The following is a 72,089-nucleotide window of genomic DNA, read 5'->3' as shown; positions in this document are numbered from 1 at the left end:
ATCCGTCGCTGAAAACCAAAGGCGACGACGGAGAACACGACGAGCATGGCTCCGATACTTTCGCTTGTTTTCCAGCTCTCTTCTTCTTAGCTTTCTTCTCTCTTTTCACCTTTTGACAAATGGCTTGAATCTTAGCGTCCACCGTGCTCTTCAGAGCATTCAGCTTAGCACAATCTGCAAATCCCAACTCCGTCACGCCCTTCACGGTGGGGAAATTCAGCCTCGCGAATTCACCTCAGAGCATATACGCGGCGCGGTCGTAAGCATAAGCGGCGGCTTCGGCGGTGTCGTAAGTGCCTAACCAGACACGTACTCTGTTCAACGGCAATCTGATTTCGGCCACCCATTTTCCCCATTGCCTTTGCCTCACCCCTCTGTATAGCTTCTTCTTTTGAGGTACGCTCCAGTAATTGATTGTCAATGGAAGATTTTTGTAGTTTTGAAGAATACACTTTGGAGATTTTCGTGGAATCGAAGGGCTTCCTCTGTTTTGTTGGCAGAATTTTTGTAGGAGATCTCGTTGCCGGAGATAGACTGATGAGCCTAATGGCTCGTTAACGGCGGTTGATGGTGGCGGGCAATGGGAGAAGACGGAATCTAAAGTATTCGAGCCGCCTGATAATATGATCTCCGATAACGAAGACCCGAGATCGACGCCTTTGCTGAATTCAAGTGAATGGTTGATTTCTTGCATTTCTTCCCAGGACTTCAAAAACTGTCCCTTTTTCTTCGAGAAAATACAAAATCAAAATGCAAAATGAAACACAGAGAAACCTTGAAAACAAAAAAGAACCCAAAAAAGATTCCAAGTCGGAAGAAAGGTATGATTCTTTGTTTGAAACAGAAGATCAAAGGAAGTGAATTCTTAACGAATGAAGAAAGTTTGGGTTGATTTTGGTCCAAGCTTTTGCTGCATATATAGCAGAGCACTGGATAAAACAACAGGTTGTCTAGATTTCTTATTAAATTTTAGAGTAAACTATGCATTTAATAATTAAATTACCTTTTAATTATTTTAAAATCACACTTAAAGTTTAATTTTTATTTTATTTTAATACACCGCCGTTAAAAATTCAAATTTTAATGTTAATTTTGAATGAGGTACTAAAATAAAATAAAAATTAAATTTTAGGTATGGTTTTGAAAAACCCAAAAATTTAGATACTAAAACGGATCAAAACTGATAATTTAGATATTAAACTTATAATTTACCCTAAATTCTAAATATTAATATAAAAATATTTATTTAAATATTAATTAAATAATAAATCAATTTCTGGATTAAAACAGTAAAGGGTGTAATGTTTTCCTAACATAACATGAGTTTTCTTAATAATTTTAAATGATTATAAGATAATATTTATAAATATATTTATATTATTAATGTCTTTTCAATAAAATAAAGATAAAATAACTTCACTAAAAATATCTTATAATATATTATTTTAATCAATTTTTTTTGGATTTACCAAAATGACCAACTAAATGGTTAAGATTATTTAGAACAAATATTACTTTGTAGTCACCTTAACTTAATTAGGGATGATAATGGGTCGGGTCAGATTTTTGCCTGCTCCAACCCTGACCCGGCTCTGAAAATAAAATTTAAACCAGCATCCACCCGACTCGACCTGAATATTACTGGAAATTTTATAATAAAAAAAACACCGAAAAAAACGATGAACAGAGGGGGAAAACTCACAAATAACCCCAATGTTGCCAAATCACTTCTAGTTAAGATCATCTTCTTACTTTTGAAGACCAACTGATCAGCAAGATAGCAACTAAACATCTTATTGAATCCCAAAAAAGCATAAATTTTTTATAAGAAAAAAAAATCAAATTTTAACATTAAAACTGAGAAAAAAGAACTAAAGCAAAACTCAGAGGAAAATAAACTAAATAAAAATTGTTTTTTTTCATAAAGAAAACATGTATATTCAAAAGAAATTTAGATAGAAAATTCTCAACAACAAAAAAAAAAAACAAAAACAAAAGGAATACTTGGAGAGTTTCTGGCAAAATCCACGTTGTAGGGATGATTTCAAAACATGAACAAAGCTAAAATTATTTAGCAGTCAAGTATTTTAGGAGAGAATTTGAGAAAAGCAAATGAAGAAAATATCTCAAATTGGGAAAAAAAATTGCGGCAGTAGATAAAGGGGAAATGGAGTGGAAGGAGCCCTAAACATTTATATATAATGGCATTTTTGTAAATAAATTAAACTATATAATATAATAAAAATATTTGGGTCAGGTCGGGTCGGACATTTTCTATCCCAAACCCGACTCTGACCTGAACCCGAAAATATTGCACACTAAACCCGACCTAACCTAAACCCGAAATTAAAAAAAACACTCCTATCGGGTTGGATCGGATCGAAATCCATCGATTTCGGATTAAATTGTCATCTAGGCCCGTAAACGAACCAAACGAACACGAACATAAATGAACAAAAAAGTTATTGTTCGTGTTCATTAATTTAAATTATAAACGAATAGAAATGAACGAACACAAACGAACGTAAACAAACACAATAAATGAACATAATCGAACGTAAACAAACAAAACAAACATATAAAATTAATTTAATTTTAAAATATTAATGGGTATCAGATTAAATTTTATTGGGCCTTAATATTTTAAATGAGCCCATAGAGATTAGGTTAAACATAAACAACCGAATATAAACGAACGAAAGTAAATGAACATAAACGAACGAACGTAAATGAACCTAAATGAATGAACACAAACTAACATATTATTGAACGTTCACGAATGTAAATGGACGAATGAACCCTCTGTTCGTATTCGTTCATTTAATTAAACGAACAAAAAAACCTTGTTCATGTTCATTCGTTTAATAAATAAACGAACTTCCAACTGAATGATTTATGAACAATTCGTTGAACGTTCGATTCGTTTACATTGTCTATTTTCATCCCTAAATTTAACAAAAAATATAAATTATATGTTGATTAAATAGAATTAAACATTAAATCTCTTAACTATTATTAAAATTTCAAAACAATAAGATTAAAAGTATTATTATATAATCTCATAATGAGATTTTACAGTAGTTAATCTTGTTAGGAAATATAACGAGAACAAGTAATTTCCATATAGCCAGATTAGTGAGAATACGAAATAAAAGCGGAAAAATAATACCCGAAAAATTGATAACGGAGTTCAGCCAATTGTGCTTACGTCTCCGGACTGCTGCAGATCTTTTACTGAAGAGAAAAATTACAAGTGTTTACAAAACACACTTGAGAGAGAACTGGAAGATTTTGGGATGATTTTGAAGCTAAATGAGCTAGGGTATTTATAGTTGAAACTTAGGGACTAATCTTTGAAAATACCCTAAAGTACAATGACTAAATGTGTGATTTACCCTTGCCCAAATTCAACAAAACACAACAGCCCCTACTTTTGAATTCAACCGGCTGCCATCTAGAATGGCAGCCATCTAGAATTTCAACAATCTCCCACTTGAAGACTGATTTTAATCTGTCTTCACACCTTGATCGATGCAGCAGTATTTCTGGTCTTTTATTCTAGCATGCCAACTGAAGCTGAACACAACTTCAGTTTGTCCGTTGTCACCGTCTTTGTCAACATGTCTGCCGGATTTTGAGCTCCACTGATCTTTTCAAGTTTCAAAATCCCATCTTCCAGAAGAGACCGGATAAAATGATATCGCAATTGTATATGCTTTGTCCTGGAATGAAAAGACGGATTCTTCGCTAGATGGATAGCACTTTAACTGTCGCAATACAAGACATTGTTTTCTTGTTTCTTGCCTAACTCTTCCAAGAAACTTTGGAGCCAAACCATCTCCTTGCTGGCTTCCGTAACAGCGACATATTCTGCTTCGGTTGTGGAGAGAGCAACTATCTTCTGTAGTTGAGAAACCCAACTCACTGCAGTTCCTCCTAGAGTATAAACATACCCTGTAGTGCTTCTTCTGATGTCGACATTTCCGGCTAAGTCAGCATCTACATAGCCTGTCAGTATCGTATCTCCACCTTTGAAACAAAGTTCTTTGTTTGTAGTACCCCGTAGATATCTGAGGATCCATTTGACTGCTTCCCAGTGTACCTTGCCCGGATTATTCATGTACCTGCTAACAGCTCCCACTGCTTGAGCAATATCTGGTCTGGTACAAACCATGGCATACATCAGACTTCCAATTGCTGAGGCATACGGCACATTCACCATGTGTGCACGTTCTTCCTCCGTCTTTGGTGACTGTTCTTTGGAGAGTTTAAAATGAACACCTAAAGGTGTACTTACTGGTTTAGAATCTTGCATGTTGAATCTGGAGAGTACTTTGTTGATGTACTCAGCCTGTGATAACATCAAAGTCCCCGACTTTGTGTCTCTCTTGATCCTTATCCCAAGAATCTGCTTTGCAGCGCCCAGATCTTTCATTGCAAATTGCTTCGACAATTTTTGCTTCAAGTTTATGATCTCTTGCATGTTTGAGCCTGCAACGAGCATGTCATCAATGTACAACAATAAAATAATGAAGTTATTATCGAACCTCTTGATGTAGCAACAATGATCTGCTTGACATCTGGTAAAACCACTGCTACCCATGAAACTATCGAACTTCTTGTACCACTGTCTAGGAGCTTGTTTTAAACCATACAAGCTCTTCTTCAACCTGCATACCAGGTTTTTCTTGCCTGCCTCTATGAAGCCTTCTGGCTGCCTCATATAGATTTCTTCCTCCAAATCACCATGAAGAAAAGCTGTCTTTACATCTAACTGCTCAAGATGTAAATTCTCTGCATCTACAATTTTCAACACCAGTATGATTGTAGACAGTTTTATAACTGGAGAGAAAATTTCATTGTAGTCAATACCTTCTTTTTGCTGAAAACCTTTGACTACCAATCTTGCTTTGTAGCGTTTGCTCCCATCGTGCTCTTCTTTGATCCTGTAAATCCACTTGTTATGGAGCGCTTTATTGCCTTGTGGTAATTCAGCTAATTCCCATGTCTGATTTGATATAAGCGAGTCCATCTCATCTTTCATGGAAGACTCCCACTTGACTGAATCCTCCACTTGCATTGCTTCATCATAGCACTCTGGTTCACCATTGTCAGTTAGCAACAAGTAGTGCAAAGAAGGAGAATACCGTTGGGTTGGTTTAGGAATTCTGGAGGAGCGTCTCAGTTCTGGTGTGCTTGGTTCTTCTTGAACTGCTTCAGGATTGATTTGAACATCATTTCCAGGAATCTCCTCAAACTCAGCAAATTCCTTTGTTTCAGCTTTGGTATTTGAACTACTTGATTCTACAATTGACCTGTCTTTGTACATCGCATTCTCATTGAAAATGACATCTCTGCTTCTGATGATCTTCCGATTTTCATAGTCCCAAAACCGGTAACCGAACTCATCACCGCCATAACCAACAAAGGCACATTTGTTGGACTTAGCATCAAGCTTACTTCTTTCAGCAGAGTCTATGTGTACATAAGAAATACAACCAAACACTCTTAAGTGTGAAAGGTTTATTTCTTTCTTGCTCCAAACTTCCTCTGGTATTCTGCCATCCAAAGGAACTGAGGGCCCACGGTTGATCAAGTAAGCTGCAGTGTTGATTGCTTCAGCCCATAGAAATTTGGGCAAGCGGCATGTATCCTCATACTTCTGGCACGTTCATTCAGAGTTCTGTTCATGCGCTCTGTTACACCATTATGTTGCGATGTCTTGGGAACTGTTGTCTCCATCTTAATCCCATTGTTTGCGCAGAAATCTCTGAATCTACTGTCTCTGTACTCTCCTCCATTGTCAGACCTCAACCGCTTGACTTTCAAACCAGTCTCATTTTCCACCATGGCCTTCTATTTTCTGAAGATATCGAAGACTTCTGATTTCTTCTTCAGAAAATAAACTCACACCTTCCTTGTTGAATCATCGATGAAGGTGACATAATATAGTGAGCCTGCAAGAGATGGAACTGGGGATGGTCCCCATACATCAGTATGAACCAATTCTAACCTTTCTGCCTTGGGTGTCTTGCCAATCTTTGCAAAATTGACTTTCTTTTGTTTGCCAAAGATGCAATCCTCGCATAGTTCGACATCTACATTCTTTAGATCCGGCAACTTCCCTTTTGACAGAAGTATCTTCATTCCTTTCTCGCTCATATGGCCAAGCCTTTGGTGCCATAGGTTTGATTTTCCATCAGCATCTGCTACTGCAATGATATTCTCTAAATTTGAGGTTACATAGAGAGTACCAGTCTTCTTACCACGAGCAATGACGAGTGCTCCTTTGGTAATCTTCCATTCACAGCCTGAAAATGTTGTAATGTATCCTTCTCCATCAAGCTGTCCTACAGAAATCAAATTTCTTTTGAGACCAGGAATATGTCTCACTCCTGTCAGTTTCCAGGTGGTCTGGTTTGGCAGCTTTAGTCGGATGTCTCCTTTTCCGACGATCTTCAAGGTTTCATCATCAGCAAGATGAACCTTCCTAAAATCACCACTGACATAGTTCTCCATGATTTCTTGGCATGACGTGGAGTGGAAAGATGCCCCTGAATCCAAGATCCATGATTCAATCGGACTGTTGACGCTTAGAATCATGGCATCACCTGTCTCCTCTGTCATGTTGGCAGATCCTTGTGCGCTGGTATCTTTCTTCAGTGCTCGACAGTCTCTTTTAAAGTGACCCTTCTTGCCGCAATTATAACAGGTAAAATCTTTATTTCATGTTCTTGATTTTCCCCTTCTGGATTTCGATCTGCCACGATTTGAATTCCTTTCTGAAGTTCTCCCTCTGGACTCCGTGTGCAAGGCTGAGGAGGTTGATGCTTCACCCGATTCTCTCCGTCGAATTTCTTCACTCAGTACCAGATCCCGAACATCGTCGAATTTTAATTTGCTATTTCCCGACGAACTGCTGACTGCTGTAACAGTAGCATTCCAACTGTCTGGTAAAGATGATAAGAGAATTAAAGCTTGAACTTCATCATCGAATTCAATTTCCACTGAACTCAACTGGGTTGTGATTGTGTTGAGTTCATTTAGGTGTTGTGCCATCGATGCCCCTTCCGTCATCCGCAAATTAAATAATCGCTCATCAAATGAACTTTGTTTGAGGCCGATGGCTTCTCATACATACTGGAGAGAGCCGCCATAAGACCCGCCGTGGTCTTTTCCTTTGCTATGTTGAAAGCAACATTGCGGGATAACGTTAGTCGGATAACTCCGAGGGCTTGTCTGTCGAGAATAGCCCAATCTTCATCCTTCATGCCCTCTGGTTGCTTTCCTGAGAGGGGTTGATATAGATTTTTCTGGTACAGAAAATCTTCGATCTGCATCTTCCAAAAGCCAAAGTCTGCACCATCGAACTTTTCAATTTTCACCTTCCCTTCGTCTGCAGCCATCGCTCCCACTCGAATCTGGCTTCTTTGAATCGTTTTTGACAATTTCTGCGAACCGCCGTATTTTTTAACACCTCCGTCGACAAATTCGTATCGCCGACAAAATTTCACTATTCATGTGAATAGTGACCCACAGAAAAAATTGGCAAAATTCACAACCAAAAGCTCATGATACCAGTTGTTAGGAAATATAACGAGCACAAGTAATTTCCATATAGCCAGATTAGTGAGAATACGAAATAAAAGCGGAAAAATAATACCCGAAAAATTGATAACGGAGTTCAGCCAATTGTGCTTACGTCTCCGGACTGCTGCAGATCTTTTACTGAAGAGAAAAATTACAAGTGTTTACAAAACACACTTGAGAGAGAACTGGAAGATTTTGGGATGATTTTGAAGCTAAATGAGCTAGGGTATTTATAGTTGAAACTTAGGGACTAATCTTTGAAAATACCCTAAACTACAATGACTAAATGTGTGATTTACCCTTGCCCAAATTCAACAAAACACAACAGCCCCTATTTTTGAATTCAACCGGCTGCCATCTAGAATGGCAGCCATCTAGAATTTTAACAAATCTTATATTAATTATCTAATGAGTAGAATAAAGATATTATGTAAAAATAATAATTTTAAATATGAAAAAATGACCATTGATTATATATATTTTTTATAAGTTTTTGCATCTTTAATGTTTTTTATTTTTAAAATGACATAAATTTACATTATTATTATTATTGTATCTATATTACATAATTTTCATTTTTTTTAGATTGATTTTGATTGTAAAAATGGTTGTTCCTTTTTTTCATATGTATAGGGTAAGGGAGAGGTAAGATAGTAGGCTACCCCCAACACTAGGTTGAGAGCAGCTTCCGTAAGAGACCTCCGAATTATGAAATGCCCTCCGTAGGACTCGATCCCACGACCTCAAGATTAAGAACCTTGTGCTCTACCAACTGAGCTGGATGGTAATTAAAAATAATTTGAATTTGTTCTCGGTTTAAATAATATATAAATAAATAGACATAAAAAAATTAAACACAGGGAGGGTTGAAAGGGTCATTTGAAGGCGTTATCACACCACACAAGACATGTCCAATAACAAAATGTATAAGATTTGATTTTAATATGGGTCCCACCCATCACGTGTCTGTACTTTTCATAACTTTTGAAATTTTTTACAAGACAGTCAGAATCGGAGTCAGCCTGTCTTCTGCCACACACAATTTCACCCCCAAAATTAGTTTCTGCATGAAATCCCAATAATGCACCTGTGGTCTCAATTATTTTCTTGGGTAAATTTCAAATTTTATCACCGTACATTAATCTCTCTCCTTTCTTGCTCACTGAACTTCAAAAAATTTCAATTTGCTTCACTGAACTTAATACATTAGATTTTTTATCACTGAACTTTACTTTTTCTCTTCTTTTGGTCACCCATTGTTAAATAGTTAATGACATTAAAAATGAAATCGTTTTACTTTTTTTTACCAAAACGATGTCGTTTTACATCTTTATAACTGCTCATTTTAACGTCGTTAACTATTTAACGGTCGAGTGATAAAAAAATTCAATGTATTAAGTTTAGTGATGAAATTGAAAAAATTTAAAATATAATGAGTGAACTATGAGAGAGAGTAAAATTCAATTCTCAAGTTATAATTTACCTTTTTTTTCTTACAAAACTCCTTCCTTTTGTTGTCTTCTCTTCTTCCTTCGCCGAATATAGGTACAAATTATTTTTCTTTGCCTAAAAATTCATAAATCTAAATTATGGATCTCTTGAAGTAAAAAATGTAACATCAAATAAATATAATTAAAAAAATGAATTATAACTTTATGGTTTGATAATTATATATAAAAATATTTTAATTCTTATTCCCAATAGATTTACTATTCCAAAATTTATTGGTCTAAGTACCAATTGGTTACCACAAAAAAAAAGGTTGCGATCGGTATCAAAGTTGGATCCATGGTCTGATATGGAGCATTAAATTGGTAAAGGTTAAGTTGAATGACAGAGCTCGTGAAAGACACCGATGCCCTCCTATTTGTATTTGCATGTGATCCATCAACTTGCTTTATATATATTCACACATTTTAATAATTAGCTTGCTTTTTTGTATGGTAAAAGTACACAAATGGTCCTAATGGTCTTCTGATTATAGAATATTATTTTATTAAATTTCTTAATTATTAAAAGTTACAAAATAGTCCCTCAACTATAGGAAGTTACTTTATTAGGTCCATTGACTATTAAAAGTTGTAAAATAGTCACTTGACTATTCATTATGTTCTAAACTCGTTCTTTATAACTAAAAAATAATGGTCATCCGAGTTGGACGTTAGCATGCTGACTAAGATATGATAGTCGTTTGAGATTATGAGATTATATTTTATTATATCCCAGTCAACAAGTTAACGTACAACTCAGAATGTTATTAATTTTTTAACAAAAAAGAACGAGTTTGGAATAGAGTGAATAGTCGGGTGACCATTTTGTAACTTTTAATAGTCAAGAGACTTAAAAAAGTAGCTTTCTATAGTCAGAGAACTATTTTATAACTTTTAATAGTTGAAAGACTTAATAAAGCAATATTTTATAATCAATGGACTATTTGTATACTTTACCCTTTTTCATATTAAATATATTTTTTTAATTAAAAAAGTTTAATCATAACCGACTTTAAAATATAGTTAGGAAATGCAAGGGGAAATTAATGATTTTAAAAAAAGCTGAGTTTTGGCAGTATATGCCATCGACTTGGTCCAAGCCGGTGGTTCAGTTTCGTGGGGCCTCACAATATAACACGTGTATCGTTTTAATTCGTCCATCTGTTCCTAAACTGGCAGGAAAAAATTGAACCATAAAAGAATTTCCCAAGTTCTCGTGATCTCGTTTCATTTCCCGGTAAAGATATGCCTCGGAACGCAACTGCTGATCAATACGACGCCGGTTCACTAAGCAAAAATGTGCTGGCGAAATATTCTCATTTCCCGAATTTTATTTTTCGATATTTTTATAATATTTAAACTACTTAAAGTAATCCCCACCAATAAATGAAGGATGATTTATTTTAATATTTATAAATTTTTATGAGCAAATTTAAATAAAATAATAAACTTTATTAAATAATATTAAACATGTACATCTAATATGACTAATTGCATAAAACAAAGAATTGAAATTTGACTGGTTTAGAATGAACCATTGCGGCATTGCCCTGAGTTGACATAAATTGATGCCTTCACGTGTAATAAATAACATGATGATTGACTTAAAAAAACGATAACAATAATAAAAGCAATAAGAATGCAAATTCAACTAATAAATATTTTAGTTAGGATGTAGTTCGAAAATTATTAAATAATTGTTTGTAATTATATACATGTAATATATTAAGTTGTCATTGTACCAACAAATCAAGTGCATGTACAAGTCTCACATAAGGTATAAATACACAATTGGCATGATAAATTTTGTTATATGGAGTCTCACATAAGGTATATTATGTATGTGTCTTATATTTTAATTACTTTTACACCATGTTTATTTGGATAAATTACGATATTAGTTAGTGAACTTTAACTGTTATTTCTTTGATCATCGAGTTATTAAATGTTTCAACCAAAGTATTAAAATTTTTTGAAATGATTTTTTTTAACTATTAGTGTGTTAAAGTATAAATAGTGTGACAACATGGACACTACGTTCGGTTTCTTTTATAGAAAACCTTAAACCCCTTCAATCGAAGTCACTCACCGTAGATTGTCATTTACGATAAATTAGTATAAAAACATTCACATTTCTCTTCTTTTTTATTTTTTTCGGTTTGATTTTCATAAAATCTACGTAAAATCAATGAAAATTCATCCAAAGCTACGACCCTTTAATTTTGTTGTACTCTAACAACAGCATGGTAAAGCTAATTTCGGTGCATGTTCATCTGCTCGAGATAAACGGTTATGATAGTTTGAATTTTTTTGACAAATATCATAAACTCTTCAAATCCAACAAAGCGACGAACCCTCAAAGTGTGGATTTGTATGTTTGATCTCGTTAGTCGTAAGGAGGTTTTGAGAAAATCTGAACCGGAAGAGTATTAGAGGATGATAAGGTAATTTCTCAAATCACATAATCTTATTACTAATGATTTAAAAAAACCATTAAATAAACAATTTATAATTTTAGTGTTATAAGTATTTTTTCGTAATTTATTGTCTAATACAAAATAACGTTTAAAGTTGATTGATTTAGAATATAGTTTATTTTTATAGGGTAAAGTACACAAATGGTCACCGATTATAGGGTATTCCTCGACTATTAAAAGTTATATAATGATCTTCCGACTATGGAATGTTATTTTATTATGTTCTAAACACGTCATTTTTCATTAAAAAATTGGTGGTTGTCTAAGCTGGACGCTAACATGATAGTTGAGATATAGTAGTCGTTTGAGATTCTGAAATTAGATTTTATAATATCACAGTCGACATGTTAACGTTCAGCTCAGAATACCGTCAAATTTTTAACGAAAAATGACAAGTTTGGAACATAATGAATAGTCGGGTGATCATTTTATAACTTTTAATAGTCAATGGACTCAACAAAGCAACACTCTATAGTTGGATGACCATTTTGTAACTTTTAATAGTCGAAGGACCTAATAAAGTAGTATCCTATAGTCTAGGGACCATTTTTATATTTTACCCTTTTGTATAACAGCTCTACTTCAATGTTAAGGCACGGAAGGGAACTCAATTATTATGCAGGGAAGACAGTGTCAAACGTAGTGGATAACCTTTGACGGTCCAATTCAATGGCATGCCTTGGTCCGGTCCGGTCCGGTCCGTCCCGTCTTTTGTTCATTTTCAAACTCTGATATTTGTACTGTATTTTCGTGTTTTAATTTTTTTCTTCAAAATATCACTTTATAATCCTGATACAAAAAGGGTATTTTTTACGAGATTAATATTCATTTAATAATTATTAAGGTAAATAATATCTAAAAATATATTTATGTTTATATAAAATACAAATCTTTCATATGTAAGGTGTATGGTTTTCTTTTTAAACAAAATTTATATAATTTTTAATATTTTTATATATTTTTTATTGGGTATTTAATTTAAATAAATTATAATTACAAGAACGAGTTTGTTATCTAGCAGGAAATATGTTTAGAATTAATTTGGGTGATTAGGCCTCAACTCAAATTTAGATCTATATAATTACATCAGTGTATTTGTATTGACTCATTTGCTGTTACTGAATATATACCTTTTACTTGTTTAATTATTTTAATCTTTAATCTTATTAGTATAATATTCAATATTACTTTAGGCTTAAATATAAAATAAGCGACCACACTATATATCTTTTCATGATAGGTGTCTAAAGTATTTTTTGACTCATTCTGGTGCCTATACGTTACCATTTTAAGTAATCGGGTCGTCAACGACGTTAATCACTTTCGTTAAGTAACACGTGTCGCAGTTTGATGATTTGAAATTTATTTTTTTAAATATAAAAATATTATTATATTTATAAAAAGCTCTAATTTCTCTTAAATTATGAAAAAGCCCCAAAATTCCTAAAGTCATCAAATCCTAACCTTAACCCGCCGTTGCCGTCCTTGCCGACCACAAACATCACTGCCGGTGTAGTCTCTGTCATCTTCCTAGTCATATGCTGCTGTAGTTGCAGTTGATTGATCGTTGGAATCACGTGGGATCACGATTCTCATTCTAGGGTTTGTGGTGTATAAAACGTTGATCGACCGTCGATCAGTCATAATTTCATAGGGTTTTGGTTGTTGAGGGGAGTTATGAGGTTAGATGGAGCTTTGTCAACAGTAAAGGGCAACGATCGGTGTGAGTTTAGGGGTTAAAATGAAGGTTTTCACAGTTTTGGGGTTATTTTAAATTTTTACTTTTTAAAAATATATATTTAATTTTAATTTTGTAATCTTAAATTAAGTTTTAAAAATTACTAGATTGTGACACATGTCAATTAATGGTGAAATTAATATGGTTGACGACCCAGACACCTAAAGTGTAACGTTTGCAACTTTAGGCACCGTAATAAAAAAAAAATACTTTGAGCATATATTCGTAGAAAACGCTATAGTTTGGACACTTATTTTATATTTAAGCCATTATTTTTAATATATTTTGAATAAAACTTTGAATTTTTTAAAATTATAATTTATTGAATACATTATACATGTTTGATATTCAGAAATCAGTAGAGGTGTCAAACGAGTCATTTAGATCGGGTTTGGGTAAGGTCATTTGGGGTCGGATAATTTCGGGTCTAGATTAAATTCGATTTAATTTTATTCGGATCGGATCTGATTCGGATTTAGTTTGGGTGTATTATGAATCAGATCAGGTCGAGTCAATTTTTGGGTTGGGTGTTTATTGAATCGATTGTTTTCCGGTTCGGATCGATTGATTTTTGGATCGAGTCAATATCAGGTCGGGTCAATACCGTATCGATTGATTTTTGGGTCAGTTAATACCATATTGTTTAGATTTAGGGTCGGTCAATATCGGATCGATTGATTTTTCGGTTTAGGTCAACTTTTATATCAGGTCAATTCGGGTTGAATTGATTATGAGTCTAATTAAAATCAAGTGTATATAGAATAATTGATATATACTTGTAAAATTATATCTACTTATTTGTTAATTTTATCATTTATGTTTATTTTCAATTCTCAATCGTTCAATAATTTATAGATAATAAATCAATAATTTGACACATATACGATCATATAATACGTGTTAGAATTTATTATCAAAATTGTATATTGATATCGTATGAAAAGTTTATAATGAGAACTATTTGATAAAGAAATACATTTTTTATTAAAATTTTTATTTCTAATTATAAATTTAATATTTTTATTAAATTTTAAAAAAAATATATTTTATTTTTTAAGTTTTAGTCGTAACATAAGTAAACTTTATATTATTTTATTATAATATATATTATTTCCTTTGTTTTAGTTGTTTTCTATTATTTTTATTATAAATCTAATATTTTTATATAAAGTAAGATAATTAAACTTTATTTATTATTGTTTTCAATCTTACAATTAGATTCTTACTTTTATATTCCGCTTAAACTTTATATAATTTTATTATAAATCTAATATTTTAACAAATTATCAATTTTATTTAAATTAATTTATTATGAAATAACTTTATTTAATAATTTTTATCAATTTCAATTTGTTCGGTTGCTTTCGGGTCGGGTTAAATTCGGTTCAAGTTTCTTTCGGATCGTGTTAACATTCGGTTCGGGTTAATTTCAGTTCGGGTTGCTTTCGGTTCGGGTTAATTTCGGTTCAAATTGCTTTTGGTTCGGGTTAATTTCGATTTCGCTAAATTTTGGATCGAGTATGGTTCAGGTCAGGTATGGATCAGATATCTGATCAAATTTGATTATCATATTCATATTATATCAAGTATTACATCAAATAAATCGATTTAAATAATCAGATTCGGGTCTAATTTGTATCAGAGCATCTAAGGTAGGTCTTGACCGAGTACGTTGCTTTACAAGTAAAAAGAAAAGAACGATTTGCAGGAGGAGGCTAAAACGATGCCGTTTCAAGTTCTCTGGTCAAACGATCCCCGTTCCTCTCCTTCTGTTAAACCCTTGTTCGAGCTCTTGATTCCATCAATGTGTAAGCAAATTGGGAAGTAATGAACTGTAAAGTAATTCAAAACGGGCTTCCCAACAGGGTTTCATTTTAAAAGGTTAGAAACCTTCAATTCTTCTCCTTTCTTTTGTTCTTGCTTTGTATAACTCGTTTATGTTATATAGGTTGTTTTGAAGCACACAAAAACTGGGTTTATCTTAAAATATGGAAACAAATTATGTTCTTTTGGTGGAATTTTTCTGCTGCTAGTTGTTGACGGTTGCTCTGGTAGTGTTTCGAAGGTGAGTTTCGTTAACAGATGAAGTTTAATTTAATTGATTAAGCTTGTTGATGGGATTAAGATTGCTTCTCATTGACGTTTGGTTTTAGGGAAATGGTAATGAAAAGACTGGTTTAGATGGAAATTTAGATGGAAAAGAAGATCCAGTTATTGAAAGAGTGGTGCTGATAATGATGCAAGAGCAATGTGGACCAGAAACCCAGTTTGAATGAAGGGAAGAATTTGGTAAAGGATGGGAAAGAATCGGGTGGAGAAGTGATAGGAAACACGAGTGGGAAAGATAATGGAGGAGATCAAGTTGATGGATCAAAAAGGGGTGCTGATAATGATGCAAGTAAGAGCGATTTGGATCAGCAATCCGGTTCGAATGAAGGCAAGAATTTGGTAAAGGATTGGAAAGAATCGAATGGTTAAGTGAAAGGAAACACTAGTGGGAAAGATAACGGAGGAGATCAAATTGATGGATCAAAAGTGGATGCTGACGATGATGCAAAGAAGAGCGATTTGAAACAGCAATCGGGTTCAATTATGAAGGGTTAGTATCGATACCCACGAACAGATTTTGATAAATAAGCTAAGGTTAAGAGATCAGACTCGAGATACCCCAAACACACTTTGATTAATAACAAATTAAACTTTAAGTGATAACAATATTTAATACCAGAACAGTAGAAACAATAACAACTAGGTCTACATAAAATTAACCTTGTTTGAAGCTCAAAAAATAGTTAGGACACTAGAGTTACTTTTAGCAGAAACACGACAATTAGTGGATCCAAGTCAGGGCCACGCCACTTCAGTAGCCAACTAGGCGCTAGATGCCCCAAGACTCGACGGAGTGGTTGGTGGGTGTAAGTTTTTGATGACAGAATTCTGGATTCCCACCTGATAGGCTAGAGGGGTGTGAGCTCCGAGATGACAGAATCCCTCCACCACACCATGATGCCTACCACAGATTAACATATTAGGTTTTAGTATTTTATGTCTTTACATGCTTCAGACATGTGCCGCTGGTAAGCTCTTCAAATAAATGTATAGTGTAGTACAATTATTAGTGAGGCACTGAGGTCGTAAGCTCAGCGTTCGGAATGTGTTTCCGTGGGCATGTTCTTAGGGGCAGATCGTGGGGAGTTATCGTCAGCAGATATTCTAGTGTAGCAGACCAGACCAACAATGACTATCAAAGTACGTCTTGAGTCTTCTTTAGAGGGCATGTAATATTTAATGACCCTTTTTGTATATTCAATCGTAAATTTGATTGTACTGGTATTGTATTTATTTTGGATATATTTTGGGAGCTCCCCAACATTTGTAAACTCATACTATTACTATGGTATGGTTTGTTTTAATTTCATGGATGAACTATTTCAGTAGATTAAAAGCAGTTTTAAAGGAAAAATTTTGGGTCACTATTTCGGTAGTCCCATGTGACATTGTAATCCATGAATCTTCGGGTCAAACTGGATTAAGGTGTTACACTTACCTTGGCTTAACCAACTAGAATTGAAATACCTGGAAATCTTGACTTTGGAAGGGAAGAGGAAGAGAAAATGATGGAAGGAAGAAGAAGAAGGTTTGGTAGGATATTTGGGCGGTTAGTTTACGTGAAATAATAATATAAGGGAGGGGTTTTCAGCTTTCAAAACCTCAACGGAAATTTGCACTTTTGAATCCAAAATCAAACAAAATCACCATTATCCATTGGGCCCAAATCAAGCCCACTCTTCAAATAGCTAAATCCAACCATTTTATTGGGTCCCTTGGTTCGATTTAAGGGTTTAAGGTTGATTCAAACTACTAACCCAGGTTTCGGGGGCGTTACAATTAAAAATTATAAAATAATCACTCAACTATTTATATGCTCCAAACTCATATTTTCTTTATTTTCTTGTTAAAAAATTGACGATCGTCAGAGCTGGACGTTAACCTGCTCACTAGAATATGATCTTAGAATTGTTTGGGTTACATTTTATAGATTGAGTCACTGTTACAATTATGTCATCAAATAAGTGCTCGAAACATTATGTCATTGAGCCAATGCTTGAAAGCAACGGTGGTGTCAGTAGACATCATTAAAATATGATTTTGTCATATCTCAATCAATGTGTTAACGTCCAACTTAGAAAGTCATCAATTTTTTAACGAAAAAGGATGAGTTTAGAACATATGAATAGTCTAGTGATTTTTTGTAACTTTTTATAGTCGGGGGACTCAAGAAAATAACACCCTATAATTGATGGACCATTTTGTAACTTTTAATACTCATAAGATTTAACAAAGCAATGCTATATGGTCGGAGCACCATTTGTGTACTTTATCCTATATTTTATTATTACCAAAACAATACGTTTCGGTGTAAGTTTTATTTTATTTTTGTAAGGATCCAAAATGACATCATTTTTTTATTAAGCTATGGTAATTACAAAGTAGTATATGTTCTAAATACTCTTAACCATTTTACATTGAACACTCAATCACCCTACTGTAGTCACAAGTACTCAAACTCGCGACCTCTAGGAACAACAACGATTTCTTTAACCATTGACATAAGTTGGTTCGTGAGTAGTATAAAAATTAAATGATCAAATTAAAAAGAATTGAAGTTTAGTGACCAAAACAGGAGTAAAATTAAAGTGTAGCGATGAAATTTATATTTTACCCACACACATATATATAAATATTTAAACTGGATTATTATATTAGAATGAATCAAAATTTTGACCACATTTATGCTCTTAATCTCGCATAAACATCTTGCTTGGCGCTGCCACCTTAACACGGTTCTCCATTTTTATACGCATTTTTGTTCTCTTTTGCAGACTTCCCAACACCTTCCTCTTCCTTTAAACTCCTCTGTAAAAATAAATTAGCTAACCCTTATTCCCATATGTAACATACGTTGAGGACAGCTTCCGTATAAGACCTCCAAATTATGAAATACCCTCCGTGAGACTCGATCTCACGACCTCAAAGTTAAAAACCTTGTGTTTTACCAATTGAGCTGGATGATCATTTCTTTTATACACACCCACCAATTCTTATGCCGTGCCAACAATTATTTCATTGAACTTCATCAAACATATTGTTAAATTTTAAAGCTTCGGACACTCGATCCATACGATCAAAGTTGTTTGCATTTCATTTACATAAAACCATGGAGTTGCTTGGCCGCTTAGGGAGGGTCGTGAAGAAGGTAAAACTGTTGCTGAGTTTCGGTACAAACCGATGGCGACTCGCTTTGATGATCGGCGGCGCTTCTCGTGGACTGAGCTTTACGGATCGGCGGTGCTTCGATGATGTTGCTTAAGAATTTATTTTATTTTATTCATAATACACCAAGTAAACCCAACTATTGAAAGATTTTAGGAAAAATAACATCATTTTCATCTAATTTTTTTTGGGAAAAATAACATTATTATTATTATTATTATTATTATTATTATTATTATTTTGATCAAACAAATTAAAGTGATTATAATAATAATATTTATTCTAATTAATCTCAATCGTCTGATAATAAACGTTTAATCATCCTTGCAATAATAAGATTCAGCTATTTGGAAATATTATATAATTGAAAGAGTAAGATATGTAACTGTCAAAATCTAAATTTAGTAATCGGTTCCTAAAACAAACACTTCATAAGAGCTCTCGGCTTGTTTATGCTAAACCAATCCTCCAACAAACGAAGCACCATAAAAATAAAGGAAGAAAATGAGCTCTCAGATTTGCAAATCTGCTGCTAGAGCTATCGGATCACTCTTTTCGGCTTCGAAGAAAGCTCGCTTTTGCTCCGGTGATTTCCTCATCTTATTGTTTTAGCTGCAATTTTCTTTTTGAGAGTATTAGCGATGCTGCGAGTTTATTTTTTGATGAATCTGTTTTCCGATAATGCGAAATATTGTGTTAAGAGTTTTTTGTTGAAATTGGTGGGTGTTATTGTTTAGCCTTTCCATTGTTTGGATGCACAATCATACACTGTGTTATTTCAATTCACTATTTTTAAAAGAATATTTGTGTCTCATACTGGATCTGTATATAGGACTGTTTCAAGAATAAAATACATAAAAAACTTGAAAAACAATTATATTCATAATGAATTTATATTATATCTGATACATTCGAATTTAGTATCTGATTATGTAATTTCAAAAGGTAAAAGATTAGGAAAGAAATGTCTCCTCTTCCTAGTTATCGACTCAATGTTTTTGTTGAAAAGGAAAAAAAATTAATTGTTCCACTTTCATGTTCTTTAACGCTTGTTGTTTTTACCTTCACCGTCACTTTCTTTGAATTTTTATTACATGAAAAGCGAAACCATTCTGTTTTAAGGTATTTAGCTTTTATGTTATTTGCAGCAGAAGGGCGGGCAGTGGCAGCGGCGGCGGCGGCAGCAGTTTCAGTCAATAAGGTGCCTCTTTTATCTTCAGCTTATGGAAATGGTGGTTCTGCCAATGCATCCAGAGGATGGCTTTCAGGAGTGTTTGCTCTTCCAGTGGCAGGTTAGAATTAGATGACTTAAATCTCATAGAATAAATAACCAAAAACGAACTAGCAGCAAAAGCTATGAACTGAATGTTTGTTTTGCATTCTCTCTTTGTAGCTTACATGGTTCAGGAGCAGGAGGCTCATGCAGCACAGGTAATCTATCACATATTCGATTCCATAGCTAAAGTTTTACACATGCTTTTCATCTTTTTTTATTTCCGTTCTTCATCATTCAGACTGAGCGCACCTTCATTGCTATCAAGCCTGATGGAGTACAGAGAGGGCTGGTAAGATTCTTCTTGTCTTTGTTATCAACCTAATCTTGTATAAGACTTCACTATCTTCTAGCAATACATTGAATGTTGGATATTAGTATGTGCCTAACACAAAAATTTGCTGTTTTATGCTTCTTGTCATTACTAGTTTTACTCAAATTGTAGGTATGTCTTAGAAGAAATAAGCTGGATATTTATTTTAATTGAATTTTGAGTGGAAGTTTTGGATATGAATGTACATCTAACATATAAATTAAAGAAAATTAAACGGCATATTGAAAATGGTACTTTAAGAAAAATGAAGAATCAAAGTAACATAATCAGATATTTTGATTTTCTCGTGTTCAAGTTTAGATGTTTCGTTTTCTTTAATGATGGATTGAAATACGACAAATAGTTGCTGAGCTAAAAGGATGTATATTATATTCCAGATTGCAGAAATCATATCTCGTTTTGAGCGCAAAGGATTCAAGCTCGTGGCTATCAAGATAATGGTTCCTTCAAAGGAATTTGCCCAGAAACATTACCATGACTTAAAAGATAGACCCTTCTTCAATGGCCTCTGTCAATTCCTCAGTTCAGACCCTGTGGTTGCTATGGTAAAAACCTGAACTACAAATCTCATCTTCTCCTTGTATCTGTTTCCGACATAGCCGAACTGAAAATCCCATAAAACAACAGGTGTGGGAAGGAGAGGGAGTCATAAAATACGGCCGGAAACTGATCGGAGCCACAGATCCACAGAAATCGGAGCCCGGAACCATCAGAGGTGATCTAGCAGTGGTCGTCGGAAGGTACGAGGCTGAATTTTCTCAAAGAATATTAGTTCTACGATTGCATATAAAATGGGGTTTTGTTTTTTACAATGCAGGAACATAATTCATGGGAGTGATGGTCCTGAGACTGCCAAGGATGAGATCAACTTATGGTTCAAACCACTAGAGCTGGTTAGCTATAGAAGCAACGATGAGAAATGGATCTATGGAGTCAATTGATGACTTTATTTTGCATTGATGATTAATCAGCAGTTGCGGAAAGTTTTGGTCCCGAGTGGGGTTGAGACTTGGGTAGAACTAGGAATAAGAACATTGCTTTTAATACCAAACTCGATGAATAAACGATCATCTCTTTCAAGATACAATAGCATTGTTTAGCGATGGTATCAAACCATCATTATTGATATTAGATTCAATTATTAGAATTTCAATTATTAATATCAATATTTCAATATTAATATTAAAATGTAAGCCTCGATGCAGTCTAAATTGAATTGTAGAAAAATAAAATTTTAAATAATTTTTTGTCAATATTGGATATCTTTAAAAATGTTCAGACTACTTCAATACTATATACAAACTACATGAATATATTTCATACTAAAAATGTGACATGTAAATCTTTTTAAAACATCGAAACCATCTATGAATGAAGATTTAATATGTTTTGTAAATGAGCAATTACTTTTGGTTTTGTTGGTCAAATTCTTCATCTTTGTTCCCTTATATTCTCTTAGGTCATGGATTCTACTCCTCCCCTCTAGGTAGTAGCATTAGATTTAAATTTATCACAAACAAAAGGCTTAAATATACAAAACGTGCCCAACCTATGTCCCCTTTTTCTAGTTTAGTACGTAACATTTATTTCGTTCCAGTTTGGTACCTAACGTTTCATTTCGTTACTCAAAATCGATCAACCCGTGATGGACTGTTAAGTTTGGCCATTAAGTGACACATGTCACAATCTGGTAATTTTAAATTTTTTATTTAAAAATTAAAAATTAAAATTATATATATATATTTTAAAAAGAAAACACAAATTTTGAAATAAATCCAAAACTTTAAAAATCTTCATTTTAACCCTTAAACCCAAGTCGGCCATCGCCTTTTGCCATCAAGGAAGTTCCACCCGACCTCCTCTCCCCTTGGCGACCAAAACCCCATGAAATCGTGATAATATGCTAAAGGAGAAAAAAAATTGGTTAATGAAATTTGAGTAAATTGGTTAACAGTTAATGGAAAAAAAAATTGGTTAACTGACCGAACCAAATTACTCAAATTTCATTAACCAATTTTTTTTCTCCATTAACTGAATTAACTTAATTAATTGAAATTTATAAATAATATATAAATAATATATATTATATATATTAAATATTTAATATTTTTTGTTTATTCGATCGATTAATTCGGTCGGTAAAAACTGAGTTCAAACACCCCTAAAGCTAAATAATATATATATAATATTAAATATTTAATAATTTCAATTAATTCGATTAATTAATCGATTTCAAATTGAATTAACCGAAACTGAAATTTAAAAAACATTAATCGTTAACCAACCGAACCCAAAATTAACCAACTGAAATTTCGGTTCAGTCGGTTAATTCTGTCTTAACCAAACAGTGAACACCCATATTTAGAGGTACTATAAAGGGGTTTTCGTAAAAAACTTTTTGAAGAACTTAATATGCAAAATAAGCTGAAAATGAAAACGTTAGAAAATCCAACGGTTTAGGAAAGCTGATTGCAAAATAAGATGTTAAATAACATATTTGACTTTATTATTTTCATAATTACATCATTACCATAAAACTAATGAAATAGTCTCCATCCTAATATATTTTTATTTTATTATTCTCTTTTTTAGTTGTAGATTCTCAAATATATTTTAGTTAACAAATTATAACAAACCATGAAAGTAAAAAAACTATAGTATTGATATTTTATACAATGTTAATAGTATATATCAATCTCACAAGGTTAATATTTGTAAATATTAAATTTAAAAAATATATATTCAAAATTTTAAAAATATTCACTAATTTTCGTAAGAAATTTTTAATTCATTTTCAAAAGTATTATATCTGAATAATTTCTCTCCAGTAAAGACTAAAGTATTATAAAATATATATGTGCTTAACAACTAAATGTATTGTCATTTTACCCATATCAGTTATCAGCTAAATTTTACCAAATACTTCTATACAAACATTTAATCAAATCAGTTTATCAAATTAGCAAATCAAATCAGTTGTCAAACTAATTACTAGAATCATACACTAACTATAGACTATCAGTTGTTTGTCAAACACCCAAAAATCAAATTTAACCTAACTAAATGCGAATCAACATTTTTAAAGAGAGGATTCAAATTTAAAACTTAAAAATGATATTAATTTAAAAGTAGTCATACATTCCAAGGTTTAATCTTTATATTTTATTTTATTATAATATTTTACGATATTTGAGAATCAAAATATTAATATCTTTATATAAATGTTCGAGATAATATTTTATTCTATAATAGTAAATATCTAAAAAGAAATGGAATCATATGTTATTTTAAAAGAGCATAATCTTTTATTCTAAATAATGTAAGTGGTTTGAATCTCGACGTTTGCGAATAGAGCAAAATGAGTTTAAAAGATTATCATCGTTTCTATAGTATCTGATCTAAATTAGTCGATCGATAGATTAGATATAAGTGATTAATTAAAAAAAGAGTATAATTATTGTAAGCAAACACAATAATTTAATGACAAAGTATATTACAAATAACTAATATAAGTATTAACCATCAAAGTCGTATATTTTAATTCCTAACTCATATTATTTTTATATAAATATATAAAAATAATAAAAATATAAAAATTATTATTTAATAATAATATTATAAATAATAATAATTTTTATATTTTTATATTGTGCCAAGTTGTGATGATTTCTATTGTCCAACACTCAAAAGATTAACATTATTCATATAGGTGGCTTGTTACATGATTTGACGAACTCTGAAAGTGTTAGAAATGTTAATCGGGTAGTTTGTTCTCATAAAGACTACTCAATTAATTTTGATCTCCTTATCAAGCAGTTTTGGTGGTCGGGAATATCTGTCGTAATACAGTTTTAATATACAATTAAGGAAAAACGTTATGATAAGAGCAAAGAAAAACAAATAATATGATATTAATTTTTAATTGTCTATATATTACGAGCTTTACAACTATATTTTTTTTAATGATTTGTGATTAAAACGAAATTAAAAAGATATGATTTAAAAAATTAAATAATTAAAATGAAACAACAAAAATAGAAAAATGATTAAATACATGGAAAAAATTGTAGCAAATAAATTAAAAAGCGACTTTGCAACGGAACATTGGCGAGTTAACTCAACCGCGCTAGCGAGTCAACATAGACTACGCATTTTCTCTCGACGCCGCTTACTATTGTCGTATCCAGACAGACTGAGTCACCTTAAATACAACGCGCTTCACTTTAATCCCACCCTCTTCATTTCCCTTCCAGTTTCAAAACTTCTCCAAGAAAGAAAAAAAAGGGACTCAGATCTGAGGTTCTACCGTTGCTTAATTAATCAGCTCGGACCAGCCTGATTCGAATCCGGCTCAGATCTGTTGCTTTAAAAAAGAAATGGATAATTTGATTTCCCTTGTGAACAAGATTCAAAGGGCTTGTACAGCTCTCGGTGACCATGGAGAAGCAAGCGCATTACCTACTCTTTGGGACTCACTTCCGGCGATTGCCGTCGTCGGCGGTCAGGTCAACACTCGACTTTTGCTTCCGTTTTCAATTTAGTCAACTTTCCCCCCTTTCCCTTTTTTTTCCTTTTAACATTGAGCTGATCTGAGATTTTGAATATTAACAGAGTTCGGGGAAGTCTTCGGTGCTCGAAAGCATAGTCGGAAAAGATTTTTTACCTCGTGGATCCGGTAAAAATAGATTACCACATTAAATCTATCCTTCATCGCGGATGAACATAAGAAAGATTTATTTATTTATTTTGTTTCTCTGGTTAAAAATTAATGCAGGAATTGTTACTCGGAGACCTCTGGTGTTACAGCTTCACAAGAGTGATGAAGGAAGCAGAGAATACGCTGAGTTTCTTCACCTTCCGAGAAAAAGATTCACCGATTTCGGTAAATTTATTATTTTTACCCTTCGGCTTTTGTTTTACCAGCTTTAAGCATCGGCTAGACTTGGATTTTGAACTTGGTCGTTATCTGTGTTTATAGCTGCTGTTAGGAAGGAGATTCAAGACGAGACGGACAGAGAAACTGGCCGAAGCAAGCAAATCTCAAGTGTTCCAATTCATCTTAGCATATATTCTCCCAATGGTATAATCCGTTTGTAAATGCTTACTCTTTGTTCTTTCGGTTTTTTTTTTTATTTCTTATTTATAAGCTTCTTTCCCTTTTTAATTTGTCGCAGTTGTCAACTTGACTCTTATTGATCTTCCTGGTCTCACGAAAGTAGCAGTTGGTGAGTTAACGAAAAGCCTAGTAAATTTAAAGAAAATTTCAAGCCTTATTTTACTGTACTTATTGACTGCAATACATCTCCAAGGTGAACTAAGCAAGGAGTGTAATCTTCAAAGTGCAATTTTCTTTCCCATTGTAACATTTTGTAACTTTTAAACCATATCTTTTTAGCTGTTTTTTCTGCAATGTGATTTGTTAAATTGATGGATTATCTTGCTAAATGTAGAGGGTCAGCCAGAAAGCATTGTGCAAGATATCGAGAATATGGTTCGCTCTATATTGAGAAGGTAAAATGCTTATTGTGTGCTCCTTCTAGGAAAATTTGCTTGAGTAAGATTTATTTAGGATACCGGGTGTTGCCATTTCCTCTGTTTACCAATAACTTTGCAGTGTACATTTTTTCGGGGTTTATGCAAGAATGGAAGCTGAAATTGCTGCGGTATTTTCTGTTTAACTTTTTTTGCAGCCCAACTCTATAATATTAGCAATTTCACCTGCTAATCAAGATCTCGCTACATCTGATGCAATTAAAATCTCACGAGAGGTGGACCCTACAGGTATTCTTTTGCAATTCTATTTCATTATATGTATTTTCCTTGCCATGCACCACAAGTTTATAATATTTTTCTACCTTTTTTAAGTAATATCAAGTGAACTTTTAAGCTATGAGTGTTTTAGATTTGTGCTAATATCATAAAAGGGACTGCTATGATATAAACTTTTGGACTTACGGGCTCAAAGCGTTTTGGTTGCATATCTTGATTTTCTAGTACTAATTGTTGTTATAAACTTTTCAGGGGAGAGGACACTTGGTGTCTTGACAAAAATTGATCTGATGGATAAGGGCACTGATGCAGTCGATGTAAGTTGTTTTTGCATGATTTTTTGACATGCTAACACCTTTTAAGTCTTCAGTATTGGATGCTTGGCATTATCAGGTTCTAACTCATGTTCCCATTTACAAGATGTTGGAAGGCAAATCTTATCGGCTGAAATTCCCTTGGGTTGGTGTTGTGAATCGCTCACAAGCAGATATTAACAAGAATGTTGACATGATTGCTGCCCGTCGTCGAGAGCGTGAGTATTGTGCTAGTACACCCGAGTATAGGCACCTTGCTAACAGAATGGGCTCTGAGCATCTTGCTAAGGTGCTCTCAAAGGTATGCTATTTACATTTTGTGTTATTTTTTGTTGAAACTTTTTGTCATCAATTTTCTCGTATAGAACAAGTGGTACTGGATTCAGTGCTAAATTTTCCCCGGTTTTATTAACGTTGTGATATTGGTTAATGTCTCAGCATTGGAAACCGTGATCAAGTCTAGAATCCTGGCATTCAGTCCCTTATTAATAAAACAATCACCGAACTTGAAACTGAATTAAGCCGCCTTGGAAAACCTGTTGCAGCTGATGCGGGTGTAAGTGTGCTCCTGCTGTGTGTGTGTGTGTGTGGTGATTTTGGGAGTTCTTTGGATATTCTACTTGCAGTTAATTAGTTATAACTTTTTTGAGAATTGTTGCTGATCGAAATGCCACATTCAGGGGAAGTTGTATACAATCATGGAGATTTGCCGTCTTTTTGATCAAAATTTCAGAGAACATTTGGATGGCGTGTATGTATAACATGTCTTATATTTACCTGTCTCTGACTCCATTCAGTTTTTGCTAATTTTGTGTAGATTCTATTTGACTTCCAATTTTGTACACAGGCGTACCGGTGGTGATAAGGTTTACAATGTTTTCGACAACCAACTTCCTGCTGCTTTGAAAAGGTTGCAATTTGACAGGCAGCTATCGATGGAGAATATTAGGAAGCTCATTACTGAAGCCGATGGGTATCAACCACATTTAATAGCTCCCGAACAAGGATATCGTCGTTTGATTGAATCCACCTTAGTTACTATCAGAGGTCCAGCTGAGGCTGCTGTGACAGTATGAAACAAGAATATCTGATTTCCCATGTCTTTTAACTTTAGCATCAGTTCAGTTGTGATTCTTTCTCTAGAAAACTTTTTCGAAAGTTGAATTGATTTCAGTTGTCACATTGTTCAGATTCATTCCATTCTGAGGATCGTTCACAAGGCTATCAGTGAAACTCTGGTATTTTCATCTTTGCCTATCTTGTTCATGTATCTAAGAATTTTCCGCTGTTTTCTATTTCTTGAATGATTGTGATTATAAGCGTCACCTGGGTTTGGCTTTCAGGAATTAAAGCAATATCCTGCACTCAGAGCTGAGGTCGGAAATGCTGCGATCGAGTCTCTTGAAAGAATGAGGGATCAGAGCAAAAAAGCCACACTTCAACTGGTTGATATGGAGTGTTGTTACCTTACAGTTGAATTCTTCCGAAAGCTTCCTCAAGATGTGGACAAGGGTGGCAGTGCTACACAGTCAATTTTCGACCGGTACAATGACTCCTACCTGAGGAGAATCGGTAGGTTCATTTACAATCAATTTAATCAAACCATGTTAAAGCTCAATGTGTATTTTATTTCTGATCATGGATTACTCCAACAAGTATGAGCAGGAACAACGGTTTTGTCTTACGTAAATATGGTCTGCTCTACTTTGCGCCATTCCATCCCGAAGTCCAGGATATACTTGGGATAAATTTTGCAAAACGGTTATCGAACTTATTGAACGAGGATCCGGCAGTCATGGAACGACGAAGCGCTCTTGCAAAGAGGCTGGAATTATACAGGAGTGCACAGGCGGAAATCGATATGGTGGCTTGGTCCAAGTAAGAGGCGTAAATTAGATGGATTGGCGGGGGAGTGGTGGCTTTAAGAATTGCACTTTGTGAACTTTCGTTTAAGGCAAATTATTTAAAATATATTTGAGAATGCAAACATCATCTGTTGTGCATTCTACGTTTCTTTTATATTTGTATAATATGAAAAATGTTCGACACTTTATGGTTTATGTGATTATCTATTCATTAACTTTTCGATTGCAATTCATTAAAAGAAACGGTAAGCGATGTTAAACAGATAACTTTTTTACGATGATATGATGTAATTTTAAAATATTAATAATAATTTCAAAATTAATACAAGAAACCCCTTATGCATGAAACGCGTCGTTTGAACCGAAACTGCAAAAAATATAAATTTTACAAAATTTCCCCCCAATAACGTAGTTCTCTAGTTTGAATTAATACAAGAAACCCCTTACTTGTTTGCAAGCTTCTCCTTTTAATAAATTTCATTTCATAGTTACTTTCAAATTATTTTGAAGTCTGTCATGGGTAGGCTTCCACGTGTTAATACTTTTAACTTTTGTCTCTTTGTGGTGCTTTTCACGTCTTGTTCTTTTCTTCTTGCGGTGATTTTCACGTCTTGTACTTTTATTAACTTTTATTATCTTTCTTCTGTTTAAGACTTTTACAGCTCTTCTAACTTTGTCTTATTTTAATCCTCTAACATGTTGTCTATATTCATGATTTCATATTCATCCAAGGATGGTGATCGAGGTGTTGATAATGCTCTGCTCCATGTTGGTGTTCTTTTTATCCATTCAATTATAGAATAGGATAGTCTTCTTTCCTATTTGCAAATCTTTTAGTAGCGATATAGAATTTGGTTTTAAATATTAATAAGAAAGGTTGGTCTTGATTCCTTATGTTTTGGTTTATTTGATTTTAGACATCGATAAAAAAAGAGATTGATTTTGATCTCTTACGTTATCAATACTTTTAATTTTAATGTATCGATCATTAACTCTTATTAATCTAGTATCATATGTCTAACTTGATATTTTGAAAATAAAACAAAAACCAGTTAATGGTGTACAAGTCAACTAAAATAATCATATTCTTGGGACCAAATTAGGGCTTACCTTATAAATTAACCTCTTCCAACCATTACATTCACATCTCAAATCTTTATTGTCCCAGTAGTTAGAGGAGTATTGTTATCTCTAAAAAATTTGAGTTTGAACATCTAGATTGTCAATAGCTAAGAAATATTTTGAACATTATTACCTTATAATTGTTTTAAACTATTATAAAATAAATCTCTAAAAAGACGTAAATTTTCTAATCCCTAATCAACAATGGTGCCTCCCTTCTCTTGTCGGTCAATCGGAGCTCTACAACCATACTCCTCCTAAGTTCCAGCCCAACAAAGCCAAGAACTCACCTCCATGGTGTCCCAAACTGTTAACACTTTGTTCAACAAACTTAGTATCATGGTTATAACCAACCAACTTGTTGTATAAATAGGCGTGATCTTGGATATGTAAAGGCCATGCTTTTGATGAACAAAATATAATCTTGAACAAAATTTTTTAATCATAGAATCTGTCATGGAGGGGCAGACCGAGACGTCCATGGTGGAACGATTACCGCCGGATATTATAACACACGCCCCCAGTTACTCCTTTGCCGGCTCTCCATGATAACTCGTTGATGAGAAAAGTGGTTCATGATGATAATGTTTGGAAGGCGCTCTATCTGAAGGTACCCAATCTTTCTCGATTCTTGGAGTTTCTTGGCATATACATTTTATGAGTCAATCTAATTTCGTTTGTTAGTATTTTACTTTGGAGCAAGATGCATGACATAACACCAGAAGATGGGTGGAAGGCATACCATGCGGATACAAGAGCCGTAACGAATGTTAATAGCGAATTCTTTAACATCATCTGAGATGAGTCCGTTTCGAGTATGCTCCGGTTATGGCTGAACGAAGATTATGTGCAGTGTGTTCATGCATCAGGGAAACATTTTTCAGAGTATGTTGTTTCCTTTGATTTTTTTTCTTCAAGCTTCTGCTCTATAGTTCATAGTTTTGTTGAAACTCATCGTTTGGGTTCCGGTTGCAGGTTCAGCGAAGTAATATGCAGTTGGCACAGAGAACATAGTTTGTACGAGGCGGTTGATTTTCATGTTAGAGATGTTCGAGTCCGGGTGCTGACTAGGGGTGTAAACGAGCCGAGTCGAGCTCGAGTATTGCTGAGCTCGACTCGACTCGAAAACTCTGAAATGGAGCTCGACTCAACTCGAAAACTCGCGAGCTTAAAATTTTCAAGCTCGACTCGAACTCGAAATCCTGAACTGAAGCTCGTGAGCAGCTCGAAAAGGCTCGAAATGAAAAAAAAAATTCTTAAACTTAACTCGATTGAAGCCTCAAACTCAAACTCGAACATGAACCTTAAATACATGAAATCTTAATGTATTTTTTTAAAAAATCAATACATAAATATTTATTATTAATAATTTTTTTTTTAAAATAAAATTTTAATATATATTTTCGAGCTGCTCACAAGCTTTTCGAGTCGAATATCGAGTAGCTCGTTTCAGCTCGTTAAGAACTCGAGTCGAGCTCGAGCTCGACTCGAGTCCATTCGATCCGAGTTTATCAAACCTTGATCGAGTCGATCTCGAATAGCTCGCGATCTGTCTCGTCTCATTTACAGCCTAGTGCTGACGGATGTAGCTTGGGTTACTATGAAAACCTATACCCAATGGATGACGGTAATAACGCTGCGTTTAACAGTGATAGCTTAGTAAAAACAATAGAATTTGGAACACTGATGAGCATCTTAGTGCATATAATGGCACAAGGTAGATTTGTTGCATTGTTAGATCCCTCATTGACCTAATTTGAAGCACTAAATGGTAGGCCAATTGGATTCAATTTGGGGGTAATGTTAAAGTGAATAAAACAAAACAAAGGCCAATGAAAGGCATTAACATGGATTTTGACCTCATTTTTAGTGGTTACCCGTAAGCTCTTCTATTTGACCAATCTATTTACCCTTTAAATGATTTGGTTTTAATTGAAACATATAAAATAAATTAGAAAATATAATTATTTAATTATATATAAAATATACATGTTGTTTGCACGAACCAACTTACCTCAGTGGTTAAAAGAATCGTTGTTGTTCTTAGAGGTCACGGGTTTGAGCATCAGTGACTGCAACATAGTGATTGAACGTTCATTGTCAAATGGTTGGAAGAATTAGAACAGATACTACTTTATAATCACTTTTAACTTAATAAAAAAATAATATATGTTGTTCACTATCTTAGTCCAAATTTAAAATAATTTAATACAGTCAAAATTAATTGAGTCCAATGGTTAAATAAAAATGAATAATGTATGTGTAGATGCCCCAAAATAACATCTAATTGATTTTGTATCGATTAGAAATTAAGGTTAATATGAAATTCTTTTGGCTCAAAATTTATTGATATTACGTCGTTTCTCCATGTCCTGAAATTGAAAAGAAAAGAGTAAGTATGTGTATTGAGCACAAATTAAAATTTTCGAAACTCAAGATTAAAATTTTATGATAAAAATAACTTCGAACGTGGACTCGTCCCATAATTAAATAATTTTTATATAAGAATTGGACCAGCCCCAAGAATTATATTATAGCACCCGAACCATAATTTGAGATGTACATTCATCCACAATTTAATTCGATTTGATTCAATTCGATCTTTTTCTCTTACCTTTAGTGAAACGTCAAACGAAAAAAAGTAGAAAAACATACAGAAGTGAAAGGAAAAAATATTACAACATTGTCATCTAAATCAAAATCCGACGTACTATTAGACAACATAAGGCTTACGGTTTCAAGATTCTTTACCTAAAGTGAAAAAGGGTAAGAAAAAAATGAAACGAAACTAAACTTACGTGTGATTTGAAGAAAAAAAATAGAAGTTTAAAACATATCAAACTAATAGTTAAGTACTAAATACGTAATTTTCCCTAAATAATAAACTTACTCTCCACATTTAAGAGTGATTCAACTCAACTTCAGATATAATCGACAATATTAGTGTATCGAATACCAAAGAGTTTTAGGGGGGGGGGGGGAAGTGATCCAACAAAACTCAAGATGTTCGGACAAAGGAGAACCGAAGAAATCCACATCCAAAGGCAAACACTAGCTTTTTCAAAGTAATCCAATCCAACGGTTGGGAAGCCCTTGATCTAGTCAAATTGGGGGACCAAATCCCCCACCCTACTTCTGTAAAGTTTAAAATATTTAATTAGAATAAAATAAAATAAAACGCTTACAAAGAAACAATGGTTGGTTTACGCTCCACTAGAAAATTAAAATTTTCTTAAACCATGATTGTCTCCACATGATTCCATCCTATAGTGCCCTAATTTTTAGTGATTTTTAAGGTATCCCAACCTTTAATTACATAATTAATTAAACCCTAATTACACCTTTTCCTTAATTTATATATATATATTAATTGTCTTTAGGATACCTCAAGTTCACCAATTCTATATGTCCTAGGTGGGTAACCTCTAAAGCTCAAGGGGTGTGACTAAATACTTTCATCGTCTTATAATAATTTCATTTTTTAAAATTTATATTTATGTCAAATTTAATTGATTAATAATTTATATTATACAATTTGAAACAATTAAAATTCATATTATTTTGTATTATTACATTATATTTAATATTTTCATATTTATATTTAATGACATTTTTTCTCTCTTTCTTTTTATTTATATTTCTTAATGGTTTAGTTATCCTCAATTAATCTCATTTAGTTTGGAAAAGTTAAAAAAAATGATGAAATTTTAATGGTAATGACAAGAAGGATGAGGTGTAAAGAAAATAAAAATGAATAAGCCATGATATATATTATTTTTTATTTATGTTTTTTTTTTCTCCAGTAAATATATATTATCGTTTCCTACTGTTAATCTTAGTATTTAATTTATCTCATTCAATGGTCCTAAAAAAATATAAAACTAAAAATTTTATACCGAGTGTAAACGAATCCTATACCCACACACACATATATATATTATACCATTCAATTATTGAACTCACAAAAAACACGAGATGATGCTAGTTATCTTAATTAGTTTTAACATCAAATTCTTAAGAGATGTTTCTGCTATAATTAAAAGGAGGCTTCTGCTTGAAATGATGCACTTAACCAAACCATGCACCAAATACTCTCTCATTGTCGTGATTATCCGTCATAATTTAATAATGTAACCAAATTCTCTTCTAATAATTATCAAAGGAAAAAGATATGAATTCTTAAAACAAGATTATATTAATGAAGCATATAATAATGCAGGTCCAAATTAATAATAATTATATTAATGAGACAAGTGTCAACTGGTAAAGTTAAGCATAAGAAATCTAGGCCTCACAGCGAAACATACACAAGCCCTAATGCTCATTGGTTTGTCTTCATCCTGTATAGAAAAATAAAAAGGTTTTTATTTAACCCTAAACCACCATGCTTATCCACACCATTAAGGCTAATTATTCAACTAATTAATCTGACGTGGACTCAATTAGATCCCGAGTTACATAAATGATAAAAATAAAAACCGGTTCGTTTCGAATATAATTAAAAATTAAGATTTTCAAAACCCTAAAATCACATGTGATCATTAATTAATATGAACACAATTGAAGAATCAGAATAGCACATCAGTGTGGAAAGCATCTGAAAATATGTTGTATTAGATTTTATCCTCTAAGTGGGATTATATAGATATATATATAATTAAAATTCAAAGATGCAAATTAAAGGAGGAATATGATACTTGTTTATTAAATTAAAAGGGAAATAATTAAGGTTGGTATCAAATAAAAAATCATCATCTTCCTTTTCATTTTGTTATTTCTTCCCGGGAAACAGGTAAAAGCAGCCTACTCTTACGTATGGGGTCATGATTTGTGTAGGTATGGCTGTCCAAGCAATGCAAGTTGTAAAGTATGGGGGGGGAATTTAGGCAATAAGGCATTAAGAGTTTTTGTACTTTTGAAGAAAATCAATATGTATCTCGTATTATTTATTTTCTTTTAATGTGACTTTTTAATCCAGGAAATAAATCTAATATGACCTTTTAGTTCAGAAAATAAGTCAAATGTGGCCCTTTGACCAACATTTTTCATTGTTGACCGTTACAGTGCTCATGTGGCAGTTCACGTTAGTAACATGACAATCTATGATGGTGACATATCAGTCTAAGGTGACAGATTAACGTGACAAATGACATGACAGATTGACTAAATTGATGACTCAAACATAGCAGATGGGCTGCCACATCAGCACTGTGAAGTTACATGCCAATAATATAACGGTTATTAGTAACATGACAATCTATATGGTGACATCATCTAAGTGACAGTTAACGTGACAAATGACATGACATTGACTAAATTGATGACTCAAACATAGCAGATGGGCTGCCACATCAGCACTGTGAAGTTACATGCCAATAATATAACGGTTATTAGTAACATGACAATCTATGATGCTGACATATCAGTCTAAGGTGACAGATTAACGTGACAAATGACATGACAGATTGACTAAATTGATGACTCAAACATAGCAGATGGGCTGCCACATCAGCACTGTGAAGTTACATGCCAATAATATAACGGTTAACGACGAAAAACATTGGTTAAAAGACCATATTATGTTTGTTTTCTGAATTGAGAGACCACATTAAGAGAAAAAATAGTACAAGGGTCATATTGATTTTATTTCAAAAGTATGGAACTTTTTGATACCTTTTTGTCAAAAATCTAATAACGTTAAATAAGATATAATTTATTATAATTGAATTTATTATTCATATTGTATTTATACTCAAAGGAGTAATTGATTGTTCGATAATAAAATTCATGAAAACTCTTTTTCTCTTTTCAACGTCTGGTTGTAAATTTTAATTTACTTTCAATTATGAAAGAGTTTTTAACGATATACTTTTCTTTTCCAAAAAGAAAATAATTTTATTATGACAATGTAATTTTAAATAAATAAACATACTTAACAATTATTTTTCACAAAAAAATTAGATTAAGGATGATTTTTCCAGTCCAAGATCAGAGCATACCTAAGACCTAATTGAAATTTATATAAGAATTTAAACATTGTCCACCAAGAGTGACGATGGTAGAATTCCTTAACAATTGATTTATTCCATTATTTATTATATTTAAAATTTTAATACTATAATTTTTTGAAGCACAACAACTAACAAGGGACATATTCTAATTTAAAATGATAAGGCACTTAAACGGCAACGTTTCAGATGGTTTTGTTAACTGTTTGCTCGTTTACTTGCAAAGGAAAAAGGTGAAAAATCAATGACGAATAGATGATGAATGGAGTCAATTATACGAAAACGACAACATTAGTTGAAAGTATACGTGGACAGGTGACCCCATTAGCCGAACTACGTGTAAACTCCAGTTTGGCAAACCGGCATGACGTGTACCGACGAGAACCAGCCGAACCGCTCGCAGATTGTCTGAGAAAAAATAACCATTCTTTTTTTTTTGTAAACCGACATGTTTTAATGAATTTTTATTTGGGTAAATTGCATATTTAGTATTTAAACTATCAATTTAATTTTTTTAGTATTTAAACTTTCAATTTTTTTAAAACTATACCTAAAGTTTAGTTTTTATTTCATTTTAGTATCCGTTCAAAATTTAACGTTAATTTTTGAAAAAATGAAGGTTTAGGTACTAAAACGGACTAAAACTAATAATTTAGTTACTAAACGCGTTAAATTTTTAATGTAAGGGTACTAAAATAAAAAAAATAAACGTTAGACAAGCTTTTAAAAAAATTAAAAGTTTATATACTAAAACAAACTAAAACTGATAGTTTAAGTACTAAAGACATAATTTAGTCTTTTTATTTTGATAACTAAAGTTTAAAATTATTTATGATACTAAGGTTATCGATAAATCATAAATGCCACTCTATTGTAGAGGTATTTATAAGACAAATCCAATTGAGTTTGAGTTAAATTTATATAAAAAAGTTAAAACACTTCATATTTGTTCTAATTTATTCCGATCCAAAATAAAGACTTCAAATTTTGACCTAATCATTTATATTTAAACATGAGTTCATTTTTATTTTAAAAAAACATGAGCTCATTTTTAGCCTAACTATTATTTTTATATCTTTTGTTTTATTAAAATTATTTGTACGCTTTTATAGTTGAATAAATTATTATATTTTAATATTTATATATAATCATATATATTATAAAATTAACATATTATATAATATTAAATTACAATAATAATTTATATAAAAATAAAATAAATTTCTACAACACTCGACGAGCACCGCTGAGCCCCATTAATTTAATTTATAAAAATTTAAAATTCTAAAGGACTCAACGTATAATTATAAAATAGTTAAAAGTTTATAGGTAAATTATTTACAATAAATTTTAATTACATTATTTTATATAATCTTTTTAAAAAATAATGGATCAAATATCAAGTCCTAAATATTTAGGGTTTTTAATTTAAGATTGATATTCGATCCAATTATTGTTAAGAAAAAATTATGAAAAATAATTAATTAATATTTTATTATAAATAATTATCTTTAAATTTTTAACTAGTTTATAATTATATGTTGAGTCCTTTAAAATTATTTTTATAAATTTAATTAATGATGCTCGATACTTATCGTTATTGGTATTCAATGGTTCTCGTCGAACGTGACAGACTTATCCAAATAAAAACATGTTATACTTGGACTTTAATGGTTGAAATTAGATCTCGTATCACTTGTTCGCTCTATTGCAAGCCTCATTTCTAAACCATGGGTGCTTGACTTTCTTCTTATTCGTCGTGAAGTAAATGTTGTGTGATAAGGTGAAATGACACGAAGAGAATAAGGAGATTTAGAAGAGAAGCAGAAAAGATTGAGGAAATTCAGAATTCATTCAGTAAAATGATGATGATCATCCCTTTTGCAGGTACATTTATTTTTATACAATTGTACTATCAAATCTAACAAGCTAGCTGGCATAGATTCTAACTAATTCTGTTACTGCTTTATTCTTAGACTTCTCTGTTGGACTTTTCTATTGGGCTTCACGGTGGCTGGATCTCAAATAGCTGTTGGGTTTAATGAACCCGTGCTTCCCACGTGACATTCACTTCCTCAGGTAATAATCCCAATCCCTTCAGCAATCCCTAACCCTTGTTCAACATTTTCCCCAATTCTCTCTTCACCTCCCCGATCGTTTTCTCTTCCTTCCTCAAGTCCTTCTCCTCAAACCATGACAATACCCGCTGCTGGAGCAGATCCTTGTCCCCAAGGATCAAAGCTGGGAAACTATCCCCGTAGAACAGTATAGTCCTCCCAAGTATCGCACGAGTCATCCAGATTCTTCTATCGCACCAATAATTGAGTAACAGGTTTGTGGTTTCTGTTTACAATTCTTCTTCCCATGATTTGCAAAGGCTCAATTTTAATTTCACCTTCCTCGGTCATGTCAGGAGGATCCGTAGAATAAGGGGCTAACTGTCCAATGTGTTTCTTCAAAAGACTCACATAGAAAATTGGATGTAACCTTGATGTCTCAGGTAAAGCTAAACGGTAAGCAACCTCACCAATCTTTTCTGTAATTTTGTAAAGACCATAGTATCGGGCTGCTAACTTTAGGTTTTTGCGCAGAGCCAATGATGTTTGTCGATAAGGCTGTAATTTCAGGTACACTTCTTCTCCTGCTGCAAAAATTTCTTTCAGGTCATTTTTAATCAGCTTTCTGTTTCATGCGATTAGCTTCATTTTCTAAATGAAAATTGACTAGCCTGCGAATGTCTTCTCTAGTCTGCATTAATTCACTGACAGAGTGCACTGGTGAGTATGATTGCCATACCATAGTATGGGGTGCATATCCATATAAGGCTTGAAATGGTGTTAACTTTAGGGATGTATGATAGGTGGTATTATACCACCACTCAGCATGAGATAACCACTTAACCCACTGCTTTGGTTGAGAGAAACACAAACCTCTTAGATACTGTTCAAGACAGTGATTTACCCTTTCACTTTGTCCATCAGTCTCTGGGTGATAGGCAGTACTAAATAGAGTCTTAGTACCCAATTTCTTCATTAGTTCTCTCCAAAAGAGACTGGTGAAGGTTTTATCTCTGTTTGAAATGGCCACTTTAGGCTGGCCATGCAGCTTATAAATGTTGTCCAAATATAGTTTAGCTACTTCAGCAGCAGTTTAAGGGTGTGATAATGCCACAAAATGACTGTACTTTGTGAACTTATCAACCACCACCAAGATACAATTCTTTTTCAAAGAAGTAGGTAAACCTTCTATAAAATCCATAGTGATTACTTCCCAGGCCTGTTGAGGAATAGGAAGTGGCTGAAGTAGACCAGGTTTAGCAACATGCTCTACTTTAGTTTGCTGACATACTGTACAAGCCCTTACATAAATAGCCACCATAGTCTTAAGTTTAGTCCAATAAAAATAACTTCTAATTCTTTGATAAATGGCCTGAATTCCTGAATGACCTCCATGAGGTGAGTCATGTAAGGTTTGAAGAATCTGTAGCCTAAGAGAGCCTTTAGTACCAATAAATACCCTGTCTTGAAATATGAGATTCCTTTGGAATATTTCCACCTAGAATCAGTAGGAGACATAGTCAAATTAGAAATCCAATCAGTAGCCAATAAATCATCCTTGTAACTCTCATCTACTTCTGAACCCAAGTAGGAATAATTAGGGTAGTTCCCATGACACACTGACCATTGTCTTCCACTGCCTTGATAAAGCATCTGCCACAACATTTGATTTACCTTTCCTGTATTGGATAGTATAATCCAATCCCAATAATTTTGTCAACCCCTGTTTCTGAATAGTAGTAGTGAGTTTCTGCTCCAATAAATATTTTAAAGGCTCATGATCAGTTTTAATGATAAAAAGGTTTGCTCTCTAAATAATGTCTCCACTTGGAGACTACAAATAAAATAACAAGATATTCCCTCTCATAAATAGACAGAGCATCATGTCTAGGACTGAGAGCTTTACTTAAAAATGCTATAGGTCTGCCCTCCTGTGATAAAACCCCCATATTCCTCCAGAACTAGCATCAGTCTCTAAATATTTTTTTTTGTAAGTCTGGTAGAGCTAACACTGGTGCAAGACACATAGTTCTCTTAAGTTCTTCAAAAGCAGTCAAAGTTGCACTATGCCACTTAAAATAGTCCTTTTTCAGCATATGAGTCAAAGGTTTACTAATAGTCCCATAATCTTTGATAAATCTTCTATAATAGACTGTCAAACCCAAAAATCCCCTCAATGATTTTAAGGATTTAGGCAAAGGCCAATTTCTCATTGCTTCCACCTTGCTAGGATCAGTAGCAACACCAGCAGCTGAAATAATATGGCCCAAGTACTCTAGTTGGGTCTGGCCAAAAAACATTTAGACAGTTTTGCAAATAACTGATTACTTTGCAAAACATCCAAAACTAATTGTAAATGTAGAATATGGTCTGCCATAGAGCTGCTGTAAACTAATATATCATCAAAAAACACCAAAACAAATTTCTTAAGGAATGAACTAAATAATTCATTCATCAAAGCCTGAAATGTTGTAGGAGCATTAGTTAACCCAAAGGGCATTACCTTAAATTCATAATGACCCTGATGAGTTCTGAATGTGTTTTATAAATGTCTTCCTCTTAATCCTGATCTGCCAGTAACCGACCTGAGATCAATCTTTGAAAAGTACAGCCCCATGTAGCTCATCCAAAAATCCTCAACAACAGGAATAGACAATTTATCCTTAATTGTCATGCTGTTCAACTCTATAATCAACACAGAACCTCCATGTACCGTCCTTCTTTAATGAGAAGGCATGGAGAAACAAAAAGACTTTTGCTAGGTTGAATAATAGAAGAAGATAACATAGTAGCAATCTGTTTTTCCACTTCAGCTTTTTGGTTATGAGGAAATCTATAAGGCCTTAAATTAACAGGCATAGAATCAGGCCTTAAAGTGATAGCATGATCATGAGTCTTGTAGGTGGAAGACCTGTAGGCTCAGCAAAATATAATTGTATTTCTCCAATAATGGTTGAATAGCTGTAGGAGTAGGCCTTGAATTTTCTGTCATATTCAGCAAAACATCATACCCCAATAAAGCAGAATTTGAAACTGTCATCTTTAAGAGTGTAGCTCCTGAAATCTGTTGTAAAAAATTCGAGGGATGTTGGCCATATATAATAATCTGTTCATCTTGATGTACAAAATTGAGTGTCAGTTTATTAAAGTCCATCAAGATAGGACTGAATAACTTCATCCAAGCAACACCTAGGACCATATCACTTCCCCCTAATTGAAGAAGTCTAAAGTCATGAATAAAAGAATGTCCCTGCATTTGCATTCCACCCTGTTACCCTAGCTGTACTGTAAAGCTGTTGTCCATTGGCCACTGTAATAACTAAAGGATATGGTAGTCACCTGAATCCCTGCATCAGCCCACTGAGGTGTTAAGAAACTGTGGGTGCTACCACTGTCAATTAATATGTTCAGTGTCTGCCTAGAATGTGCCTTGAATCCTTAGTGTATTATGACCAATACACCCAGTGATAACATTCATAGAAATTTCTAGGCTCTCATCTTCTTGTAACACTTGTTGTTCTGTCTCATTTGGTAAAGTTTCTGAAGATAGAACATGTTCTTCTTCATTCATCATATTCAATTGCTTTGTCCTACATTGATGCCATGGAGAGAACTTCTCACCACACTTAAAACATAGGTTGTTTGTCTCATGTACTCCAATAGATTTTGTTTTGGAGACAGACTAGTTGAACCTTTCTATTGTGGGGATGGTAAATTAGGTTTAGTAGTAGGTAATGGGTTTGGGTAGAGTGGGTTTCTAAAAAATGTTCTCCCTCTTTTATTCTCATATTCCACAGAAAGCTCATACAATTTAGCTTGTCTGCAAGCTTCAGAGAGTGTCTTTGGTTCTAAAACCTTAACTCTATGCTTGATATCTTCTCTTAACCCACTAATAAAAAGAGAGACAAAAAACTCTTCACCCAGAGTAGGATTGTGTAACAACATATGAGGCTGTAATTCTTCAAACCTGTCCTGGTACTCCTCCACTGATCCCTTCTGCACTAACTTTGATAATTCCTCAACTATGTCAGCAAAGTACTTATCACAAAATCTATGGCAAAGATCTGTCTCAAATTCATGCCATGTCACATGATGCTTCTGCATAATATAACCGTCGAACCAAATTTCTGCCTTCCCCATTAAATACATTGTAGCCACTTCCACCTTTTGTTCTTTTGCAATTTGCATAAGGAAAATACTTGAGGCATTTTTGAATCCACCCTCTAGGATTATTTCCTTCAAAAAAGGCAACTCAATCTTGGGTCTATGCCACATTAATCCTGCAGTATTAGAGGAACCTCCAGTGCCTCTTCTATCCACTTCCAGACTGACTATATTGTTTCTAACTGCACTGTTCTCTCCTACTTGAATATCATTTTTAAAACTAGGTAAATCCCCTGGTTTAGATTTTAAAATTCCAGGCTCATCAGGTTTATAAGTAAACCTAGTCTTATCATTAAGCACAATGACTTCTACATGTCGTTTTCCCTCTGTTTTAGAAGTTTCAGGGGACTGTACCTGCTCATTATCAGACTGGTTCTGCTCCCCATATCTACCAGTTAAAATCTTCAATAATTTTTCTACATACCCTTAATTAGTGGCTATCCTGGATTCCAATGAAGAAAGTCGACTTTCTTGATTCTCCCACCATTTAGGAATCTTCGTGTGATCCTGAGATTGCTTAAGCAACGTTGATAACTCCTCCAGTTGTTTCTGTAATGTTGAAATTTCTAGTGTTTCAGTCATATTCTGATTTTTCTTTGTCATTCCAGTAACGGTTTGCCAGGAAAATTTGGCTCTGAGATACCAATTTGTGATGAAAGTGAAATGATGACGAAGAGAAATAAGGAGATTTTAGAAGAGAAGCAGAAAAGATTGAGGAAATTCAGAATTCATTCAGTAAAATGATGATGATCATCCCTTTTGCAGGTACATTTATTTTTATACAATTGTATTATCAAATCTAACAAGCCAGCTGGCATAGATTCTAACTAATTCTGTTACTGCTTCATTCTTAGACTTCTCTGTTGGACTTCTCTATTGGGCTTCACGGTGGCTGGATCTCAAATAGTTGTTGGGTTTAATGAACCCGTGCTTCCCACGTGACATTCACTTCCTCAGGTAATAATCCCAATCCCTTCAGCAATCCCTAACCCTTGTTCAACATTTTCCCAAATTCTCTCTTCACCTCCCCGATCGTCTTCTCTTCCTTCCTCAAGTCCTTCTCCTCCAACCATGACATGTTGTTGTTGATTCCCTTGCCAAATCTACTATTAATACTGATGATCAATCATGCATATATTTGGAAGCCCCCTATGAGATCATCCCTCATCTCACTCATGACCTTCATGGTCTTGCTTTTGTTCGCAATTAATATTCTACTGTAATCGTCTTCATTCTTATTAAAAAAGGTTGAAATTTAGATCTATATATATATATTAAACATATATTAACTATTTTTGTTAACATTTCATATCATCCGCCTAACGGAAATGACAAGGTAACCACTTTCGTGATCATCAATAAATGTAATAATTACAACATCATTTTTGAAAATTTAATGACTAAATAAAATATCATTGAAATGTTAGTGACCATACATGTAGTTTCCCCTTTTATATTTATAAATTCAAGATTCGACACTTCCCACGTGTTCACGTGGACCCCACAGTCTTATGGTAGAATCACGTAATTGTCACCATCTTCCTAGGGCGGGATTATCTTCGGAAAGGCGGACTAATATACGATTAATATACAGCGTTACCGGATACATTAAAAGATATTTGACAAATTCGGTTTAGCGCTACCGGAAATATCGAGTAATAATAATGTAATAGGTGGAAATCATGAAGAAATATTAAAAAATTTGGCAACCAGCAAACTTAGCTTGTCGGTTTGTGTCGATACTTTATAAAAATATATTGATCCTTAGCAATATAACAAGTAAAAAAAATGACAAAACCGGTATATAAATGACAAAACAGGTAAAGCGCTACCGGATATATTGAAAGTGTCGATACTTTATAAAAATGTATCTATCCATAACAATATAACATGTAAAAAAAATGACAAAATCAGTCTATAAATGACAAAACATGTAAAGCGCTACCGGATATATTGAAAGTGTCGATACTTTATAAAAATGTATCGATCCATAACAATATAACAGGTAAAAAAATGACAAAACCGGTCTATAAATGACAAAACAGGTAAAGCGCTACCGAATATATTGAAAGTGTCGATACTTTATAAAATGTATCGATCCATAACAATATAACAGGTAAAAAATGATAAATCGGTCTATAAATGACAAAACAGGTAAAGCGCCACCAGCTATATTAAAGTGTCGATACTTTATAAAAATGTATCGATCCATAAACAATAAAACAGGTAAAAAATGACAAAATCGGTCTATAAATGATAAAATAGGTAAAGCGCTACCGGATATGTTGATAGTGTCGATACTTTATTATAAGTATCGACACTTTTGGAATTTAAAGAGAAGAAGTTATAGCGCTAATAAAGTGTCGATACTTTATAAAAATGTATCGATCCATAACAATAACAGGTAAAAATATGACAAAATCGATCTCGAAATGACAAAACCGGTAAAGAGCTACCGGATATGTTGATAGTGTCGAAACTTTATTATAAGTATCGACACTTTTGGAATTTAAAAGAAAAGAAGTTATAGCGCCAATAAAGTGTCGATACTTTATAAAATGTATCGATCCATAACAATATAACAGGTAAAAATATGACAAAATCGATCTCGAAATGACAAAACCGGTAGTAAAAAAGTGTGCTTGTGTGATCATTTTTATTTCAGAATTTTCATTTTTAATACAAAAAGTTGGATATTTTAAGCAAAACCCAGTAAGAAAATAACAAAAACTTTACAGTAACAAAAGAATAACATTGGGAAACCTACCATGTTATCAGTTTCTCAAAGAACAAAAACCTAGAAACAAACATCTCAACGCAAACTTATAATATACTCTTATTATCCCATAGGATAAAGTTAGGACAGTTTTAGTTTCTTAAAGAATAAACTTATGATTGAGCAACTCAAATTGGTGCACGCATAAGTGTCGATGCATTTATGAAAAGTATCGATTAAAAAAACATCGAAATCGATAATTATTATGTGTCAGGTAAATTTACAATGTAATCGGTAAAAATATACTGGTTAATTAGCAAATAGGTTTACATTATGTATCGACACTCTTTAAATATATATCGATATTTTTTCCCCAAAATGAAAGCACAACGAGGTGCACGCATAAAGTGTTGATACATTTAAAATTGTATCAATCCCAAAAACATCAAAACCGATAATTATAATGTAATATATAAATTTGCAATGTTACTGGTTTAAATATACCTATTTAGTTAGAAAATAGGTAAATATAAGCGCTACCTATTACATTATATAAGCGCTACCTAATATATTATTGTACTTGATAATATTTATAGTTAAGTGATATAACATAACCGATCTAAATTTTAACCGATCACTTATTTAACAGGTTACACTATTTTTAACCGTTTTTTAGACGCCGTACAGTAGAATATGGGCAAACCATTAATTCCCCATGTCTTCCTTTTAATTAAAATAAAAGAAATGAAAAAGAAAAAACAACCCAAAAATTCTGCCGGGTTAACACAAGCCAACCCTGTTGCCTGTTTCGAAGCAGACAACGAAAGAGACGGCAACAACGCAATGAGTAACGTCCAAATCACACTTAACGCCTCTCACCCGTTTCCCCAACCACACGCATCCCAATGCTCAGTCATCCGCACGTAATACGCCGTTAAGTAACGACATATCACCGTTCCCCGTCAAAACGTCCGTCATATTGACTCGTCAATGACCCCTTAACCTTCCTTCCCGGTTAAATACGGAACCAGAGTTGGTCAGTTAGTTAGTTAAATTAAGCCTTAAACATGCGATAAACAACACTTTTCACAGAGAAGAAACCAAACAAAAGAGGAGAATAAGACTTTAAAGGCAGACACCAAAACAAAGCAGCGTAATATAAGACGCGCGCGAAGCCATTTTTGGGGGATTCCCTTCCTTTACAGACAAAGAGAGTGGAAAAGCTGAAGCGAAAAGCGGTTTTCTCCGGGGGAAGTAAAGGCGGTATTGTAACCGTTTAAAGCGGTTTTCGTTACGGTATTTGGATCTCGCGATCGTTACGGAAATGGCGAAAACTGTTTGTGTGGATAGCGTTGTTCTCTTGGAATCGAAGGGTCGAGCAGTTAAATCGTGTTGATGAGCTCTGTTATTAATCGTAATTATTTGGATTATTTAGGTGATTAAGTGTATATTTAAGTGAAGTATACATCGATTTGGAGGATTTATTGGGTTTTTCGAAGTTGCTGCTCTGCTACTGTTTCTTCTTGTTGACTCGGGGAGTTAGGAATAGTCAAATGGCGAATAGAATCTGGTCGTTTTCGCAGACGAATAATGTGTCCTCTGAAGGTAAGAAGAAATTTTCTTTGCTTTCTGGATTTTTTGCAGGTTTCATTTCCTTTTGTGTGATAGGAACGGAAGGGATGATCTATACGGAGTTATGGAAGTTATGTGCCGGACCACTGGTTGAGGTTTCTCGAGCTGAAGAGAGAGTGTATTATTTTCCTCAAGGGCATATGGAACAGGCATTCTTTTCTCCTTTTTTTCGTTGTTTTTCTTTCTGTTTTTTTGACCTGATTTCATTTTAGTCTGCTTGTTTTATTCGGAAATTAATTGTGTTTTTATGGAAATGTTTGAAACGGGTTGTGATTGAAATATTGCTATTTTTGGTGGGGATTGTTTTAGTTGGAAGCGTCCACTAATCAGGAGTTGAATCAGCGGATTCCGTTGTTTAATCTTCCATCGAAGATTCTTTGCCGTGTGGTTCACATTCAGATGCTGGTAATTTTCCAAATCTGATTTTTCAATTGTTTTGTATGTGTTGCTGTAGTTTCTAGACCGGGTTTTGATTGTCTGTTTGGTTGCTGAGAAAATGAAGAAAACGAAAAGGAAGTGGCATAATGATTTGGATGTATTTGTTTTTATTGTTTTTGATCTTGAAGAGAATCTAAACCTTAAGCTTTGAATAATTAACTTTTCTTTTTGAGTAATTAGTTTTATTGGCCAGATAAATTGTTTTTTCAGTCCAATGCTAAGTGATGTAGAAAAAGTGGATCATATTATTCTATCAACATGATTGATTTGAGGATAATTTTTATGGACTTTACTGCTTCTAGGCTGAACAAGAAACAGATGAAGTTTATGCACAAATAACTCTATTGCCGGAACCGAATGTAAGTAATCAATTTTGATCCTTTCTAATTTGAACATATATCAGTATTAGAACGCAAAAACAAAGTTGGTCTCTCACTCTTTCTTATTATATTGTTTGAAATTACTGATCTCCAATTATGTTTTTGGCATCTTATAGCAACCTGAGCCAACAACTCCCGATGCATGCCCTCCTGAGCCTCAAAGACCTACAGTTCACTCATTCTGCAAGGTTTTAACGGCCTCAGACACGAGCACCCATGGAGGGTTTTCTGTTCTTCGAAAACATGCCACCGAATGCCTTCCTCCACTGGTATTGTGTTCTAGATCAAGCTATTTGTTTTGGCCTTTTCATCTTCTGTCAACTGTCATAGATTTTCATTTTATTGATTTCTGGAAGTGGTTGTCTTTCAGGACATGAACCAGGCAACGCCAACCCAGGAATTGGATGCAAAGGATCTTCATGGTTATGAGTGGCGCTTTAAACATATTTTCAGAGGTAACTGAAACACCTTATTCACTGTCATCTTCATTCAAAATTTTGATATTAAAGTGCCTCTTTGGTTTTGATAGATATGAGATACTTTAAGCCTCTATGCTTTGACCTCTCATTCTATGTAAGAGGTATGTCCACCATGAATGGGCGAATCACTCACGAGTTATTTGTTTATGATTGAACAGGCCAACCAAGGAGGCATTTGCTCACAACAGGATGGAGTACATTTGTTACTTCAAAGAGATTAATTGCTGGTGATTCCTTGTGTTCCTAAGGTAGATGTCTTTTTTCTCTTTTTCATTTTCTCCACTTAGATATTTTGCGTGCCTGCATGTGTTCTGCTCTTTGTTGGTTATATTCATTTTTATTGTAGCTGATGAGCTATTCATTTAATACTTGGTCCCCTAGGGGAGAATGGGGAGCTCCGTGTTGGAGTTAGGCGGGTAGCTCGTCAACAGAGCAGCATGCCACCATCAGTGATTTCAAGTCAGAATATGCACTTAGGAGTTCTTGCAACCGCATCTCATGCTCTTTCAAACTGAAACCCTCTTTGTTTGTCTATTGTAAGCCAAGGTATGATATTTATGGATTTGCCAAAATGAGATATAAATTATTTTCTTTTCTCATTTGTGTAAAATATCAGGACAAGTCAGTTCATAATCGGGTTGAACAAATATTTAGATGCTCTTAATAATAAGTTTGCGGTTGGCATGAGATTTAAGATGAGATTTGAAGGGGAAGATTCTCCTGAGAGAAGGTAGTGGAACTTAACCACATGATTGTTCTGGGTTGGTATTTTTTTAAGAAAAAGGAAAATCTTTTCTTTAAGTGCTTACTCAGCATACCTTGATTGATAAGGTTTTCTGGAACAATTGTTGGGGTTGAAGACTTTTCTCCTCACTGGAAAGATTCAAAATGGCGTTCACTGAAGGTAATTGGTTCTTAAACGATATATCCAACTTTAGTGTAAATTGTTAAGGCTGGTTGTGTACATCAAAGACTTCTTAATGCTTCTCAACAGGTACAATGGGATGAGCCTGCCTCTATTCAGAGGCCTGACAGGGTTTCACCATGGGAGATAGAACCCTTTGTTGCTCCAATTCCACCAACTCTGACTCAACCGAATTCAGTTAAAACAAAGGCCTCGACCGCCTACTGAACATCCTGCTCTATGTAAGACATACTTTTCCTTGTATTATTTATCTTTTGTACTTATGTTTGCTATATCTGATTTGTTCCTTGGAATATTGTACATATGTCGGCAACAGCATCAGCTCCTTGGAATTCTGGAGTGATGCATTCCCATGATCCAAGTCAATGTAACATTTCTTCCGAAGCTAAAAGAAATGAGAATCATGTCATGTGGCATCACATGCAGACCCAGATAAACGGTAGTTGCAGCTCTGTCTCAAAGGCTCGAAATGAAGCAAGCTTGCTGCCTTCTGGCATGAGTGTTTCTCAGCATCTGTTTCCTGATGCAATAGTGGGTAGCAAAAGTGTGTCTGGTTGGCCTCTTCTTTCAGGCTTTCAAATCCACAACTGAGGATGATTCAACCTTTGATCCAATTGAAAAGTTAAAGAAATCTGAGACAGCTGCTAGTTGCCGATTGTTTGGTATTGAACTGTTAAACCACTCTGTGAGCTCAACTCCAGTGGAGAAGATACCTACACAACTTTCTATGTGACTGCTGGTACAACTGAAGAACATGGTCTAAGTACTCTGTCACCCACTGATTCTGACCAGAAGTCTGATGTGTCAAAAGATTGTAAAGACAAGCAGCAGGAACAGTTACAGGTATCATCAAAGCAGATCCAGAACAGGCAAAGTTCTAGTTCTACAAGAAGTCGTACTAAGGTATTGAAAGTAACATATTTCATGATTGAAAAACCATCGACTTCTTTGAACAATTTCCAATATATATTTTCCAATAAACTCTTTTGGGTTTGTCTATGTGAACAGTTCAGATGCAGGGGTTGCTGTTGGTCGTGCTGTGGACTTGGCCACATTGGCAGGTATTGATCAGCTTATAGATGAACTAGAGGAGATGTTTGATATTAAGGGAGGGCTTCGCCCTAGGAATAAGTGGAGATAGTCTACACCGATGATGAAGGGATATGATGCTCGTAGGCGATGACCCATGGCTGTAAGTTACTCGATGCACTTTTTTTTTTTCCTTTTCATAATATGCCTAAAAAAAGAATTTTTCTTATTGTCTTCTAATTTACATCCTTGCAGGGAATTTTGTAATATGGTAAGAAGAATATTTATCTGTTCAAGCCAGGATGTGAAAAAGATGACCACAGGAAGCAAACGTCCCTTGTCTATTATTGAAAGTGAAGGGACTGTAACTAGCTCAGACTAGCCTGAAAACTAAAATAAGAAACTTTTTTCCCCCATTCAGTACCTGTTGTTTTTTTTTCTTTTGTTGCCAGTGGGAGCTTTTGTAAGACTTCTGAGATATGGAGGGTTGTTAGAGTCTAGGACACTAATCACAAGCTTGATTTTTGGAAGACTAAATATATCACCTGGATTTGAAGAACCAAGACTTGTTCGAGAATTAGGATGGCTTAGAGGCTAGGACTAGGATCATGTGAATACTTATCGTTGTGGTGGGTGGGTGTGGTGGGTTCAGGGGGTGTTTCTAACCTTTTGGTTTCCTCTGCTTGTAAATATGAAATGTGTCTTGTTTTGGTTTGGTTTTCATTAGTCATTAGCCTGTCTGGGTCGGTTTTTGTTAGTGTATTAGCCCGTTTGTTCCGACTAGAAGGATAGCCTGGATTAGGATATGAAGCACTTGAAAAAGCTATTTGCGTAAGCGTTGAGCTCATTGGGAATTGATGTTGGTTGGGTAGCAGCTAGCCAGTCAAGTCCTTTTGTAAATTTCCATTGCTTTGCCAAACTTTGGACCTTTTCCCTCTCAAGCAACGAGTTCGTATGATGTTACTTCTTTTGTAGGGATGCTTAATCTAATACCCATTGGCCATTACTTCTTCATGGAGAGCTTTCATTAGTGTTTAGCCAATCAGGTCAATTCAAGATCGTCGGAGTCTTGATCAATGTTGTAGATTTGATCTGTCAAAAAGGAGTGGGTTATCCGTCTAGTACTCTTTGCATCAGGCCTGGTTTGGTTCATACTTCATAATAAAAATGTGATCTTTTTAATTAATTATAAATAAATGGAATTATTAATAATTTTTTTGTTGGTAGATATAAACTATTGGGCTACTTTGGGGCTGGCTGGATGTTTGGTCCAGGAGCCGGTTTAAGATAGCTTGTTCCTCAGAATGCTTACCTATCATGTGTTCGGTGGCAGTTCTTTGCACTGTGTGAACTATAAAACCCATTGACACGAACAGACAATAATAAACATAAACGGTCCGCCTTTTAAGAAACACGAAGGTGAAGCGGTTTTTTGGCCCATTGGGTCAGGCGGTATAATTATTTGGCTCATTAGGCCACCTAATTTTTTATTTTACAATCTACAACAAAACTACACGTTGAAAAGTGGTGAATATGCGGATGAAGATTATAGGATTAGACGTGTTCATATGCACGATGTCACCGATGATGTGGTGAACACGCGTTGTTGCTGATGGCTTACGATTATCCGCCGATAAGATATCGGTGTACGTTTCGGACGACGGAGGGTCAGCTTTGACCCTCTTTGCTTTCATGGAGGCTGCTGAGTTCCCGAGTCATTGGCTACCATTTTGCAGGGAAAACAATATAATGGAAAGGAGTCCAAGTATATTTTAAAGCTAATTATCATTCTTCTATCCCTCATTTTGACAAGATTAAGGTAATTAAAACAATTAACTTTTCCAAATATTTTACACCAAATCATTACTAGTAATTAATTTAATCTAGAGGATAATTTTAGCACCGACAAATCCAGAAAATTTTATAGGTTAGGCCAATATAAGTTTAATAAAAATAATTTATCTAAAAAATTAATATATATATATATATATATATATTGACCACCTACCGTTGAAAAAATAACAAGGATGTTAATATGACATTTTTTAATTATTTTTCAATAATGACATAATATTATCTTATGATGATACATCAACATCACTGTTAATTTTTAAAGATGAGAGACCAAAACATAACCAAAATGTAACATTAAGTGTGATTTAAAATAAATAATAATTAAGTGATCAAAACAGAAATTAAATAATAAATGGATGATTTAATAAGAATTTACCCTTTTTTGGCATTTGTTTTTTTTGTTGGGGGGGTATGACTAAGTAGCCTACAGCATCCATAGGAAAAACAATAATCAACAATTTTAAAACATGAGAAGTATAATGAACTATTGTCAAAAGGACAAGAGGGTTGAAGTTTATTTGATATGTCTTTTCTTTCATTTACTATTTTAATAATATATTAATAATCTTACATTTAACCATTTTTAAACATTAATTCATCAATTATTAATGCTATGCTAATATTATATATTAATTTATATGATATTTTTAAACATTTTAGTTTTATCATAATCCAAAATTTTTAACTCCATCTTGTAGGGTTTAGTATTAACATTTTATGCTTAAATCAATCATATTATATATTAATATAACAACTCATCTCAACTATACAATAAACTAAGATTCAATTATACCATGTATCCCTGAATAATGTTTAAATTTTAAATTAATCTCAATATTTCAAAATATTTAAATCGATCCTTTGAACTATTTATTTGCTTCAATTAGATTCTTTTGGCAGCTTAACCACGAGTTCCAACAGTAAATGCTAGTTCAAATTTGATGTGAAATATATTTAAATAAATAGACCAAATTTAAATATGAACACACACATTATATGAATAATTTAAATTTAACGAGTTAAAATATAAATTATATCACTGAAAATTAATATACTTATTATTTTTAGCACCCCCAACTTAAATTATTCATACTGTATATATCCATACAATCAAACAAGTCGTTTCAAGTTATTGGTGCGTTGCTTGTTCTTCTTTTCTTTCAAATGCTGTCGTTTATGAAGTATTTATAGTATAAATATTATTTTCATGCACGTGCATGTACCGTGTAAGATTCTATAAAAATAGCTGATAATATTCGCATTCATAGCTTAATATCAAAGCTTTTAACTTCACTCATTAATCGATGTTTTAATTAATTCCTTGAAGAACGTAATACTTATATAGTTATAGGGTTTGCAGCTTAGTATAGGCGAAAAACTCCTATATAGATGTCGATGAATTAATATTTAATATATATATATAGAGAGAATATTTATAATAATGTAAGGTCTGGTTCTTCAGTCAGGTCTTGGGAGGTCATACGTTATCAAAAAAAAAAATATTTATAATAGTGTAAAGCTAGAGTTGTTCTGTTCACATTCATATTATATTATAAATAATATTATAATTTTAAAAAATAAATTATAAATAATTTCAGTATATTTTGATATCTATATTATTTTTATTAGCATATAATAAAAAATCAAGTTAATTGGTATTTAAGCTCTAACTTTTATTTTCAAGGAACGTGAGTTAGATTCTTCCAAATGAATTTTAATACTTTTTTTTCAATAAAATGATGTTGTTTTGAGATTTTTAGATACCAAAGCGATTGGGAATGGACAGAGAGGGGTGTTGTCGTTCCCCTCAAAATTTTAAATTCCCTTATATTATAAATTTTTTCTTTGTATATTCTGTTGATTATTTAATTTCGTACCTCATAAAATTTTATAACTCTGCGCCCCTAAAGTTTTAATGTAATTTTAAGTTCACATCCCGACATAAATTTATGCATTTGTCTTTGAAACGATATCATTTGATGTGACAGCACACCAATAACCATTAGTCATCGTACTGTTACTGAATTAATGATCCAATGATATAACTAGAATGAAAATTAAAATTTAGTACTATAATTAAAACATTGAAAGCTCAATAATATAAACAATACACCACCTAAATTTAGTTCATCTAAAAGAAAGACTCAATAACTGATTTCATAGGGTTATTAGACACTGAATCTTGAATTGCCGCAGATGATGTACGAGGACATGAAAGTGAAGGTGGAACAAGTAGTAGAAAAAGGTGAAATTATGGACGATTACATCACTGATGATCAACGACGTCAAGCTTTTAATCAATGGACCAACAAAGGCTTTACTCGAATGGACCCCCCACTGTCATTCAGGTCTGCTTAAAATCAAGCCTCTTCTTTTTCCAAACAAATCACTATATTACTGTCAGATTACGAACGTGTGATCATCTTAGATAAGAGCAAAGACAGAGACATCTAAGGCCATTCTTTGCCAAATCTAATCTATGTTTCCAGGCAGAAGCGCAAGGCTTCACCCCACCACTTCAAAGCCGGAGCTCTTAATGTTTTGGTATGAAAAAATTAATGAATTTTTAGAAACCCTATAGTATTGAGTAATGGTGAGACTAATTCCTGCATTTGAAGCTACGTGTGTCCGCTGTTATGACAAATTCACCCGTCATCTTAACACAAGATTGCGACATACTCCAATGATCCCCGAACACCTCTTCGTGAGCTGTGTTATTTATCGGACCCTGAGATGAAATCGAATTTGGCATTCGTTCAATTTCCCCAACGATTTCATGGCCTTAACGAGGATGATATTTATGCTTCTGAGTATAAACGTCTCTTCAAGATCAATCCCTCGGTTTTGATGGGCTGAAAGGTTCCCAATTACGTCGAATCGGGATGCTTCTTCATTCGACGAGCTTTTTTCTGTGGTCCGTCGACGGTCCGGTAGCCCGAGGTATCAGAACTCACCCGGACATGCATGCAGTGAAAGGCGATTAGATCGGAAGAGAGATTATGACATTGGCACACCATGTTGCTGGTTGCAACTATGAGAACCAAACCAAATGGGGCTCTAAGGTAAAAAGTTCATCAGTCACTTCCCACTATACTATTCACTTTTAGGGTGATTATCCAATCGAGTCGAGTCAAAAATATTTTGAGTAAATCGAATTGACAATCCTATTCTATAACTCAAGTCCTACCGTCTTTACAAAGCTTAAATTTTCCAAGTATTTAAAGAGATGGTTTAATGTTGTTTACAGATGGGATTCAGGTATGGATCATTTGTTGAGGACTTTTACACAGGGTATAGGCTTCAATGTGAAGGATGGAAGAGCATATTCTGCAACCCCGAAAGGGATGCATTTCTAGGGGATGTCCCAATCACCCTCGTTGATGTACTTGGCCAATGCAAGAGATGGTGCATTGGGTTATTTGAAGTAACTTTCTCCAAATACAACACTCTCATCTATGGTTCTCAATCCATGGGAGTCCTAATGAGTCTAGCTTATTCTCACTACGCATTCTGGCCCATCTGGTGCGTTCCGGTCACATTCTATTGTCTCATCCCTCAGCTAGCACTCGTCAACCGAGTAAGCATCTTCCCGAATGCATCAGACCCGTGGGTTTTCCTCAACGTTTTCCTCGTCCTCAGCGTATACGGGCCGGACTTGCTCGATTTCGTCTCGGACGGAGGCACGGTCAGACGGTGGTGGAATGCTCAAAGGCTGTGGATGATAAGGGGACTCACATGCTACTTGTTTGGTTTGATTGAGTACGTGTTGAAATCAACAGGGGTTTCACCACATGGGTTTAGCCTAACGAGCAAGGTGCTTGATGATGCCCAGAGCAAGAGATACGGGCAAGGGGTTTTCGAGTTTGGGGTCCCATCACCATTGTTTGTTCCCTTGACCACGGATGCAATAATCAACTTGTTCTCGTTCACGTTGGGATTGACTGGTTTTTAAGAGGCAGCCCAGAGGAAGGCCTAGGCTTGCAGGTGATTTTAAGTGGTTTCATCGTCTTGAAATTGCCTGCCAGTGTATGGAGCCATTGCTTTGAGGGGTGATTCAGGGAAAATGGCAACAAGAATTATTGTCACTTCAACATTTGTGTCACTGGCTCTTTATTATCTCTCTTCGCTCATTTTCATGAAGTATATCTTTAATGTCACTAGTTAAAAAATGACCTTGCAAGCCAAGTACTCGAAATTAGGGATTTTGCTTTTGTATTCTCCTCTTGGTTTTTGTACTAATAACATTATCATATTGTTTCCCATGACATTGCTTCCCTTGTTAATACAAGGACTAAATCAAATTAGACCAAATATTACAACCATAGCAAATAAGTAAGGAAAATTACACGTTTAGTACCTATACTATTATTTTTGGTTTGTTTTAGTACACGATGTAAAAAACTTAGCGGAACTTGGCACCTTTTTATGGGTAAATTACATCATTCATCACTCAACTATCTTCTCACTCCTATATTGGTCATTGAAGTTTAACTTTTTAATTTAATTACTTGACTTTCAAATTACTCCTAATTTAATCACTCTAACTTTCAAATTTAATTTTTTATGTTAATTATATATTAATAAAATAATAAAAAATGGGTAAATTACACGCTTACTGAATTTTATTCTCTCTCCTATTTCTCTCATCGTACTTTAAATTTTTTCAATTTGCTCAATGAACTTTAGACATTGAACTTTTTTGGTCAACCGACTGATTAATTTCTAACGGCGTTATGACGTTGCTAAATTAAAATTGAAAAAAATTTAAAAGTACAATTAGGGATCAAAATACAAACATTCAAAACTTGATGTACTTGCTTACATTCGATAATCAAAGACATCATCCGTTAAAAACTCATTTATCAACCATCTATTTGTTTTAGATTCAATTTAGACTAATTAATTAATATATCCTTATATTTAGGAACCTTTTTAATTAATGTAGTCTTATTAGGGATGGGTATGGGTCGGGTTTTTGGTCCACCCAACTCGACCCGAGAACAAGGGAGCCTCCACCCGAGACCCGACCCAACTAAAACAAGAGTTCATCCGACCCGATATATAACTTAGAAATCCGACCAGACCAGACCCGACCTGACCGAAATAATAATAAAAATAGTATTTTATCAATAAAAACAGTGTCTTAATTAAAAAAAATTATACACATAGGGGTATTATTATAATTATTCCTAAATATATAAGATAAAATTATATATTTTTTCGGATCGGGTATTTTTCACCCTAAACTCGAACCTGACCCGAACATTACACTTAAAAAAACCCGAACCGATCTGACTCTGATTTTTTTTATAAAAAAAACCTGACTTAATCGGATCGAATTCGGGTCGAAACCCGTCGGATTCAGGTCCCACCCTAAGTCTTATTACTCCCTTAAATATCAACATCACCAGTTAAGGGCATATATAAAATAAATGGGTATGATTAGGGCACCTCTTTCTCCGATATGCCACTGCTTTGACCGATAAATTTCTCACATTTCCTCAGAAGAGTACGAACGTTGTTATGGGAAACTTTGTCATTTCGTGGATTATAAACAAAGGATTAAGTGCTAATGACAGCTAAATTTAATAGAAAATTGGCGATAATCAATTAATCATCTTGTTAAAAGCAAACGACTTCCATTTGGTTTTCATTAAATAAACGATAGACATCCAGCTCAGTGGTAGAGCACAAGGTTCTTAATCTTGAGGTCGTGGGATCAAGTCACACGGAGAGCATTTCATTATTCGGAGGTCTTCTACGGAAGTTGCCTTCAACCTGGTGTTAAGGGCAACCTATTATCTTACCTCCCCCTTACCCCATTACATATGAGAATAAGAGACAACCAACCATTAAATAAACGATTAGATATGTTTAGGAGTGGTTAACTTTGTCTATAAATTAAGTTTTTATGTAATCTTATTTAATTTAATTAAAGTCAAATCCATTAACCCAACTGCTCTCTTTATATATATATATATATAATATATATAATATATATATATATATATATATATATATATATATATATATATATATATTAAATTTAAAATACTTATACAATGACTCTTTTACTTGTACTAAGCATATAAGTTATTTATCTATGTTATTCCATCATTTTTTTTTTAAATTTATCATTGGGTTCGTCATTGTTGCAATATAAAAAAGGAACAATGACGTAAGATTTGTTAAGTGGACTCAGGTAATCAATTTTAGGAGAAAATAATACCTTTTTATTTATTTTTATTAATTTAGAGTGTTTACAATTAGTAGTATATATTCTAAAGATTTTTAATTATTTGACAATGAACGTTTAAATATTTTGTAGTCTCTGATGTTCGAACCTAAAATTTTTAAAAATAAAAATAATTCTTTTAAGTACGGAGATAACTTGATTTGTACAATGATATTTTTTTTGTTAATAGTTAATTAATTAGTGAAAGTGATTTGCATCCTTAATTAACCTTACTTTAATTTTATTTCTAATTTATTGTCTTGGACTTGGTCTTTAATCAATTATTTTTATGTGCCCATTGACTTGGGTGGGGGCGAAAAAGCATCTTATTATTCATATATTTTTATTATACTTATGTTATTATTTTAATAATCATTTTCAGATATTGTAAATCTTAAAATTATATATTTTTAAGGATTATTTTTAGTGTGTAATTTTTTACATTAATTTTTTATTGGTACAATAGAAGAAAAAAAACGTCGCGTGTCAATCCTAAAATTTTAGGGTTTCACTTTCATTCGTGTTCGTATGGAGGAGGTGAAGTAACTCGAACGACGCTTCAACCAGATGGTATTCTCCTTCTTCCATCTCGAGAGCCAAGTGGGCGAGGCGGTCGCCACACCGGTTGCCTTCTTTCCATATATGTTTGAGGTCAATCACCCATCCTCTCCTCTTAAAGCGTTAACTCTCTAAGATTCTCTGTTGTAAGTTTTCTGTTTTGTCTCCGTTTAGGGTTTTCAGGACACCCTTTGCATCAGTTTCCACAATCAACTTCTTCACCCCCAAACGTTTGGCAAGAGTGAGTCCTTGTTTGATGCCCCAAATTTCGGTCGTGGAGCTGTCATTCTTACCGATGTTGACCATGAATCCAGAAACCCAAGCAGCTCTGGCATCCCTGAGTCCCCATGTCGCAGCTCTTTCCTTGCTGCTTGCTCTCCATCGATATTGAGAAGTCAACATCCCTCAGGAGGCTTGGATCTCTGATAACACCTAATTTCTCCATTTGTTTGGCATTTTAAGTATCTGTTACCAGCTTGTGATCATATTGATAAATATGGTTTGGGTTGTTGATTTTATAATTAAACAGAGGGTTATTATTTTTTGGATTCAATTTTTAAGCATTAACGATGGTAAGATATTTAAGCGCTCGTTATTAAATAAGTTAAATTTTTAAAATATATATTATTACTTATAATCTTCGTATATTAATAAAAAAGTATAACAATAAAATGTGGTTAGTTTTATTAAAAAAGTATATTAATAATAATAAAAATAAAATGTATTAATATTCGGAAAAAGAAACTCACTTTTATCTTTGAAAATTATATTCATATTATTGAAGAATATGATTACTTTGCAATTTAAAATATCTGAAATTAACAAATTCCAGTCTCCATTGTATTATTACGTGTGTATTTTTGTTATTCCTTCTTCTTCTTCTTCTCTGTCACTCCCCACCAAACAAACAGCAAAGGCTTTCCTTCTCAATAGCATATAAGGAAAAGAAAACTTAAAGCACAAAATTTCCTTTCCCGGAAAATGTGCGAGCCACGGGAGGACAAATCACGTCCTTCCCCGCCAAAACAACGGCCGGGGAATTTGGATTTGGACGATGCTCTCGATCTCGACAACTCCTGGCCGTTGGATCGGCTTCCTTTCCTTTCCAACCCTTCATCTCCTTTCATCATATCTCCTTCTGAGCAGCCCTTTTCTCCTCTCTGGACTTCCTCTGATGAAGATAATAAGCGTGGGTCTACCGCGGGATACAATCTTTTTCTCACGTGTTAGTCCTTTTTGAATTTAATAAATCTCCGAATATTTTCTTCCTTTTCGGTTTTCTGATTTGTTTTAGCTGATCCCTTCTTGGGTTTTTCGTGGTTTAATTAGTTGAGTTGACTTGCTTGAATTTAATCCTCTCTTTTTCTTCTTCCTGGAACCCTGGAAATTCAGAAAATTACTTCTTAAAGAGGGTTTTTTAATCCATCATTAAGGTTCCCAATACCCGCGATAGAAAAAGGAAATTGACCCAATCATTGAATAAAAATACGATAAGGGTATTAAAGAGTGTTTATGTACTTAAATGTTCTATAATTTTCTGGGTTCAGTCTATTATATCATGCTAGAAACTGTACACGTTTGCTTAACTAACTTGATTTGTATCATGAACTATATGCTAGATGCAGGCGATTCCAATTCACCGAAGGAAAATCCTAAAGAAGAAGATGATAATGGAGGGGTATCTTCTCCGTTTCGGGGAAAGCTGCCACTTGAGAACCCGGATAGTTACTGTGTGATGAAAGAAAGGATGACTCAGGCACTGCGTTACTTCAAAGAATCGACTCAACATGTTCTGGCACAGGTTTGGGCACCTGTAAAGAGTGGTGATCGATATGTTCTAACGACTTCGGGGCAGCCATTTGTTCTCGATCCACATAGCAATGGATTACATAAGTATCGGATGGTTTCTTTGGCGTATGTATTTTCTGTGGATGGAGAGAGTGATAAGCAGCTTGGGCTTCCTGGTCGTGTTTTCCAGCAGAAATTGCCTGAATAGACTCCGAACGTGCAGTATTATTCGAGCAAGGAGTACTCACGTCTTGGTCATGCTTTGCATTACAATGTTCAGGGAACCTTGGCACTGCCAGTGTTTGAACCTTCAATACAGTCTTGTGTTGGTGTACTTGAACTCATAATGACTTCACAGAAGATTAACTATGCACCTGAGGTTGATAAAGTATGCAAAGCCCTTCAGGTGGGGTTTCTTCCCCTTTCTCCATATATCCAGGCCTTGTGTTTTCCTTGAAGCACTCGTGTTCACACGCATATCCAGGATACGAATATGGCCATATTACTTTCAAAGAACCCTCTGAAGTTCAAATACATGAAAAAACTTTACAAAATGAACATGTCTGTGTAGGTATACACTCGCATCTGAATCTAACATAGAAATCATAGGTCCATTCCTTGGAGACTTTTCTGAAGCACCTTTTTTTCCCTTTAAAATGCTTTGAGATTCCTTGGTAATGTGATTTCAGTTCTTATGCAGGCAGTGAATCTTAAAAGTTCAGATATATTGGATCATCCAGTTAGCCAAACCCAGGTGAAAGCTTAAATGAGTGTTCTTCAAATCTGTTATTCTTTTTGGATACTGCAAAAACGCTGCCTTGTTCTTTCGTTTCCTCTATCTGTTACTGATGAAATGCTTTTCTTTGAACCCCAGATTTGCAATAAAAGTCGCCAAAATGCACTGGCTGAAATTTTGGAGATTTTGACAGTAGTATGTGAAGACCATAAACTACCTTTGGCTCAAACCTGGGTTCCTTGCCAGCATCGCAGTGTTTTGGCCTATGGTGGCACCATAAACCTGGGTTAGCTAGAATTGGTAACTGATTTGGCATTCTTTATTGTAGATGCTCACACATGGGGTTTCCGAGAGGCTTGTCTTAAGCATCACCTACAAAAGGGCCAGGGAGTACCCGGTCGGGCATTTTTATCCCACAACTCGTGCTTTTGTGCTGACATTACCCAATTTTGCAAAACCGAGTATCCCTTAGTACACTATGCTCGGATGTTTGGATTAGCTGGCTGTTTTGCAATCTGTTTACGGAGTACTTGTACCGGAGATGATTATGTTCTAGAATTTTTTTTGCCCTCTGCCATTGTTGAAAGCAATGAGCAACATACTTTGTTGGGCTCCATATTGGCTACAATGAAGAGCATTTCCGAGTCTTAAGGTTGCTTCTGGAGCCAAACTTGAAGAGGATGAAGGATTTATCCAAATCATTGAAGCTTCTTCAGATGGAAGGTTTGATACCATTGAATCTGTGAAATCACCACCTGGTATTAACACTTCACCCGATAGGGAACTAGAACTAGATTTGTCGCAACAGCAATTAAACATGAATCTTGACCCTGCAACTACCGGTGGTAGCATTGCTGCTAGTGGACATGACAAAGCTCTTTGTTCCCGACAGAGTAAAGATGCAAAAAAGACAGAGAAAAAGTGGAAAAACCGAAAAAACAATTAGTCTGGAGGTGCTCCAACAGTATTTTTCTGGGAGTCTCAAGGATGCTGCAAAGAGCCTTGGTGGTATGGTTATGCTCTCTATGAAAAAATTCTTCGTCTTTTATCTTTACATTATATAATCTTGAAATATAGTTTTGGTACCTATTGAAAATGTAATGTGCTCAGAGATTATTGCTTTACAGTTTGTCCTACCAAAATGAAGCGCATCTGCAGGCAGCATGGGATCTCTCGATGGCCATCTCGTGGGATCAACAAAGTTAACCGTTCCCTGAGTACACTAAAATGTGCTATTGAATCTGTTCAAGGTGCGGATAGAACATTTGGTTTAGCTTCACTTGCAAGTAGTTCAGTCCCAGTTGCTGTTGGTTCTGTACCATGGCCAACCAGTTTGAAAGGTTCCAATCAACAAAACTCACCAAACTCCAACCCTTCGGAGTCTCAAGGTGAAAAGAATGATTTTCCTATGTGTAGGTCACCAGGAAGTAATGGACAAGTGGAAGATTGGTTGCTGAGAGCGAAGACACCGAGCCAAGAACTTTTCTATCAGCAGAATGGACTTTCACCGGACATGTATAAAGGGGAAAAAGTGCTAAAGTGCCAAAGAGAAGAGAGTTCAATGATGCCTACTTCACAGGGTCCATGCATAGGTAACCCTGAAACTGGAAATGCAGGTACTAAGAATCCACTCAGTTCCATCCACGATCAATGCTTTAAAGCACAACCCTCCTGAAAAAGCCTTTCAACATTTAGGGGAACCGAATGTATCAGCCACATTCTCAATGCCTGAAGCCCTTGTGGCTACAGAACGTCAAGATCCCTTTGGAGGTTTGCTAGTAGAGGGTGCCGGAAGTTCAAAAGACTTGAGAAACCTATGCTCTTCGGCAGCAGAAGTCGGCGTAGATGATATGATGCCTCCATATTCCATCCAGCTCTCAAGCAGGCCACAACTAGGCAGCAAATGAAGAGTGTGACCATCAAGGCTACTTACAGAGAAGACATAATTAGATTCCGGATCTCCTTGAGTTCTGGTATAATGGAAATGAAAGAGGAAGTGGCCAAGAGGCTGAAGCTGGAGGTGGGAACTTTTGATATCAAGTATTTAGTTGACGATAATGAATGTGTTTTGATAGCTTGTGATTCAGATCTTCAGGAATGTCTAGATGTTTCAAGATCATCAGGTAGCAATATCGTTAGACTGTATGTTCACGACACAATGGCCAATCTAGGGAGCTCCTGTGAGAGTATTGGGCAGTTATGATTAGCCTGTAAATATAATTTAGTGTATTTTGTATAGTCCTAGAATTCCAGAGTGAAAGTGCTGATTTTGGTTCCAAGAGCTTTCTCAAGTTGTAATAAACCTTTCTTTTAGCTAACCCAATTCTAGTCTTTGCTAATATAATTGCGATATATGAATAGTTTCAGTATCAAACAAAAACAGCAAGGTTTTTCTATGACTTGGAATTTGAAGCATGGTTAGTGATTGCACATGCAAAGAGCTCACATTAATAAATCTATAGAGGAACTCTGACGTCAATAGGCTAAATTCCATTAAATAAGTAATAATACAACACTGCTCAATTACATTTAGAAGATTAACATACCAGAAGTTAATTTTCTTACATGCGCCTTGATTTTTGCTGCGGAGGGTATCCAGTCAAGCCCGTTCCTGGATCTTTCCTTCTCAATTGTTGCTGCTGATGAGGTTGGGTAGCAAGGTTCCGTTGCATTGGCATGCCTCCTGGATTCATTCCACCACCCACTCCAGCCTGAGATGGGTAATTATAAGTCATCATGCCCTGAGGCATTCTTTGCATCGGAGGAGGTGGAATAGGTCGATTCACAGATCCTTTCTCCTACATGACCACCCATGCCGTCAACTACATTTCCGGATGGCACAGGTTGTGGTGGTTGCTGAATGCTGGCTGTCCCTTCAAAGTCAGTGTTGTGGTCCACTGGACGATTAGGATAATTGATTATTTTCTCTCCAGGCTGGTTAGGTACCAGAGCATTTCGACCTGGTAAAGGTTCAATTCTGAAGTATTCATGCTCTAGGGCCTGTGCAGCCGTTATACGCTTTCGAGGATCATATTCAAGCATCTTAGATAAAAGGTCAAATGCAGGACTCTTGGGAGAAAGATGAACAACACTATGGAGTCCAGCATTTTCGTACTTGTGTGCTTGAATGTGCTGCATATCCGATTGCCAATGGGGAAGATTTGCAAGCGTGGGCCACTTTTCCAAGGTGGGATGGCCCAAAATTTTAAATATCTTGTCCAGCTGATCGAGTTGAAAGGATTTGGTGTAGATTTGGCTTCTGCACCTTGAAAAAGTGGCTTCAAAGTCAAAAGCTCAGCAAAAATACACCCAACAGCCCACATATCAACTGCACTGGTATAGTGTTTGCACCAAGAAGCAATTCAGGTGCTCGATACCAAATAGTTACAACCACGCCGTTGTCAGATAATGGCTTCAAGGGAGCTTGATAAATCCTCGCAAGTCCAAAATCAGCAATTTGACAACCCCGTGTTCATCACCATCACCCATAACCAATATATTTGATGGCTTTAGATCTCGATGCATGATCCAGTTGCTGTGGAGATAGTTCAATCCGTTGAGCAGCTGCCAGAGCAATGACTTAACAGTGTATTGGTTCATAGCATGGTTAACCTTGTCCCTGTGGTGTCTGATTTCGTAGAGGTCATATTCAGCGTAATCAAAAGCCAGATACAACGATATCTGCATGATTGATGTGCACATTCACAAGCTTCACAACATTCTCATGCGTAATCTCCCGAAGCAACATGATTTCTCGGATGGCAGTGGGGGAGACACCATCCCCGTCTTTTGACTGTTTGAACTTCTTTATGGCAATGCATTTTCCACGGTTTGTCGGAGACTTGATTCTTGCAAGAACACAAGACCATAAGTACCTTCACCAATTTTGCCAAGCAGATTGTACTGTTGCAGCCACGCTGGCTTCTCACTAGTGCTAGATGAAGTATTGTTGGTTGCGATACCTCTGCCCGAGCTGTTATGGCCATCTCCCATGGTTTCTGTGCTTTACAGCATCGACTATCGGCACCTAATAATCAAGTGTACCACACCAAGATGATAAGCTCATAATGCCATTACAAGTTATTGCAGCTCATAAATGTAATCCCCTTGAATTCATAGCAACACAACAATTTCAAGAAACACATCAATCATATATTTCTAATAGCTCAATAGTTAGCTCTAGTTCTCCAAAGATCTTACTTAACAAACAAGTTTCTTTTAACATAAAATAAGTTAAACAAGTTCATTCATACTTAACAAAATCAGTGATTGAGAACGCAAAACATCGAGTAAAAATGAAAAATTATAACTCAAATCACATAGCTACTATAATTTACCTAAATTAGAACTTTTCAACTGGCATTAACATCACCATAGAAAACAAACGCCAAAATTATCTTCACGCAATCCAGAAAGAAAAAAAAGCAAATTTTTCTTTTCTTTTTTTCACAATTCAATCGACAAACAGAAAAGAAAGAGGGATGATACCGCAAAACTTGTTGACTAAGAGCAACAACGACGTCGTCTCAGGAATTTCCACGCCACGAATTCAATTCAGAGTGTCCGAATTCGAAAGCAGCTGTTCACAAGCTAGAACTTTCCGATAAGTCTAATAGAAAAACAATAGAGAGAGAGAGAGAGAGACCATCCTTCATGAAAGTATCCGAAAACAATAACAGAAATTATAGTAAAGAGGGAAAAAAGGAAATCAAATTATAGAAATAAAACCGTCAGCTTCTTTCAAGTTCGAGAGCTAGGGTTCTTCGTGTTACTTGATTCTTGTGATTGCTGAAAGGGCGAGGCTTACCTTGTAAGTCAACCCAGTTAGAAATCAAACAATAAACTGTATTTAATCCACTCGGCCATTCCTCAAAAAATTATTCTAGATTTAGTTTAGTTTTTTTTCCTTCCTTCTTTTTCACTATTTTTATTAATTTATTTTTAATAAGTTTATTAAAAATAATAATTTTCGCTCATAAATATGAGACTCAAATGATATTATATATAGGCTTGATACCAAATTAAGTGTCTAAATTATACCAAAATTTTTGAATAAGTGTCTAAATTATTTGTTGACTCATTCTGGTGTCTAGCGTTACAAACGTTATCACTTTAAGGGTGCGATTGGTTCACAGAATATAATATTACCAGTGGGAATAGATTACCGGAATATAACATTACCGAAATATAACATTACCTAACACATTACTGAGAATGTTACATTATTTTGTTTGGTTTATTTGGTAGTAATGTAAGATTACAATATTTGGTTGAACGGATAAAAGATTACTGGAATGTATATTTACCAAATTGACATTGTTCTATATTTTTAACAAGTGAACTCTAATTATTTAAATAAAAACATTATATAAAAATTCATCGATAATATATTATTTATATCATGTATTATTTTAATTTTAAATTAATATTAAATTTTACATAATTTATTTAAAAATATTAAATTTTACTTCAACATAATTTATATAAAAATATATCATGTTCATTTAGGGATTTTTAACTTTAACTATGATATTGAATCGACCATGACGATGATTCAGTTGGGTATCAAGTGGATAATCATGTGGTTGTCTCGCATGATCAAATGAGATACCAGATCAGCTGGTTTAACACGCGACATCAATATTTTGTTACCTCCAATAATAATTTTTAGCAGCAAATAAAAGCTTATTAATATATAATTCAAACCTTATTGATTTTATGGTATAATTAGAGTGATCTACTTTATATAGAAATCTGGTATATATAGAAATAAAAGACAATAAGAGAAAATGAAGGTTCTGAATCAGAAATGTGCGCAAATTATTTAATATGCAATCCGAAAGAATCTTACGAAATGCTATTCATAGTCTCCTACTTGAAGAAAGCATCAGACAAGGAAGCATCTTCAAGTTGAACATTGTTTTGGTGTGAGCTCCCTTGCCTGCCTCTCCACAAGAAAACATGATACACAACAGGATCAACATGTCCCATGCTTCATTCTCTCATCCCCTTCCTGCCAACAACATTGTTCAAGTTCTTCTCTTCGTCTCTCCAATTCCTGCACATCAACACTCAATGACATTATTCTAGTTTCTTTTTCTTTGTTTTGAAAATCATGAAATCAACACCAAATATCAAATCTCCAATATTCATCATCGTGTAAGGTGTCTATTAATAAATATTTCGAGCAATGTTCGCCACTGCCATGTAATTAATGCATTACTTCTTGAACTCAGTTAAATAATGTGTTAATGTTAAAAAAATTCCTAAAATGATTACTTAATATCCTTAATTGGTGCTCAATATCCGATCAAAATCACTTGAAATGCACTACAACAATGTGTTCTTACAGCTCATTTGTTAACTTAAGAACACTTTGAGTATAATGTGGTTGGAGAGGTTTAAATCCTTAAAGAGGCATTCACTGTATGACTAGGCTTATAATTGATCAAACAAAAGAATGCATAAAAAACAATCATCAAGACAAGATGTAGACCAAAAAGGCCAGATTTAAAGTCTCATAGCTTACCTCCAGATCCTTAACTGCTTGTTCCCTAGTAATTTCCTTTTCTTTGCGTGAACGTTTAAGAAAGCCAATGTGTAACAGCCTCAATACCGGGTTAGTGATCAAATTGTAAAGTTTCAGAATTTGGTGACTAGAGTAGAACCATGGATTAGTTCAATGATTTATTTAGAAATAAATCATAAAAGTTGTTAGTAATTATAAGATGAATTGAAGGGCAAAAGGGTCATTTGACAAGGAAGATTTTTTATTTTCCTTATAAGATAAGGAAATCACGTGGGAAGAGAGAAAAAGGTTTCAGAGTTCTCTTATCTTCTCTTCTTCCTTCTTTATACGTGAAGGCTTGACTCAAAGGTGAGTTTCTTTGTTTGTTGATTAATTATTGATTTTAAGGTTGGGTTATGATCATTAGATGATAATTAAGTTTAAGGAAAGCTTAATTTGTTCTAAAACAACAAGATGAAAGATATAGAAGAGATTAAAGAAAATGAGCTTTTAGATGAATTTTTGGAAAAGAGTTAATAAGTGAAATTTGAGAAGGAATTTGACTTGTCATCACTAAGAATAAGAGATATATGAAGTTAGAAAGGATTAATAACAAAGTTGAAAGTTTATTAAGATTCTTAAATTTTAAGAATCATGATGAGATATGGAAGATAAAGATGGTTTACATGGATATAAGTTGATTTAAGTAATGGTAGTGGAATTTAATGACATAATAGGGGCTTAAATAGAATAATTGAATGAAGAATTGATGATTTTCGGGTTTAAAAATGAATTATGGGCTATGTGCATCAATGCACATTCAATGTGCACCGATGCATCAAGGGTAAATCTCCAGAAATTGTTCAGTGTGTATCGATGCACAGGAAGTACATCGATGCACCTCTTAAAAATGGAAACATCGAATGAAATTAATGCATCGATGCATAAGGAGTGCATCGATGCACACGTTAAGGGATGCATCGATACACGATAGGATGCATCGATGCACTTCAAGGGGAAATTGAAATAAACCTTCCTTTTGGTCTAAGAAATGATAGATTAGCGTATATCAATTGAATACTGATATGCATCAATGTATGATTATATAGATATCGAGCACGAACAAGTTCCAGAACGATTATCAAGTTAAGATTCAATCGAAAGAGATGAAAGCATAAAAGTGGATTGAAACTTAGTGAGGCCAAGGTGAGTGCATATGCATTAGTATATGATGTGTGTGGAAAGACTTGCGATGAGTCTACTTCCAACATTTGATTACATGATTTTATGAATATTAATATGGGTGATATGATTATTATTTATGCATGAATATAATCATAGGTGTTATATGTGAACATGTGAATTATATGAAAAGTGATATGAATTACATGAAAAGAAGCTATATGTCTACATGTATATGTGAAAGAAGCTATGAGCTTATATGAACAGGTGATATGAAAATGTATATGTGAAATGATATAAGTGAAAATGCCCATGTTATGTGTAAAGAGAGCTAGAGGTATAATTGGCATGCCAAGAGTCGAGGGTTCTACGTGGTCCTTCGGGACATATATGTATTCTTTGGAACATTTACAGGGTCTTGTGAGACACATATGTGATCCATTGAAATATGTATATGATTATTAAGGAGTGGTCCTTCGGAACAAATACAGTACATAGGTCCTTCGGGACAAAAATTCATAGCCCCTAGTGTGACCCCATACGAGCTGTCGTGACAGCATAATGCATAATCTCAATAGACTCACATATCTACAGTTCTCACAGATGTATATGGGCTAACAAAAAGATAGCAATAAAAATATATTACATGTAAAGTATATGCTATTGGATATGAATTGTATTATATGATTGATATGATGATGTGTGTATGGTTTGAATGAGCCATATGTGATAAAAAGATATGATTAAAGGATATAAATGATAATAGTAAGGATAATAGAATAAGGTTAATGATGGAAAGGATGAATGATGTGTACATTTGATTAAATGAAATGATATATTATTTTGTGTGATAGCATGACATGATATGATAGGATATGTTCATGCATGATTAAGTAGTTAGAATTATTTTAATGTGTTTAATGCCTCACTAAGTCATAGACTTAGCGTGTGAGTGTTTCACACGTAGGTTCTGGAAAGCAAGAAGAGAAGTTTAGAGGAGCAAAACAGGTCAAATTCTCCTTTCCACAATTCAGATCAGATATAGGTTTAAATTATGTATTTTGTCATATAAAATGTAGTTGGCATGTAAGATAAAAGATTTGTACTGGAAACGATCTGATCAATTTGTAAAATCATATGTTTTTATATAATAGAAATTATTTGGGTTTTAGTGGAAATGTCTAACTGAATTTCATTGAATTTTGTCAAAGTAAAAGTTTTGAACGGTCAATGTGACACCTCGGACTCGTATTCGGGTCGAGTACGAGTTGAGGGTGTTACACAATGCATAAGAGTCCCTGACAAATTATCGATGCAATCAAGTAGTAAACATAAACTCAACTCAAGCCATAGCTCTGAAACCCTAACTACATTCCACCCAAACTATATTTTTCAAGACATGAAAGTGGATAAAAAACCTTAAACCTATATTGCTTCAACTCTTTATTTTTTTCTTCAACTATCCATGTGCAAGTGTTGGACATATTTTTAGACATAGATGATCATATCCTCCAAATACATGGGAGAAAAAAGAACTTACAAAAGTTAAAACATACCTGTATTCGACACAGACATGTATCTGACACAACACTCACATCCTAATCTGAGTAACATAGCCCTAAATTATAATAACTGTTGAAACAACTAGCCAATAGATAGGCACCATGAAACTAAAACCACACTTAGAACACAAGATTAAAGAAAAAGGAAATACTAAATCTGTAGTTGAGTTGAATTATCATAAGTCATAATCTTAGCCAGTATTCCTTCAACCTTTATATCCGATTTTAAGTTAGATGGGTCTAAATGAACTTGTGGGACTTGGTTGATTTAGCCTAGAAATTCTCTCCGAAACATAAGACGATAGGCTCATTATCTTACCGAAAGAACATATACTAGACCACAAGCAAGGAGCACATAGCTCGCTATGTTCTGAAGAAGTACAAGATCTCGTTAACTCGATGAATATTCAGGGAAAGCTCTCGTCATAACTGCAACACTGAGGCGAGTAACAACAAATTTAGAAATAATTTTTTTAAGTGCGATTATTCAACAAAAATTGTAAAATCAAGTATTATTGAAATCTAGAAATTTGGTATTACAGGGTAAAAAAAGAAAAAAAGGAAAAATCTTACTGCAAAATAACGCTAAAGCATCGACAGACCACCAGAAAAGGGTCGGGTCCCGACCTTACTCTGGCGCTCAGAGGCGGTCTCGGCAGCACAGGCTCGCTGCCCTCTGGATCTTCATTTTTCGACATTTTTGCGGTTCACCTATTTCCTTTGGATCTGATAAAATCCCTAATAAATCAAATTAGTGAAACATTCTTGGAATCTCTTGTTCCACGTCAAAGAAGAAGAAGATTTCAGCCAGAGAAAGCTATTTTAGACAACGGGACGGGAATAATAAAATACCTCAGAGAGACGGTGATAGATATTCCCGGGAAAACAGTAAAAAAATCACTGTTGGTATTACTTTTTAACTGGCACTTAGTAATCTGTTCCATCTAAATGTGGGTATATTCATCCTGGAAAAAAATATTCCTCCCAGGAATTAATTATACCTTGAACCAAACGGTGCCTAGATGTTTAACATTGTCAATGTTACTATTTTAGGTGTCTCGGTTCTAACAGAAATTAAAAAACCCGTTAAACGACAAGTGTCACAACCTGATAATTTTAAAAAAAATATTTAAAAAAATATAAAAACCCTAAAATCTTAAAATCTTTTATTCCAATTCTATTTACTCCAACCGTTAGTCATCTCCGGTCACCCATTCGTCGACGACTAGCCATTCATACGTTGTCGACCACCCAACGACCGTTCACAACTCTTACTATAATCTCAAAACTCTAAATTCTCAAATCTCTAAATTCATTTTCTAAACCCTAAAATCTCAAATACTCAATCATTTAAATTAAATCGTGATAATTGACCGTTTTGCCGACCGTTGTAGTTGACCATTTGATCGGCCGTTTAATCAATCGTTTAACCTTTAGCCGTTTGGCCATGGAAGGAGGGAGCAAAGGGAGGGGAGAAAGGGAACACACGTGAGTTAGCTAATAATATTCTTATTTTGGCTTAATATTAAAATAGTGTCCAAACTATACCAAAATTCTTGAATAACTGTTTAAATTATTTTTTATCAATTCATGTGTCTAACGTTAAGAAAAATAAAAATTCTAAAATTGTAATGTTATGAAACGTGTCACTTAACGAGTTTTTTTAATAACCGTTATGGCTGAGACACCTAAAGTGATAACGTCTGTAACGTTATGAACCTAAAATGATAATGTTTGTAATATTAGGCACTTTGATGGATAAAAAAATAGTTTAGGCACTTCGATGGATAAAAAAATAGTTTAGGCACTATTTTTTATAGTTTAAAGGTATGAGCGATCTTTTAAAATTTTAATTTTATACTGAAAGTCCTGGCAGGAGCTCCAAATAGTCATTCGGGTTTTTGAGTTGTTTGTGGGTATTAGTCTTTAGGGCAAATTACATGTTTGGTAACTGAATTTTACTTTCTTTTATTTCATTCAATATACTTTCAATTTTTTCAATTTGAACTTTATAGATTGTTTTTTTGCCACCACGTCGTTAAATAATTAAACAATGTTATGACGTGGCAACATACATCAAAACGACGTCCTTCCGAATTCCTTAAAAAAAATTAAATTTTAGATTATAACGACGTTTTAATTAAAATACAACCATATCATAACATCATTAATTATTTAATGGCAGAGTGACAAAAATTAATCTATAAATTCAGTGAGTAAACTAAAAAAACTGAAAGTATGTTGAGTGAATAAAAACGAGAATAAATTCAGTTACCAAACATGCAATTTACCCTATCTTTAACTAAAGATCATTAATTGTTTATCGACTAACTTGGTTGATGAATACTTTTGTGTGTTTTTAGTCTTTATGTCAACTTCGTGCTTTACATGAACATTTCAATATGATTTATATAAAATTTATGGAGCACAAGTTTATTATAAATTATTTTTTAATAATTTTATGGGTTAACTACACAAATGATCAATTATTTTTGTGTTTTGTCTACTTTTGGTCACTAATTTAAAAAATATAAGATATGATCACTTTCGTTTTATTTAATTAAGATGTGGTAACTCTGAGTTAATTGTCGT

General features: G+C 34.1%; 2 protein-coding genes, 1 long non-coding RNA gene and 6 pseudogenes across 4 annotated transcripts; 7 read left to right on the top strand and 2 right to left on the bottom strand.

The window, feature by feature from the left end:
* The window catches only part of LOC120135093, a 944-nt pseudogene extending 223 nt beyond the window's left edge, over positions 1 to 721 (bottom strand).
* Positions 722 to 15,263: 14,542 nt separating this feature from the next.
* On the top strand, positions 15,264 to 15,752 carry LOC120135066. The gene is made up of 2 exons (XR_005517221.1): positions 15,264 to 15,360; positions 15,449 to 15,752. It is a non-coding gene; the product is annotated as an uncharacterized LOC120135066 (long non-coding RNA).
* A 3,306-nt stretch (positions 15,753 to 19,058) lies between these two features.
* On the top strand, positions 19,059 to 21,258 carry LOC120135017 (nucleoside diphosphate kinase 3-like). 2 transcript variants are annotated; one of them, XM_039151384.1, is made up of 7 exons: positions 19,059 to 19,155; positions 19,721 to 19,861; positions 19,963 to 20,000; positions 20,084 to 20,134; positions 20,554 to 20,721; positions 20,804 to 20,916; positions 20,994 to 21,258. In XM_039151384.1, the coding sequence occupies exons 1-7, from the start codon at positions 19,074 to 19,076 to the stop codon at positions 21,115 to 21,117; spliced, it is 717 nt and encodes a 238-aa protein (XP_039007315.1). In that variant the 5' UTR covers positions 19,059 to 19,073; the 3' UTR covers positions 21,118 to 21,258. The 2 variants fall into 2 exon arrangements, with proteins under 2 accessions (XP_039007315.1, XP_039007313.1); XM_039151382.1 differs by having other exon boundaries at positions 19,718 to 19,861.
* Positions 21,259 to 24,356: 3,098 nt separating this feature from the next.
* On the top strand, positions 24,357 to 28,339 carry LOC120135013 (annotated as a pseudogene).
* Positions 28,340 to 45,296: 16,957 nt separating this feature from the next.
* LOC120135161 lies at positions 45,297 to 49,113 on the top strand (annotated as a pseudogene).
* Positions 49,114 to 50,642: 1,529 nt separating this feature from the next.
* On the top strand, positions 50,643 to 55,093 carry LOC120135160 (annotated as a pseudogene).
* A 2,569-nt stretch (positions 55,094 to 57,662) lies between these two features.
* On the top strand, positions 57,663 to 58,257 carry LOC120135101. The gene is made up of 2 exons (XM_039151452.1): positions 57,663 to 57,814; positions 57,896 to 58,257. The coding sequence occupies exons 1-2, from the start codon at positions 57,731 to 57,733 to the stop codon at positions 58,145 to 58,147; spliced, it is 336 nt and encodes a 111-aa protein (XP_039007383.1). The 5' UTR covers positions 57,663 to 57,730; the 3' UTR covers positions 58,148 to 58,257.
* A 372-nt stretch (positions 58,258 to 58,629) lies between these two features.
* On the top strand, positions 58,630 to 62,477 carry LOC120135102 (annotated as a pseudogene).
* Positions 62,478 to 62,738: 261 nt separating this feature from the next.
* Positions 62,739 to 65,066, bottom strand: LOC120135099 (annotated as a pseudogene).
* Positions 65,067 to 72,089: the final 7,023 nt, after the last annotated feature.

This window comes from Hibiscus syriacus, unplaced genomic scaffold (genome assembly GCF_006381635.1).
Source record: "Hibiscus syriacus cultivar Baekdansim isolate YM2019G1 unplaced genomic scaffold, ASM638163v2 tig00110602_pilon, whole genome shotgun sequence".
Lineage (NCBI taxonomy): Eukaryota > Viridiplantae > Streptophyta > Magnoliopsida > Malvales > Malvaceae > Hibiscus > Hibiscus syriacus.
Note: the sequence above shows the minus strand (reverse complement) of the source record. Positions and strands in the feature narration are given on the sequence as shown.

Bases quoted from the DNA above. Each gene is read 5' to 3' on its own strand.
- LOC120135101 (XM_039151452.1), top strand. From the start codon at position 57,731: ATGGTATTCTCCTTCTTCCATCTCGAGAGCCAAGTGGGCGAGGCGGTC. The intron at 57,815-57,895 runs GTCAATCACCCA...GTCTCCGTTTAG, and splicing joins TCTTTCCATATATGTTTGAG to GGTTTTCAGGACACCCTTTG.
- LOC120135017 (XM_039151382.1), top strand. From the start codon at position 19,074: ATGAGCTCTCAGATTTGCAAATCTGCTGCTAGAGCTATCGGATCACTC. The intron at 19,862-19,962 runs GTTAGAATTAGA...CTCTCTTTGTAG, and splicing joins GTTTGCTCTTCCAGTGGCAG to CTTACATGGTTCAGGAGCAG. The intron at 20,001-20,083 runs GTAATCTATCAC...TTCATCATTCAG, and splicing joins AGGAGGCTCATGCAGCACAG to ACTGAGCGCACCTTCATTGC.